At 39.8% G+C, this 70305-nt stretch overlaps 8 protein-coding genes across 11 annotated transcripts; 4 read left to right on the top strand and 4 right to left on the bottom strand.

Annotated features, from left to right (window-relative positions):
• Window positions 1-9018: 9018 nt before the first annotated feature.
• Window positions 9019-12057, top strand: LOC135595263 (putative pentatricopeptide repeat-containing protein At3g15130). The gene has a single exon (XM_065085955.1). The coding sequence runs from the start codon at window positions 9371-9373 to the stop codon at window positions 11426-11428; it is 2058 nt and encodes a 685-aa protein (XP_064942027.1). The 5' UTR covers window positions 9019-9370; the 3' UTR covers window positions 11429-12057.
• A 1094-nt stretch (window positions 12058-13151) lies between these two features.
• Window positions 13152-14170, bottom strand: LOC135594902 (protein MKS1-like). The gene is made up of 2 exons (XM_065085408.1): window positions 13685-14170; window positions 13152-13579 (listed from the first exon to the last, which is right to left on the bottom strand). The coding sequence occupies exons 1-2, from the start codon at window positions 14139-14141 to the stop codon at window positions 13407-13409; spliced, it is 630 nt and encodes a 209-aa protein (XP_064941480.1). The 5' UTR covers window positions 14142-14170; the 3' UTR covers window positions 13152-13406.
• Window positions 14171-16259: 2089 nt separating this feature from the next.
• On the top strand, window positions 16260-19818 carry LOC103999992 (receptor protein kinase TMK1). The gene is made up of 3 exons (XM_018819034.2): window positions 16260-16632; window positions 16709-19046; window positions 19126-19818. The coding sequence occupies exons 2-3, from the start codon at window positions 16769-16771 to the stop codon at window positions 19641-19643; spliced, it is 2796 nt and encodes a 931-aa protein (XP_018674579.2). The 5' UTR covers window positions 16260-16632; window positions 16709-16768; the 3' UTR covers window positions 19644-19818.
• Window positions 19819-26384: 6566 nt separating this feature from the next.
• Window positions 26385-27215, top strand: LOC103999993 (NDR1/HIN1-like protein 1). The gene has a single exon (XM_009421918.3). It carries the CDS (start codon window positions 26414-26416, stop codon window positions 27047-27049), a length of 636 nt encoding a protein of 211 aa, XP_009420193.2. The 5' UTR covers window positions 26385-26413; the 3' UTR covers window positions 27050-27215.
• Window positions 27216-34066: 6851 nt separating this feature from the next.
• LOC135595262 (mRNA-decapping enzyme-like protein) lies at window positions 34067-40770 on the bottom strand. Its single transcript, XM_065085952.1, has 8 exons — window positions 39999-40770; window positions 39847-39887; window positions 39401-39450; window positions 38423-38567; window positions 36993-37046; window positions 35960-36086; window positions 35396-35851; window positions 34067-34335 (listed from the first exon to the last, which is right to left on the bottom strand). The coding sequence occupies exons 1-8, from the start codon at window positions 40155-40157 to the stop codon at window positions 34279-34281; spliced, it is 1089 nt and encodes a 362-aa protein (XP_064942024.1). The 5' UTR covers window positions 40158-40770; the 3' UTR covers window positions 34067-34278.
• A 315-nt stretch (window positions 40771-41085) lies between these two features.
• LOC103999996 (vesicle-associated membrane protein 714) lies at window positions 41086-46104 on the bottom strand. 3 transcript variants are annotated; one of them, XM_065085953.1, is made up of 5 exons: window positions 45775-46104; window positions 44825-44881; window positions 44388-44603; window positions 42916-43079; window positions 41086-41343 (listed from the first exon to the last, which is right to left on the bottom strand). In XM_065085953.1, the coding sequence occupies exons 1-5, from the start codon at window positions 46000-46002 to the stop codon at window positions 41250-41252; spliced, it is 759 nt and encodes a 252-aa protein (XP_064942025.1). In that variant the 5' UTR covers window positions 46003-46104; the 3' UTR covers window positions 41086-41249. The 3 variants fall into 3 exon arrangements, with proteins under 3 accessions (XP_064942025.1, XP_018675237.1, XP_009420195.2); XM_018819692.2 differs by having other exon boundaries at window positions 45786-46002; XM_009421920.3 differs by lacking the exon at window positions 44825-44881 and having other exon boundaries at window positions 44388-44578; window positions 45786-46094.
• Window positions 46105-59612: 13508 nt separating this feature from the next.
• On the bottom strand, window positions 59613-60929 carry LOC135595261 (NAC domain-containing protein 90-like). 2 transcript variants are annotated; one of them, XM_065085951.1, is made up of 3 exons: window positions 60664-60928; window positions 60275-60570; window positions 59613-60181 (listed from the first exon to the last, which is right to left on the bottom strand). In XM_065085951.1, the coding sequence occupies exons 1-3, from the start codon at window positions 60815-60817 to the stop codon at window positions 59888-59890; spliced, it is 744 nt and encodes a 247-aa protein (XP_064942023.1). In that variant the 5' UTR covers window positions 60818-60928; the 3' UTR covers window positions 59613-59887. The 2 variants fall into 2 exon arrangements, with proteins under 2 accessions (XP_064942023.1, XP_064942022.1); XM_065085950.1 differs by having other exon boundaries at window positions 59812-60570; window positions 60664-60929.
• Window positions 60930-63965: 3036 nt separating this feature from the next.
• LOC103999998 (sorting nexin 1) lies at window positions 63966-69864 on the top strand. The gene is made up of 11 exons (XM_009421923.3): window positions 63966-64077; window positions 64177-64314; window positions 65509-65644; window positions 66002-66135; window positions 66965-67036; window positions 67392-67551; window positions 67658-67791; window positions 67889-67957; window positions 69036-69115; window positions 69383-69443; window positions 69542-69864. The coding sequence occupies exons 1-11, from the start codon at window positions 64066-64068 to the stop codon at window positions 69761-69763; spliced, it is 1218 nt and encodes a 405-aa protein (XP_009420198.2). The 5' UTR covers window positions 63966-64065; the 3' UTR covers window positions 69764-69864.
• Window positions 69865-70305: the final 441 nt, after the last annotated feature.

Genomic DNA, 70305 nt, shown 5'->3' with positions numbered 1-70305 from the left:
TTCAACGAACCATTCATTGCTTTTACATGCTTGTACCGCGATATGGTAACATGTTTGCCTTAGTTTTGTGTGTTTTGCTTGTAAAAATACATGTTCGAATAGGTTGCAATGCTATAATGCGACTGCTCGCCACGCCAGGTTGAACTGCCCAAACCAGCTTCATTTTCATGTGCCACGGCTTATTTTCTGCAAGCCATAGCTGCACGCGAAATATCAGCCATCTCAGCACCCTGGAACCCCCCGAGTGACACAAGACTAGATGGGTCTTCGGTATATTTTTGGGCGTTGAAAGATTTTCACAAGTTCACACGTTAACTTGGCGGGAACTTGCCTTCGCGCCAAGCACCCGGTGAGCAGTTGTTTGTGGACTTGTAACTATTCATTCTACCTTCTAAAGTCCTTATTTTCTCTTTTCTCTCTTTTCTCTCTTGCATTCAAGGTGCTTGCTGAATTGCTTGTAAAGTTTTCCTCTCCGTGAAACGTTAGGACTTGTCCGTCGCTCATTTTTAATCTAATCAACTTTTTTTTTTACAAGTCCTTCGGGACCTGTATGAGGTTGCAACTAGGCTGAACCTTTGCGGATGCATATGTCGCAAGGGCGTCTCATGACTTAGGCAATCCCAGCTAAGTCCGAGGAGTTGGCGCAATGGCGCTTCACAACATAGGTAACGTCAACTATGTTCATGACTTTGTTGCAAGGGTATCTCACGACTTAGGTAATTGTAGTTAAGTCCGTGACATTGTGGTATTAGAGCAAGCAAGTAATTCGAGCAAGCAACGAAGAAACTTCACAATCTCCCCGTGGCCAAGCATCATGGTGAATCGAGCAAGGCGGGGCAAGCTAGACCATTGCCTCAAGCAACCGCAGGTGGGCTATAAGTGCAAACTCACTCTCATGTTGGGGGAGCCGTGTTGGAGGATCGTGGTAGCGAACATGATGATCGAGAAGTTGGCTACTCTCCACGAGTGAAAGAGGTATAATTTGGAGCACCAATCGAGAAGAAGAGCCATAAGGAGAGACTCACAATAGTGGAAACCCGCTTGGATGTTCTTGAAGCGAGCTTGGAGGAACTCTACTAAGGCCAATGAAGGCTTCTTGCGGTAGAGAGCTCGCAAAAAGAAGTTGAATCCCGAATCGACAAGGTTGAGGCCCTAGTCGATCGACTAACGGACAATACTAAAGACTCCATGCAACATTTGCATGAAGTTGTGGCGAAACTTACTTCTAGAGTGACAGCACTCATAAGGGTACTAAATGTGGGAAGGAGTAACACCCGCATTGCACGGCCACAAAACCTGAGGGCACCTAAGCCTCATTGCTATGGAGGTGTTAGGGAAGCAAAAAAGCTCGAGAATTTTTTGTTTGATATGGAACAGTACTTTTGAGCTACAAGGCCTAATTCTGAAGATACCAAAGTTTTAATAGCAACCATGTATCTGATTGGGGATGCAAAACTTTGGTGGCGAACCCATTGGGAGGAGATCCAACAAGGTTAATATCGAGTAAACACATGAGAGGACTTAAAGCGAGAGTTGAAAACTCAGTTCCTACCCGAGAACACAGAGTTCGTCATAAGGAGGAAGTTGAAACAACTCTGCCAATGTACTTTCATCTAAGACTATGTGAAGTAATTTTCTACGCTAATACTAGGCATACATGATATGTCCGAGAAGGATAAGCTATTCAGCTTCCTCGATGGCCTAAAACCATGGACTCAATAAGAATTACATCGAATGAATGTCACCGATGTGATTGAGGCAATTGTGACTACAGAAAGGCTCACCGACTTTGTTTTCTCGGAGAACTCGGGGAAAAGAAAACAATCTTTAGAAAATAGCCCTTCAAAATATTCTCGAGGGAAGGAGCCCGGGGATGAACAAAGGAAGAAGAGTTCCCACAAAGGGCCAAACTCAAAAGACAAAGCCCCAACACTTGGCAAATGCTTCTTGTGCGGAGGGCCGCACATGGTGAGGGAGTGCCCATAGAAACTAGCATTCAATACTTTAACAACTTCAATCCACCCCCCCAAATTAGACAGGGGCAAGGGCGTCGCCGTCAGTTCAAGCATTTTAGAATCCAATAGCGACGATGAGGAGTCGCAAGGTCCCCGAATGAGAGTAATGCGTTTGTTGAATGCATTACGGGGTAAAGTGGGGGAGAACATGAAAGCAAAGCCATTAAAAGCAGGGAGGATGATGTATATGGACATTAAGCTCAATGGCCAAACAACCCATGCAATGGTGAACACGGGCGCTACTCACAACTTTATTGTCGATCGAGAAGCAAAGCGACTTGGGCTGATCTTAGAAAAGAACCCAAGTCGGATGAAGGCAGTGAACTCAAAGGCCAAGTGGATCTCTAGGCTGGCAAAGGGTGTCCCCATCAAGATCGAAACATGGAGTGGGAGCACGAACATAATGGTGGTGCCATTGGATGACTTCCAAGTGATTCTTGGAATGGAGTTTATGCACGTGGCGAAGTTGGTGCCATTGTCATTCCTAAACTCCTTATGTATGATGGGAGGTGATGACCCCTATGTGGTTCCCGTCTCTCGGAGAGGAACTAGGGACCCCCAACAGATATCAGTATTACAACTAAAGAAAGGGGTATGAAAAGGCGAATTAACATTCGTGGCTACTGTGAAGCTAGAGCCAGTCGATGAGGAGGCCATTCATGAACCTACTATGGTGGCAAATGTTCTCAAGCAGTTCATAGATGTTATGCCACCCGAGTTGCCAAAGACTCTGCCGCCACGCAAAGGCATGGATCATCATATCGTTAAAATATCCAAAATATCATTAAAAATATCATTAAAAAACTAGAAAAAGCTCCAGGTTCTATCCCAAAATATAGTTGGGATTCGATGGACTTGCACTATAAAGGCCGAATAGTTGTAGCACCATATTCTTTTTGCCAGGGGATAATTCTAAAGGAATTCCATTCATCACCAATTGCTAGTCATTCCGGATTTCTCCGCACTTATAAGTGCGTCCGACAACTTTTTTACTAGACAAGTATAAAATATTTTAACTAAGAAAATATTATTCAGTCTTTTGACAAACCCTCGGAGGCTGATCCCCTCGAAGTGATCATCCCTTTTCCCTTCTTTCTTTGACAATAAGACCCTAGGGTCTTTTCATTTGGTATCAGATCCACGTTATTTGGTATAAAACGTCGGTTTAAAAAATCTTCATATGATAAAATCGATTTTGGAAAGATGTTAACTTGAAATATGTTTGGAAGAGTGTGCAGCAAAAATAATGAGGAAGTAAAGCGGTTTGCAATAAGATAAATAGCAAAACAGAAATACAAACCATTTTATAGTGGTTCGGTCGTTGTGATTTACATTGACTCCATCGATTCCTCTTCTGTCGAGGCCATCGACATCCACTAACGATCTTCTTTCAATGGGCGAAGATCAACGGCCCTTACAATTTAATTCTCCTTTGGACAAGTTCAGGAGAGAACCTTTACAACCCCTCTCACTCATCTCTTAAGCAAGACTAACACTTTAGAGTTTATGGAGTTCACACAAGATTACAACAGCATTTTCTTTTCTTTTTGCTCTCAATTGTGTGTTTTAACTAGGGATGAGAGGGGTATTTATAGGCCTTAATTTGATTCAAACTTAGAGCATAAAATATCTCATCCCGGGTCCTAGTAGTACCATCGTCTGTGCTAGGCGGTACCACTGCCTGGGAGATTATATCTGGGCAGTACCACCACCCAGACCAGCGATACCACCGCTTGACATAGTCTCAGAGACTATACTATGACGGTTCCATCTATTAGGTCACTATTTGGGTCTTTCACTTGGCCCAACACAGCCTAACCTTAGGCCCAATTGACCCCTAATTAAGTTGACCCAATTCGAACCCAATTATGTACTAATGATGAAATTTAAGGTATATACTAAGCTAAATAAGTCCGTAAGTCTAGGTTTCTTCCGGCGAGCTTCCGGCGATCCTCTGGCGAACTTCTGACGATCTCTCGGCAATGTTCCAGCGGACTCCCGGCAAGCTCCTGGACTTCACGATGATCTTCTTGGTGAGTTTTGATGAGCTTCTCTAGCAAGCTTCTAGACTTCTCGATTAATTCCGATAGAACTTCTGACGAACATCCGGACTTCCGACGAGCTCTCGAACTCCTAACGAAATCTCGTTCTTGACTCTAAGACTTCATTTTGCTTTATGCCTTGATCGCTATCGTAGTTAATCTTACACACTTAAAACCTATTTCAATCTAGACAATTATTACAAAGCTTGAATCAAAGTTGTCCGACATGTCATTGGTTCATCGACTCTTCGTCCGATTCTTCGGCGCATCATTCTCTCTTGTGGTCTATTGCCCAATCGGCCATTTGACCTTTGCAACTCTGATTTCCTTAGCACAATTTCTGCTCTTCTCGGCTCGATTCTCGAATCCTTGGCCCAAAGCCTTCTATCGATACGTCGACCGATCCTTCGGCTCGACGTCTAATCTTTTGACATGTTTTTCTCCGGCACAACATGATTTTTTCTACTTCAATTGTCTCTCTTTAATCGAAGCTTCCTGCGTCACTTAAAACATAGATCAAATCATAAACACTATCAATTGGTTTCATTATCAAAATCCAAGATTCAACAGTGATGCCCAAGCTTGAGGAAGAGGCAAGCGAGGATGAGATCGCTCACTACATAAAGTACATGGATGACTCCACTCTCGCTCAGTGTTACATATTGGGCTCCATGACTCCCGAGTCACAAAGGTAGCATGAAAAGATAGATGTCATATTCATTCTCCTATATCTCTATAAATTGTTTGAGAAATAGGGCAAAACTCAACGATATCAGATATCCAAGAGTCTTTTCTGTACTAGGATGATTGAGGGGACATCGATTCAAAACCATGTCCTTAAGATGATTGAGTGAATAGAGAAGCTCATAGGTCTATGAATGACCCTAGAGGATAACTTGTGTAGATCTTATGCTTCAGTCACTACCAAACTCTTTTTCTCAGTTCATTATGAATTTTAATATGAACAAGCTGTTAAGATCAAATTAGCACTAGGGGGGGGGAGAATTAGTGCAGCGGATAAAAACATCGATTTTGAAAATCTTTCATACATTCAATGAAAACTAATATCAGAAATGTGAGTTTAACTTGAAAGCATATAGAAGAGTGTAATGAGAAGATAAAGCAAGTAAGGTCATTTGCAATGAAAGTAAAGAACTTAAAGTAAATGCACACCGAGTTTTATAGTGGTTTGGTCATCGTGACCTACATCCACTCCCGATTTCTCTTCCGTCAAGACCACCGGCATCTACTAACGATCTTCCTTTAATAGGTGAAGACCAACCACCTTCTTACAACTCTATTCTCCTTTTGATAGGTTCAGGAGAGAACCTTTACACCCCCACAACCTCCTCTCTTAAACTTCACTAACACTTAGAGTTTGAGAGGAGTTCACACAAGATTACAATAATGTTTTTCTTTCCTTTTGCTCTCAATTGTGTATAATTTGAGTAGAGATGAGAGGGGTATTTATAAGCCCCAAATGGATTCAAACTTGGAGCCTAAAAGTGTCTTATCCCCGGTTTTCAAGATACTTGCTGTACTATCACTTATGCTGGGTAGTACCATCGCTTACAACACTGACACTGGGTAGTACCATCGCCCAATCTGACGGTACCACTGTTTGATAGTCTCAGAGACTTGAGTCTAGATGGTACCATCACCTGACATAGTCTCGAAGACTATGCCATGGCGATTCCACTCGCCTGACATAGTCTCGGAGACTATGTCATGACGATTCCATTTGTTGGATCACTGTTTGATCCTTTCACTTGGCCCAACATAGCTCAAACTTGGGCCCAATTGACGCTTAATTGAGTTGGCTCAATTCCAATCCAATTACACCTAAAACCTATTTACAATTATTACAAATCTTGAATCAAATATTATCTTGTTATTGGTTCATTAACACTTCATCCTATTCTTTAACTTATCATCCTCTTTTGTGATCTATTATCCAATCAGTATCTCCGTAACTCTGATTTTCGAAGGCTGCTGTCTATCTCGATTTCAGCTTACATGAAATACGGTCGAGAATTGGATGAGAGATCCGTCGGTAGACCCAAAGTAGTAAGAGAAGGTCGAGGGGCGACTACAGTTGGTGATGCAATGCACCCCCGAGGACCAGGAGGCCGAGAGGAGGTGACGGGCGCTTGGCCTGCTGCTGTGCAACCATTGAGAGGAGGCAGCGGGCATTCGGCCTACTGCTGTGCAATCGCCGAGACGTGGCGACAGGTGCTCGGCCGGCTGCTGTGCAACCACCGAGAGGAGGCGGCAGGCGCTCAGCGGGCCTCCGGCTGTATAAAAGCTAGAGACCGACCGTAGTGAAGTGAAGGGAGAGAAGATGCTAAACGCGGAGGAGATAGGGAAGCAGGAAGGGGCAACGCTCGGGGCAGAGAGCACTCGACGGTGGGTGAGGAGCGATCGCAGTCAATAGCGTGAGCGGCAGCAGCAGTCGGCGTTGGTTGTAGGCAGCGGCGTGTGTGATGAGGATCGCAGTGAGCACTGCGGCGGACTGCAGCGAGCGGTGATGTTGCAGGCGGATGCAAGCAATGGTGGAGAGCCGCGGTGAAACCAACGTGAGCGGATGAAGAAGGACGATCAGGTCCTTCGGGAAAATGCCTCTGTCCATCTTCGGTTCCGCGGCAAAGAGGACGGCTCAGGGCGGGCGGTGTACGTCGGGCAGGAGCGCCGATAGTTCGTGATCCGACCTGGTTCTTGAATCTACCGATGTTCACCGCCCGGCTTTAGGTTTGTCGATTTGAAGTCCGTCGATCAGATCAATAGCGGCTGTGAGCAGAGTTTGTCGTTGAGCAGAGGAAACAGATCGATGGGTGGACGCTGTTGCTGTAGATCGACGATGGTAACGAGGCGAGCGCTCAGTGCAGAGGGGGGCCGTTGTTGCTATAGTGACGACAGGCCGATCGAAAGAGAAATTGCTGTCGACCGAAGGGATAGCCGAGGAAGGGAGAAAACCAATACCGGAGAAAGAAGAGATTGCTGTCATCGGACAGTAAGGAGGCTCGTTCAAAGGCAAGAAAATTGAGAAATAAGTTATGAAAATGATGTCTATTATTCATTGAGGTGATTAATATTTATAGAGAGAGATTTTTCTCGATCAATCACTCAAATCGCTCAATTAGATCATCTACTCAAATATGTGATTAATCCTCAAATCATTGAAGATATAAGAAAATAGGGAATCCTCAATCAGATCAGCCACTTATCATGATCTTCGATCACCCTTCTCCTTAATCAGATCAGCCCTCTCTCTATCTTCTCTCCTTCTTCCCCTTCTCTTCTTCCTCTTCTTCTCTATCCTAAATATTAAGATAACTTAACCTCGTATTAAAGTCCGCTAGGTACTATACTAATATAAACGTTAATGCGCATGCTCAACTAATATTTTGTAGAACACTGAAAATGATATATTTTGAAAAATATGTACTTCAATTTTATGAATCGAAAATATGAGCATATCATTTGTCGTATTCATGAAACGTAAACATCATAAATCATATCATAAAATGAAAATAACATTGCATTGTTATCGGATGATAACATAAATGTTATCGGTATATTAGTTATAATTTAAAATGTGTGAGACTTGGGTACTACATCTCTTATCGATAAAGACCATTGCATTGTTATTATTAGAATTTTTTCAAAAAAATAAAAATATTAAAACTATCATTATTAAGCCCTTATATTTTTATCGGGTGGTGTTCTTCTCTGGTTGATCACCCATTGTGATCATGTGGGCTTCAAATCGAGCCAAAATTAGAATCAAATTGAGACTGACTTTAGACGATTCGATTCTAATTCCTAGGTTTGAAAAACTGAAATCGACAATTTCGACTCTGATTCAATTCGTGTGTTCCGTAATCTTAAATTACTTTTTATAATTTAAAAAAATAAATTTATATTTTTTATATTTTAAAATTTTAAATTAAAAAATAGTGATAAAATTGACTGTTTGAATTGGAATCGTCGGAACTATCGATTTCAATTCTTAATTTTAAAGAGCTGAAGTCGTCGGTTTCAAAACCATAGTAAACCTATGTGCTTGTGTGGTGTTCATGTAATTGGTTAAGTTTTATGTTAAGATACTGGTAAAAAATAAAAAATTATTATATCAAATGTTGTACATGATGCTCATACATGAAATGAACTGAATCGTAAGACCTACCACTTCCATAATAATATACTAACCAATTAAGAAGTCTCAATATTTTTTTTTTTAACCTTTTAAGCCTATGTTCCAATGTCATGGACTTAGCTAAAATTACCTAAGTCGTGAGGCATCCTTGTGGTCAAGACATAAACTTAACTTGAGTTGCTTAAGTCGCGAAGTATCCTTGTGCCAACTTCTTGGACTTAGTTGGGATTGCCTAAGTCTTGACACGCTCTTACGATATGCGTCCGCAAAGGTCAACCAGTTTGTAACCTCACTCAGGTCTCGAATGACCTGTAAAAAAGAGAGTTGATTAGTTCGAAAAATGAGCAATGGACAAATCCCAACGTCTCGCGAAGAGGAAAGCTTTATAAGCAATTCAACGACTACCTTGCGTGCATTAGATAATAGAAAGAGGAGAAAAAGAACTTTAGAAGGTAGAACAAACAATTGCAAATCCACAAACAACTACTCACCAGGTATTGGGAGCGAAGACAATTCCAACTAAGTCTGTGACATTATGGTATCAGAGTCATGTTTCGACCCTAGGACCTATGGGCTACTTTCTCCAACATTTTTTTCTAATTCATTTAGATAATTGGTGCTCGAATGTCATTTTGATTCTCCGACAGTTTTTTTTTCTATTAGTTTAGTTGAAACATTCTCATTTATTTTATAACATTTTGAACCGTTCTAGTTGTGATGAGAGATTAAAATTTTTCTTGCTGCTATAACAAATATTAGGCTTGGATAGAATCTTGTTGTCCATCGCTTACTGTACATTTTCTCATTTTAACAGTCCATTTATTGCCACATTTCATCAAACGCGTTACGTGCAAGGTTTACAGAACTCGTGTCCGACCTAGATTTATCGTGTGGGCAAAAGTACATCCTCGAAAGAATTGTTGATCGAACGCTTTCGACACATGTCGTCGGTGGTTGAGTACTAAAGCAGCATGTTCTGCTCGTCTGGTGGCATTGCGTAGGTCATGATTTGGTCTGGAAGGAAGCAGCTTTGTGGGTGGGGAGGAACCGGAATGTGAGCATGGATTTTGAGCAACAACTCGGCGCAGCTTCTCGGTGTTGGCATGATTTGATTCTTCAGTCGTCCCGCAGCCGGAGTTGGAACTTCCTTTTCATCCATGATGAACCTGCTGAGGATTACCAATCTCCTCGGTGTCTGTTCCAAAGGTTCGACTTTGAAAGGGGGGATTCAGCTCCATGGGGCCGCGATTAAGATGGGCTTCGTTTCCGATCTGGTTCTGAACAATTATTTAGTAGACATGTATGGGAAATGTGGTCGGATGGATTTGGGCAGTGCGGTGTTCGATGGAATGTCTAAGAGAAATGTGGTGTCTTGGACCGCGCTTATGGTTGGGTTTCTGCAACAGGGTGATGCCGAGGAGTGCCTAAGATTGTTCAGCGATATGGGGTTTTTTGGTGTGAGGCCGAATGAGTTCACGCTGTCGACAAGTTTGAAAGCTTGTGGTTTGCGAGGGATTGCCGAAATTGGGATTCAGATTCACGGAGTCTGTGTTAAAGCTGGATTTGAGCAGCACCCAGTGGTGGCCAATTCAACCATTTTTATGTATTCTAAAGGTGGAAAAATCACTGATGCCAAGCAAATCTTTGATAGATTTCCACTAAAGAATCTTGTTACCTGGAACACAATGATTGCAGGTTACTCCCATGGAATCCATGGCAGTAATGCGTTCCTTTTGTTTCGAGAGATGCAAGAACAAGGGGTAACGCCTGATGAATATACCTTTGCAAGCTTACTAAAAGCTTGCACTTGTCTTGGATTGCTTCAGGAAGGAACTCAAATCCATGCTTCATTAATTACATCAGGCATTTCTAATTCAAACAATGCAATTCTTTCAGGTGCTCTCATCGATCTCTATGCCAAATGCAGAAATTTACATGAAGCAAGGAAAGTCTTTGAGAGGACCTTGCAGAAGAATGTAATATTATGGACAACTTTAATTGTTGGGTATGCTCAAGATGGTCTTGTGAAAGAAGCCATGGATTTGTTTCATCAGTTTTGGAGCTCTGGCATGCGCATTGATGGTCACATACTGTCCAGCATAATTGGTGTTTTTGCTGATTTCGCTTTAATTGAGCAGGGAAGCCAAGTTCATTCCTACACAGTGAAACATCCATCAGGATCAGATGTATCTGTAGCAAACTCTCTCATTGATATGTACCTCAAATGTGGGCTGACAGAAGAAGCAGAAAGGCATTTCAGAGAGATGGAAACTAAGAATGTAGTATCTTGGACTGCAATGATAAATGGCTATGGAAAGCATGGGCATGGCCATGTTGCGATCCACTTGTTTGAAGAGATGCAAGTAAAAGGGATTGAGCCTGACGAAGTGACTTACTTAGCTCTGCTATCGGCATGTAGTCATGCTGGACTTGTGGAAGAATGCCACGACTACTTCTCTAGGTTGATGAGTGAGTGCCATATTAAACCAAATGTAGAGCACTATGCTTGCATGGTTGATCTACTTGGTCGTGCTGGCAAGTTGCAGGAAGCCAAGATCCTTATTGAGAGCATGCCAGTTAAGGCCAGTGTTGGCATTTGGCAGACACTTTTAAGTGCTTGTAGGGTTCATAGAAACCTCGAAATGGGCAATGAAGTCGGAGAAATTTTACTTCAAATGGATAGCGGTAATCCTGTAAATTACGTGATGATATCTAATATTTTTGCAGAGGCAGGTGATTGGAAAAAGTGTGAGAGGCTAAGGAAGATGATGAAAAGAAAAGGGCTGAAGAAACAGGGAGGTTGCAGTTGGGTGGAGATTGATAAGGAGGTTCATTTCTTTTATGGTGGTGATGATTCTCACCCACTTAGCAATGAAATACATGTGGTCCTCAGAAAGGTGGAGAGGCGGATGAAGGAAGAGCTGGGTTATACTTGTAGAGTTAGCCTTGCGTTGCATGATGTGGAGGATGAGACAAAAGAAGAAAGCTTGAGGGTGCACAGTGAGAGATTGGCCATTGGCCTGTGGCTGGTTCATAAAGGCTTGGAGAAGACAGATGAGGTGATCAGGGTGTACAAGAACCTCAGAGTATGCGGTGATTGTCACGAGTTTATTAAGGGGTTGTCAAGGGTGACTGGGAGAGCTTTGGTGGTGAGAGATGCAAACAGGTTCCACAGATTTGAAGATGGTGTTTGTTCCTGTAGGGATTACTGGTGATATTGTGCCAGTTGAATCACAGAGACGTGGCTAGTCACTGAAATTAGCATTCAGAAAAAGAGATTATAGTTTTCCTTCTTTAGATGAACAAGGAAATTCAAGTTGATACTCATACTGTTCTCACAATCCATGCGATGGTCCTATGGTATCTGAAGAATTGCATGTATGAAACAAGATCTGCCTTTATGTGGAAAGAAAAATGATGAGACTTGGGAGAAACTTGCATCTGACTGCTAGAACATAAGAGAGATAAATCTCGAAAAGATGGGAACTTGTTACTTATATAAAAAGTCAATGAAATGGCTACTTTGTCTCTGATGATGCATGATGATGCGACTTCTAATTTGCGGCAAATATAAACAAGATTACTGGAAGAGATGAGAAACCAAAAACATCAACTTAAATGTCCAGAGAGGCTATATATGTGTTTGCAGGAACCTACTGTATGGTTTTCTAGAGACATAATTTCTTGCAAGGATGTTTAACAATGCTGTCAAACAAGATTAAACCAACTTATCATCTTACTAAAAGGTCAGTGGACTCTGGAACCTGATAGTTGCATTGGCTTGTTGTTGTTGCAGTGTGAATGGACTATGTTGAACTTGGAATGGAGAAAAATTTATCATCAAGCTTGTTAAGGTAATCTTTGGGATGAAACTTGGCTCTTACATAAGCCTTGCAACTTGAATCTGAATCTTAATCATTCAGCTGCTTTCCATGTATCATCATTATATCCAATTCATAAAATCATTGGATTTGCAAGGCTATTATTTCAACTATGTTAGAGAAAGTTCAACTTTATAACTGGACTGAAACACCAGCAAGACAATTTTTTTTCCACTAAAAAAAGATCATTTTTTTCTTTTCTTTCATATTCTCTGTATTCTAGGAATCCACACAATTAACAATGTCAGTAAACCAAATAGTAAAATTTCATGTGTATTTTCAGTAAATTGTTGTCATGTGCTCTTGGTAAAATTTCACCTCAAGTAACCCGAATCAATCGGAAATCCCAAAGTTCCACCTTAAATTATTTCCTTCTTATATAGAATATTACGAATGCATAAAGAAATAATGATGTAAGAAGATAGTATGAAAAATATGGATAATACAGAAATAGTATAAAGGTAGAAAAATAATATGTATAATTATGTGTCATAAAATAGTATAAAGGTAGCCTATACCTATGATGTGATTAAGCTTTAGTTAAAATAACTTGTACTCAATTCCATGCTTCTTTCATTCACATCTATCACTTGATGATAAGATCTTGTATTGGATAGCTTGGAAGAGCACAGTGCTGAAAGGTTGCCTATACTTATCAGAAATCATCAATATCAAAGGGCTTAATAAAATAGAAAAGTAATCACTTGATTAATACAACCTTCTGCATCCTAACCTGCATATCAACATCTGATTGCATCACATGATTATGATGAGTTGATCTTGCTGGTATGACAAGCCTCAGGATAAAGTTTGCCGGAAAAGTCAACCATAGGATGACTCAGCATTGTATTAAGTGTAGGGCAAAGCAAATTTGGAGATAAGAACCCATGTTTATGTATTGATTAAGCCTAATAAAAAAGAAGAAAACATTTCCACCAGAGCATAACTACACCACAAGCATTCACAAAAAGCTGAGGATATATGCTTTCTTGCGTCTCATGGGCAGCAGCTTCAGAATTAGTGCAACTGAGAAATCAAGAACTGAGAAACAAGCATGTGGAAAAGAATAAGAACGAGAAATATAGATGGAGCGAAGAACAATCTTGTGCATCATTTAGTCAGCAAGATAGCTGATGTTGATGGCCCAATTCAGTGAGCTTCATCTAATCTATTAAAGGTGGACAAGAACACTACTGTATAGTGCAAACCCAACACTACTTGTAACAATGTCACGAGAAGATTTAGCTTATTGTGATGTCTTTCGTGCTTGTAGTTCTCCATGGCATCACTTTGTTGACAGCTTCATGAGTGGCTAAGGATCTTGGTATTGGTTGAAGAGATCCCAGAAAGCTGCAGGAGAAGGTACCATTCCACCGGATAGGAAGTTGCTGGGACTCGGCATGAAGCAGTTGATCATCTCCGGAAAGCTCCTGCCACCATGAATGGCTGGGCTGAGTTCGTTGACGAAGCTAATCTGAGTCTGGCCTGTGGAGGATGCAAACAAGTTGGGAGATATCCATGGCAGGGAAGAAGGGACGGGGGACAATATGCCATGAAACGAAGCGGACGGCCGATCCAACGTCGACGTACCACCACCGGTTCCTAGCAGATCAGCCGATATGGCGCCTTGCGCTGGCTTCTCGAACACGGCAAAACGAGCAGCTGGGGAGAACACTTCCCCGGTGGCTAAAGGAGCGTCAGCAGAAGACGAAGAGGAGGAGGCAGCTGCGGCGCCGGTGAGGCGTTGCACCACCGACATGAAGTCGTCAGGGGTGGTGTGGATGACCTTGGGCGAGATGGCGTAGATTATGATCGGCGGCCGGTGCTGAGGCGGCGCCACCGGAGGTTTCTTTAACTTGTAGGAGTCCTTCCGGATCCTGAGAGGAGCCGGCCGGGGACCGAGGAGCTCTCTCCTCGACGCCTGCCCACCGTCCATGGCGAGATCAGAGCAACCCATGATGCGAAGTAAGCGATGCCAATGCAGAAGAAGAAGAATCCACATGAAATATATGGGCACAGAAGTCAATGAAGTACTGCAGTGCACCATCGTATCACAACGAAGGCAATCAAAACCAGAAAAGAACGTTGAACTCGTCCACGGAGGACGGCAGTCTGATGAGGTGTTATTCCATCGGCAGCAGACAGCATGCTGAGCCGCCCACTTGGGAATTTTGCCAAGTCCAACTTTTAAGTGGGATTCGCTTGCCAATTCGTGGCAGACCGAAGAGTCCTCGTAGCAGCATAGCCAACGTATCCCAAGACGTGCACTCAGCGCAGTGGATCTCCTTGGCGTTTGCTGTTCGAAACAAAGGGAAAAGAGAGGGCGTGGATGAAGTCAATAGTATCCAAGACGTCGTCCGGTACCGAGGTTGTACTTCGTCAACGCCTTTACTTCTTTCACCAATAATTTTGATATTTATGGTGTATTTGACACTTTCTTTTTCCCATAAATTGAGGTATGTCTACCCAAAAATATGGGAAGATAAAAGGGTGAATTCTTCAGAAAAAAATATCTTTTTAATTTTTTTCCCCGATAAGTGTCCCCCTATTTCTGAAATTCTCTAATAATATTTTTTTAGTATCTAAAATATCATCGATTTAACAACCAATCACTTATCCCTTTTTTCTCGTTTTTTTCTCTCATTATTTAGCATAGGTTCATAGGGTGAATCAATCCAATTATATGATTTTTATATTATAATTTTATAATATATTCAATAATACTAAAAATTATTATAATGTAATATAAAAATATTATAATAAAAAATGTAAGAAGATAAAATGGTGAATTCTTCATAAAAAAATATTTTTTTAATTTTTCCCCGATATGTGTCCCCTATTTCTAAAATTCTCTAACAATATTTTTTTAATATCTAAAATATCATTGATTTCACAACCAACCACTTATCCCTTTTTTTCTTGTTTTTCCTCTCATTTCTTATGAACCAGTTCAAATCAGTTCGGTTGCATGATTTTTACACTATAATAGTATAGTATACTCAGTAATACTAAAAGTATTATAATATAATATAAAAATATTACAGTATAATATTTTATACTATATTATAGTATTTAATAAATATTACTGAAAACACTATAACGTAACGTAAGAACACTATATTATAGTGTTTTACATTGCTTTTTATTGCATTATAATATTTTTTGGTATTGCTTGAAACATTATTATTGGAGCGGTGATCGATCCATACGACAATAGATAATAATAATAATAATAATAATAATAATAAATGTGAGGTATTCTGAATAGTAAGCAAATTATAAGGCATTTCCCGGAAAAAGCCCACAAAACCATAGGCTTTTCTCTGGAATTTGCCCACGAGAACAGTATGCCCAATTAAAATCCAACACCATGACACAAAGAAGGGAATCTATTTGGAGTCAACTCTGGGCCAAGCCAAAACCAGACCAAACCGCGTCAAGCCAACCCATCGGGTCCGGGTCGACCCAGAAACAGGCCGGATCTGGCCCAGGAGCGATGCTGGCTTAGTTGTCTCACTCGGAAGGGTCCCACGCCACATAGGAGAGGTAAATGCCACGATGGGCTCCGCCTTGCTCGCTTTAGGCTGGTAGTTGACGCCCAACCACCAGCGTTCTTTCCCTGGGAAGCCAAGCAGTAGGTTGAAGAAGCTCTTCTGGTACAAGTCTTCTTTTCTTCACCTCATTTGCTTCATAAAATGATCACAGATTAATCATACTATTCTTTGAATGATTGGTGCCTTGGAACAGTAGCATGATATCATCCTGAGAAATGAATTGAGAGTTCTGAAACTAAGACTCTCAGAGCTTGATAACATCAAATTTACTTCTCCATTTGTGTTCTCTTTAAATGGCAAGACTCACAGACTCCAGCTCTGCTGCATCGGTTGCTTCAGATCCAAGAAAAGAGCAGGTTACCCAAAAAAGGATTGGACTCTATGAGGTGTTCATGTCCCAAATCATCTGCATCTTCACTCTCCCAAACCTCATATTGCGCATGACCTTCAACACCTCTGACTCTTTGGTGAACTAACCCTTGTTATTATTGTGTCCTCATTTGGATGACAGTGGTGAGAGAGAGAGAGAGAGAGAGAGAGAGAGAGAGGAGAACAGTCAATTGCCAACTAAGAATTCCTTTGGAAATGTAAAATCTCGTTTGTTGGTTCTTGCAATCATAGAAGGAAAAGAATACCTGCATTGATTGCAAAATTGAATGGCTTACAAATCAAGATTAATCAAAAGCAGAAACATCTCCCTTCACCACCTTTTGCCAGCTTTTCATGCTTCACTGTAGCATTTCCCATTGCCCTCAAGTTTTCTATTTCCACCGCCTAATTCTTTGTTCCTGGAGGGATTTGGTGGTTCACTGTTCCAAACCTTGCGTAAAAATCAGATTTTGATGCAAAGGCGGCCCTGAAACCAACTGGATCGGCAATAAAAATCTTTTTTTTACTCCCAAATTTGTGTTCTCATGGGGGTTTAGATAGCGCCTGCACCTGTCCGTTAGGGGATGCCAATCTCTGATTTGGAGGATCTTTCTTGTGAGTGCTGTTTTCTTCTTGTAATCTACTTGATATCGGTAAAGATTACTGACCGTGAGTGCAATCTTCTTCTCAGTTTCTCTTCTCTGAGATGATTTGATGGAGTTCTTGACTCGCCATTCGCGCTGAACTCGGAATGGCGCTGAGAATTTTGATCAAAATCCAATCTTTATGTCTCCTGCTTGGCTTCGTCTCGGTCGCCTTCGGCGACACAGACCCTGGTGACTACAAGATTCTTGATGAGTTCCGGAAGGGGATGACCAACGCGGAGCTCCTCAAATGGCCCGACGACAACGAAGACCCCTGCGGGCCTCCGCGGTGGCCCTACGTCTTCTGCTCCGGCTCTCGCGTCACCCAGATCCAAGCCAAAAACCTGGGACTCGTCGGCACGCTCCCTCCGGACTTCAACAAGCTCTCCATGCTCGCCAACATCGGCCTCCAAGGGAACAACTTCACCGGAACCCTGCCGTCTTTCAAGGGGTTGGCCAGTTTGCAGTACGCCTATCTCGACAACAACCAGTTCGACACGATCCCCCTCGACTTCTTCGTCGGACTCGATAGCTTGCAGGTTCTCGCTCTCGACAGGATCCCTCTGAATCGAAGCACGGGGTGGATGGTGCCGGCCGACTTGGCGAACTCTGCTCAGCTGACGAACCTGTCCCTGTCGAACTGTAACCTCGCCGGTCCGCTACCGGATTTCATCGGGAACATGCGTTCCTTGCTCGTCCTCAAGCTGTCCTACAACCGCCTCACCGGTGAGATTCCGGCTAGTTATTCCGGCTTGCCGTTGCAGATCCTGTGGCTGAACAGCCAGCAGGCGCCGGGGTTGTCGGGCTCCCTCGGCGTTGTTGCCTCCATGACCTTCCTGACTGATGCGTGGCTTCACGGGAACCAGCTCTCGGGGACCATCCCGAGCTCCATTTCCGCCTTGACCTCCTTGAACCGGCTGTGGCTCAACAACAACCAGCTCGTCGGACTCGTCCCTGCCAACCTGACGAGTTTGCCGCAGCTCCAGTCGTTGCACCTCGACAACAACGCGTTCATGGGACCGATCCCCAAGGTGAGCTTCAGCGATTTCACGTACGCTAACAACCCGTTCTGTCATCCTACACCGGGAGTTGCCTGCCCGCCGGACGTTGCGGCTCTCCTGGGTTTCCTCGACGGCGTCGGCTACCCTATGAGGCTCGCGAGGTCTTGGTCTGGGAACGATTCTTGCACCGGCTCGTGGTTGGGAGTGTCCTGTGCCAGCGGCAAGATTGCCATCATCAATCTGCCAAACTTCCATTTGAATGGTACGCTCAGCCCGTCGCTTGGGGAATTGGATTCACTCGTTAAGATAGCGTTGGGAGGCAACAATCTCAATGGCACGATTCCTTCCAGCCTGACGAGGTTGAAATCATTGAGATCGTTGGATCTGTCTTCGAACAACCTCTCACCTCCCGTTCCTCAATTCCCCGCTGGCGTGACAGTCGTTCTGGATGGGAATAAGATGTTGGGTACCTCTACTCCTCCCGGTGGCGATGCCCCACCGAAATCACCTGCCTCTTCTGGTGCTTCCTCTTCCTCTTCCAGCTCAAAAACTCTGCTTGTTATCGTTCCGATTGCTGTTGTCGTCATAATCGTCCTCCTGGCCGTTCTGTTTCTTCTCTGGCGGAAGAAGCGGAAGACGAAGGCGCCGACTGGAATTGTCATTCAACCCAGAGACTCTTCCGCTGACCGAGACAACTTCGTCAAGATCGCGATCGCCAGCAATGGCAACATCAGCGCATCCGCAAGTGAGCTCCGCAGCATGAACAGCAGCAGCACAGGGGAGACGCACGTGATCGAGGCAGGGAACATGGTGATATCGATCCAGGTTCTTCGCGCCGCCACGGGAAACTTCGCCCCGGAGAACGTGCTTGGCCGGGGAGGGTTCGGCGTGGTCTACAAGGGCGAGTTGCACGATGGGACGACGATAGCGGTGAAGAGAACAGAGTCGGCAAGGGTAGGCAACGAGGCCTTGGGCGAGTTCCAAGCAGAGATCGCCGTGCTGTCCAAGGTTCGCCACCGCCACCTGGTGTCCATCCTGGGTTACTCCGTGGAGGACAACGAGAGGCTGCTGGTGTACGAGTACATGCCTCAGGGGGCTCTGAGCAAGCATCTCTTCCACTGGAAGCAGCTGGGACTGGAGCCATTGTCGTGGAAGAAGCGGCTTAACATTGCACTGGATGTCGCCAGAGGAATCGAGTACCTCCATAACTTTGCTAAGGAGTGCTTCATCCACAGGGATCTGAAGTCAGCAAACATACTTCTCGGCGACGACTACCGAGCCAAGGTTTCAGATTTCGGACTCGCCAAGCTTGCCCCCGACGGGAAGAACTCTGTGGCCACCAGACTCGCCGGCACTTTTGGGTATTTGGCTCCAGAATATGCTGGTAAGTGTCTGTCTTCTGCATTGTTTCTCCATCTTTTATCTTTGAAGGTTACCAACTCGGCAATCGATGGTTGAATCAGTGACAGGGAAGGTAACGACGAAGGTCGACGTCTTCAGCTTCGGGGTGGTGTTGATGGAGCTACTGACCGGTTTAAAGGCATTGGACGAGGACCGCCCGGACGAGAGCCGCTACTTGGCCTTCTGGTTCGGCAAGATGAAGAACACGAGAGAGAAGCTCGAGAGCATCGTGGACCCGTCGCTGGCGGTGACGGAGGAGACCCTGGAGAGCATCTGCGTCATGGCGGAGCTGGCGGGGCACTGCACCGCGCGGGACCCACACCAGCGGCCTGACATGGGGCACGCGGTGAACGTGCTGGCGCCGCTGGTGGAGAAATGGAGCCCCGTCGATGGGGACGAGCCGGATGACTACCTGGGGATCGACCTCGACCAGCCGCTTCTCCAGATGGTGCAGGGGTGGCAGGCGGCGGACGGCGCTGCTTCGGGCGTCGTTTCTTTGAGCGTTGACTGCAGCAAGATCAGCATCCCGGCGAGGCCGTCGGGGTTCGCGGAGTCCTTCACCTCCGCAGACGGCCGGTGAGCGACGAAATGATGCCATGTTGCTTTCTTGGATCTCTGCTTCTGATATTGCTTCGAAGACGGAAGTCAGCTCAGTGATCTCTTTATAGTCCCATTTGTTTAATCTCTGTAGAGAGAGCTCTTTTGGATTCTGCTTTCTTACATTTGCTTTGAGAACAATCCTTGCTTTTCCTCATCTTTTCATGATATATATATATATATATATATATATATATATATATAGGCTACAAAACCTCAAGAGAGTATTGTTTTCCAAGTTAATTGCAATTGAAGAATCACAAAATTTTCTGACTTGTCTACACAAACTCATATGTTAGAATGATGTGCCAAACAAACACTTACAATCATGTTTACTGAATCAGAAAATTGAGAATTAGATCATTAATCTGTCCGATTTAATTATTGGATCGGATGTGTTGAAAAATATATAATAAAATATTGTAATTATTTATTATATAATAAAATATTACTTAAATATTTTAAATTATTTGTTTAAGAGTTTATTGATGTCAATCAAGGAACTAAGGTTGTTGTGAGGAATAAATTAAAACCAATCAAGTTTAGTGCAATTAATATCAATGTTTAATTGATATTGTTATATATATATATATATATATATTTACTATACATAATTTTAAAAATAGTTTAAAATATTTTTAATTAAACAACATATGGTAAGTTATCATAACAATGACCCACTGGTTTGACCAATGACCCAATCATCTAATCTCATGGCAAGATTTTCTATTTTTCAAAATAAATATATTAATTAAAATCAGGTAAAATAGTTTCAACAAAAAAAAGTCAACGCGGTGTGAATTAAAACAAAAAGTCAATTCCGAGAGACTTTCAATGATTGCAAAAACCTACGATGAGATGGGGTCATTATTACACTTGTGTTTGCATCACCCAATCCCTTCAAGTTATTAAATGTTAGAAGGCCACAGTGCATAGGCTTCAAATGAAAAAAATATAATTCGTTGGGATAAAGAAAAAACTTGCATATGATTCATAAAACATGAAGAAAGCAATGGACATAAAGACATTTAAAATTATTAGAATATTAAATTAAACCTTTTTTTATGACTAGGGAGAAGATTCTTTTTAGAGAGATAAAATAGAGACAGAAAAATAGAGTCACCGAAATTATAATTTATTATACTTAGTAAAAAAATTTAATTTCTTATAGGTCAAAATAATTGGACCATAAAACATAAGAATCTTTTTTCCTCTTACATTGACCATTATCGATCCAATCTTCACTGATGACAATAGGAACATAATAATGTAGATATTAAAAATTTGACGCTCAAATATGAGACCTATCATTTATGTAATAAGAATGTATTAACTAACTTAAATATTTCAATTAGGGTTGGAAGGTGCAATGTACCACAATGCCTGTTTCATTTGTAAAAAGAATATGGTATCCCTTTATGATCCACTTTACCCTACTGTTAATCTAATCTAATTACATCAGACTCAAGCTAAAGCTTGACCCATTCTAAACATTAACATACATTGATATCCATTCGTTGAGTAGAATGAAGAGGGAAAGGTGATTATTGCTGAAGAAAAAAATTATAATAATATAAATATAAGGGAGTTGTTTTTATTCTTTGTCCCATTGATTGATACAATAAAAATGATAAAATGACATGTCAAATCATCATAAATCATGATAAAAAAATATTCTCATGATAGAATTGATTTGGATAAGAATTCTTTTAACAAGCAAATTGTAACTTCGAACTATATAAGAGTTCTTTTAACCACGACACAAGTTCTTTCTCCTTTCTATTATCCACTTAGAGATCTATTTGATTAACATGAGTATTTGAGAGATTTTATTAGAAGCATATATAATATATTTTTTATTTTTAAATTATTTTTGACATGATAATTTTTTTATTATTATAATGTGAAATTTTATTTATAATTTATTATATTAAATAATTTTATATTGAAGGATTAATGTGTGAATCCTAGAATTTAGATATGATTCGTAAAAATTTTTATGTTAAGTTAGTGAAAGAGAAAAACATGAAAAGAAAAAAAAAAGTAAAAAGTGACATGTGTTGGCTAACCAAATGTGTGTGCCACCTATGCTGGATAAATTGTTGACACAAATATCTCTTTGTTGCATGGTTGTCACATTATAACTTTTTATGTTATCTAATTATAATAAAAGTAAAAAAAAATATCAAGCTAGAAGCTTGCCAACCTTTAATGAAAGAAAAGGGAGAAACTAAAAAGAATTAAAGTCTTCTTTCTTTGTTAGAGAAATTTGGACTAATTCAACGTTTTGTAATTAGCTTTTAAGGCAAGTGTTCTATCCCATCTTATATATTTTTGTATCTTTGATTTCTTCTTAGAAATGAATAATTTGTAAAGCTTTAGCTATAGCATCAACCTCCATTGAGTTGTAAACTTACTAATGCTAAAATTTTAAGAATTTTGACCTATTTATCTTTTTTAAACTATAAATTTTGGTACACAATTTGAAATTAAGCAAACTCTCTTTTCTTAAAAACTATACTCTCATATCTTTCTGCCAATATCTTATATGAATAATTTAAAATATATCCAAATATTTATTTCAATTAATCCCTTAAATTATATTAAATAGAGATAAAATGATCTAACTTATCTATCTTGTTTTAATTATAATGTTTTGTACAAGACTCTAAATCAAGTAAATTAAACTCTTATATCTTCCTTTTAATATTTATTTGAATGATTTGAAATATCAACGACTATCCAAATGATTATTTCCTTTAAACTCTTGAATTTTGCTATATAGAGAGGATATATTTTAACTTATCTATATTAAATTCCTTGTATCTTTTTTTTGTAAATAATTATAATCTATGCAAAACTTATTTTATTTGAGAGTAGACTCGTTAATCTTCCTAACAATATATTATTTAAATAAATTAGAGCATAATTATTTATCTGAACATCTTGTGTAACTTACCTTATATATTTTGTTTGAACAAATTGATTCTCAAATTTACTAAATCTTATTTCTATTTTTGGAACTTAATTTTAGCTAAAATCCTCTAAGATTATTGCTTATTAAACTCTTATATATTTTTACTCATTGTTCTTGAATATAGTTAAATAAATTATGCATATGCTTAAGTTACTTTTAATATTGCTCTTGCATGCACATATATATTTTTGATGTTTTATATATGCTTTTGATATTATCCTACTTTTTTTATTAAAATATTTATTTTATACTCCAATGTTTGTGGGATATTAGAAACTCTTTGCCAGAAATGAAAAAGAAATTATATTATATTGTAAAGCCATAACGAGCTTTAGACTAGTGGACAAATAGAAATATAAATTATATTATTTTATGATTCTACTAGACATCTAAGCTCTCGTTTGATATGATTCCAAAAGATATGCTTTTGTATTGCTATATATTTTTTTGATAGTTTATTGTCTTATATTTTTATATTGATTTAGAAATATGTCACTTTTTTTCTTTTATTTTTAATGAATTAAATAAAATATCAAATATATCACTTAAGCTCATGCCTTTGAATCTTTGACTTGCATATAAGATACTTTTTACTCTCTTGTTATTAATGAATTGAATGAAATATCAAATATGATTCTACTCTTGAGCTCATGTATTATAATATTGGTTCTCTCATATGTAATATGCTTTTTTTATATGTTTCTTGAGCTCATGCGTTATGTTATTATATATTCCTTTGATATCAATAGAATCAAATAAAATTATAATTATGACTCTACTTTTGATATCATGCTTTGTATTTTGATCTTGCTATACTCGTATCATCATTTGTTCCTTTGTTAACACTGAATCAAATGAAATATCAAATGTGACACTTGAAATCATGCTTTATATTTTGACTTTAATCTAATCATATGTTGCTATATGCTCCTTCGATATTAATGACATTAAATGAAACTATAAAAAATACTCTTCAGCTCATATTTTTTTATCTCGATTTGCTTATATATTACTCTTTACTTTTTATTAAGTATTGATATGGCAAAAAATGGTAAACCCCACTCCCGGCGACGCCCCACGCACGTGGGCAGGCACGACACCCCAGGGAGAGCAATGAGGGCAACGGTCTGCGTCCGGACGTCCGCCCCACTAAGCCCGCAGCCCCTCAGTCAACCCAGCACAGTAGGACGGGACAGAAGTAGGTAGCAGTTGTGGCTCGCCCATACCCTGCGATTCCCCGATCCCATACGCAACGTCCTCGGAGATGTCGGACGCCATCAGAGGTACGGCCCCGACCGACGGGATGGCACGCCCGATAATGCCGAGCTCCCCTATAAACGCCCTGCAGCCAGAGGGAAGAGGGCCAACTTCCACTCCCCGAACAACCGCCACCCCATCTTTCTAACTTGATCGTCGGAGGGGTCGGGTCGAGCAGATCCGACCTTTGTGCAGGTATCGAGCCGAGGTCTCCCGCTCGGGACGTGCAGGCGAGGAGTCCCCGCCCAAAGGAAGTCGCCGCTTCGCCCCGGGTCCAGGGCCACATCCAACCGTCCCGGTGGAGACGAGCATCGCCCCAGGAAGATCCGCGCCATTCGGGCCCCCGAACAAGCCGAGACGACCTCTCGGGTCACGGCTAAGCAAAAAAAGGTGTTTACCCTAACAAGTATGAATTATATGAAATGCTAAGTATGACTCTTGAATCCATGCCTCATATCTTAATCCTTGTATCATATAATTTGCATCTCTGTATCTGCTTTGTAGCAAATATTATTACTATATAAAATTTTCTTGTTAACTTGTCACTTACACTCATATGAATTTTGGGTGGGCAATAGAATGTCAGAAGTTTGTAGAATGTTTTTGATGGTTTAGTAAGATATTATTGTAAAGAACATATTGCTTATAATGTTATCGGAAAGTATAAGTTGGTATGTGTTAATGTAAATACTAAATGATCTTTCATGTTTTAAAAGTAAGATTTTCAAATATGAAGTTTTTATATTGATATAAACTTATGATAAATTATTGATTTATGATTATTGTGTCCATTGAATTTATAAGTTTATAAGTGGTTGTTAATGATTTTTAAATTAAGTTTGGATTTTATAGAGTTATCAATGTGTTGAATGATTAATAATAGTATAGATTTTATAGTATGGGAATGAGAATTAAATGTCCTCAAAATTATGTTAGTTTCGATTCTGAATAGTTGAAAAACTTAAATTATATTTAAGATAAATTCACATCCAATAAGTTAAGCGTCATGCTTACGAAGGGATCAAGTCATACCAATCTCCTAATCTATCATTAACCCTTGTAAGTGGTTCCAAATATCTTAATTAGCCATCCACAGTGAGATAATGTGAATGAATCATGTTCCACTACTTGCTTCTGTGGTGAACATTATGATATCATGTTTGGTGTGGCAAAATCATGTCTTCTTCTCTCTCTCTCTATATATATATATTTGTGTGGGGTTGTCTTTTTGATCTTTGCCTAATGAAATGTGGAAGCTCAACCCACCCTCTTCCTCTCTCTCAAACTTTGTTGTTCCTTGATTTGCACATGCATATAATTAATTAGAAATGGCTTCTTATTGGCTCTTCAAAAAGATATGGAAAAAGAATACATCATTTTGTCGTCCGTGCAATTATTACCAAAAGAGTATCCCAATGTGCGAAACTCTCATCAATTTTCTTTTTGATGATATCATAGAAAAATAAACTCATCATTTAATATGGATGCAAAAAGATACACAACTACGAGTCCAAATTGATGTTGAACGTTCCCACCAATCGATCGATTAAGACTTGTCATATTGATTGAGACCTCTAATCAAACTTTGGTTCCTCTTTCTCTTCATTCTCTTGCTTCTTTTCCCTCCAATTAACATAAAGCTCGGTGTGCAGTAGAATTATGTTTGATAGTATGTGTTACGACGAAGCTTAGGCAAAAGCAAGAAAGAAAAGCAATCGATTTAGAATGGAATTTGTAAAGATGATATGGATTAGAGTGTTGAGTGTTGTTGAGTGAGGAGATCATTTATTTGGGGGGGGCGGGGGGGAGGGGGAGATTAGTGGCTTCAATAACTATAGAATTTGGATCACTTTTGTTTATGTCAATGATAGAGATTTTAAAGTAGGATTGTTATTTTACTTTAATTTATGTCATATTTTTATTTTTTTTCTCATCAAATAATCATATTAAAGTATTAAAAATATTCATACCTGTGAGATAAAATTAAAGATGAATTAAATAATAATATTGTGTTGCTAGGTATTCCAAGAATCTCATAACATAAGATGAGTTTGACCCATAATTTAGTACTTTAAATCTTTGAATCATTTTAGTGCAGAATCTCTATTGATTGATGTTACTAATGATCAATTCAATTCAGATTTGAAGAGAAAAAAATGTTCTACCGTGTGATTGGGCAAAATTCCATTTGCATGAGTTAAAGAGAGAGAGAGAGAGATATATATATATATATATATATATATATATATATATATATATATATATATATATATATATATATATATATATATATATATATATATATATATATATATATAAAGGAAAAGAAGTTAAAAATCAACGAAAATGTCATATATTATTAAGAATTAAACGATCAAACCATATAAGATGAGTTTTGCTGATCATTATGAGTTCAAAATCGTAAGGTCTATTTGATTACTTTAAAGAAGCATCACAAGTGGTCGCAATCACTTTATAACCAACACTACCTCTCTCTCTCTCTCTCTCTCGGGTCGATCATGACGACGGACTGCGGCAACCACGAGGAGCAGAAACGGCACAAGGTGTATCGCCGCCTGTTCGCGGCCTTCCTGCTGCTGATCATCCTCGTCCTCTTCGTCGTGCTCATCGTCTGGCTTGTCCTCCGCCCCACGAAGCCCAAGTTCTACCTCCAGGACGCCTCCGTCGCCCAGTTCAACCTCTCCTCCGGCGATGGCACCCTGACCGCCGTCCTCCAGGTCACCCTCGCCTCCCGCAACCCCAACGACCGCATCGGCGTCTACTACGACCGCGTCGACGCCTTCGCCCTCTACAAGGCCCAGCAGGTCACCGCCACCACCGCCCTCCCACCCGGCTACCAGGGCCACAACGACGTCACCGTCTGGTCTCCCTACCTCTACGGCGCCGCCGTCCCTCTCGGCCCCTACCTCGCCGACGCCCTCTCCCAGGACCAGAACGCCGGCTACATCCTCCTCTACATCCGCGTCATCGGCAGCCTCAGGTGGAAGGTCGGCACGTGGATCTCCGGCCATTACCACCTCCAGGTCAACTGCCCCGTCTTCCTTACCGTCGACAGCGGCAGGTCCCACGGCGGCGACCCATCCACGGCCTACCTCCGCTTCCAGCACATGACCGCCTGCAGCGTGGACGTCTGAGGCCGTGCCCTACGTGGCCATGAGCGTTGACGGAGACGTCCACATGCAACCCCCTTCCTTGTCGCCTTCAATCTAATCTCCATTTTGACGCCGTTGGCGACGGTCTCTGTATGCTTTGTCGTGATCCAAGTACAATAATAGATGGCACATATTATTATTATTATTATTACTCAGAAATAAACCGTAATTATTCCAATAATGATTTCATATGAGTCTCTGCATGATTAGATATAGGATAAGGTTGGGAAGCTACAAAGAAAGTGGCTCACAAGAAATGAAACGCCAGCTTGTTTGATACTTGGAAGAGACTGTGTGGGGGGACAGCATTGCGTGGAGATTTCTTTGTTGGGGAAAGGCGGTAGGTGCCACTCCATTCACAGGCATTAGACGAACACAGACATGTGCAGTTAGTTGCTTAGAAGCTTCTTCTTCCTCTTCTTGTGTGGGTGGAATGTTTAGGTCAATGGAATGGTGGGGTGATGGATCCGAGTCGCTTCGATCGATGAGATTCGTGTGCAGTGCAGTCAACGGTGGCAATTAAAGATGTATGATATTATTATATTCGTGGAGGGAAGTGATACAATTAAAAATCTTAATTGTCGACAATAACATGTTGGCTTTTGTTTCACATCTTCATCACTTATTCTATATATATATATATATATATATATGAGATGAATTCTTATAAAAAAATTATTTTTAAAAAATTCATAATTAGCACCCCAACTTTCAAAAGTTCTCATAAAGTATTTTTTTAAAATGATGATATTACGCTTGATAGTCATTGCCTCCATCTAGTATCATCACCCTCGTCACACTCGCTAGACTTAACCCTACGTCTATGAATTTTATTGGCCTTAGTTGAATCTACCCTGTATGTCTCACTCTCACTGTTCTCTCCCGTGGCATAAGCATCTATTGGCCCTCATCATCTTGACTCCCCTCTCCTATCTTACAGGACCCACCCATGCTGTCCACATGCACCTCCACGTTAGCCACCTTTGCCAAAACAAGGATAGCAAGAGAGAGAGTGGTGTATGGGTGCCAACAAAGGTCCATAAAGGTATAGATGGGCACGATGGGGCAAAGGGGAGGGGAATTAAGGTGGTAAAAGCCAGCAATTGCTTGTGCTGCAAGCAAGAACAGTGAGGATGAGGCGCACAAGGTAGAGTCCATGAAGGCAAAGACGATGTAGAGCAAAGACAATAATGGATACAATGAAGACGGATATAAAATAATTTTTTCACGTGAAGAATGGTAACTCAAATCAAATTAAAATATTAAGAAACATGACAGGTCAAATAATTGATTAAAATTAAAGATAGTTTTTTAGGTACTTAATAATTTAATATTTTTAATCTTGATTAGCAGTATTTAGTTTGAGCTATTAGATGAATGGTAATGGAAGTGAGATACGGGGAAGATATGTAAGTATTTTGAATGTCATATATGCCAAATTAAAAGTTTTAAAGGGATATTTATACAAAGTTTAATGTAGACACGTAAAACGTACTTGAGCAAGTTTGTTAAGCACCAAATACCAAAATGATGACGAGAAGAGTACTTATTCGCAAATCTAACATCTATGTACCCAATCAAATTCATCCCTTTTTTTTTTCTTCAATAATTTATTTCTCACTTCATATTCTTTCAAATCTGATTACCATACTTTTAACTCGAGAATTTTGTTTAGTATAGTTTAGTACGAAATAGATTATACATACTAGTCCGATCCATATATAAAGTATTCATTTCATGTTCGATCGATCGTCTGTTTCGAACAATCCGATCCAACCTAATATAAAAGCAATAACACAAAAAAACTTAAAACACTTACTCGCGAGAAAGCATAGAACTGACATCGTTATCATTGCCATTATTCTTCATTTTTGAAATATTAAAATCGATACATATCAGTCCAACTAATGACCGATATAACTCCGATATGCAATACAATATTCTTTGTTTTAACTTAGCTTAAGCGGATAAGTCACCAAGAAACAAGAATTGAATCATATTCAGTGATCAACATTATTCTTAGAGAAGACACTAACCGGTGTTGATGGGTCTATTGTCGATTTTTTTGTATTTTTTTAATTAAGAGAATTTTATTTATTCACAGAACCATGGGGATGATCAAAAAGTTATTGAGTAGTATAAAAAGGAATAGGGATATCATATTCCCTGGAACACAAAGTTATGCACATTCCTCGTTTGTATATCTAGGAATGTAGGAGGACCAACAAATGACCTTTACAGATTTAGAATTTTCAGAAATGTTAGTCAAAATGTTCACTAAGGAAGAGAAACCAAAATTTATGATGAGTCTGATTGTATCCTCAGATTGGTAAAGCTTTTGTTGACTACCCAAGATAATGTCTTTAGTTTGAAGGGGGTGATCGAGCTTTAGTCGCATTGTGTATCCCACTGTGATGTTCTGACCATATGAGCATATGAGGATGAAGCCAAAACCAGCATAATCACAAGTAGTAGGGTTAAAAGAGCCATCACATTGTACTATCAAATCATCAAGTTTCATTGGGTGTAGAAGAATCATGTTCGATCCTCTAAATCCCCTCGGCCATAATAGGTATAAAAGTGTTCTAATTAGTTAAGGCAAAAAAAAAACTTTTAAAGAAAATATGCGAAGTGGAGTCTTAAAAAAAGATTACAAAATGAAAATATCAATTTTTCTATTGGTGTTATTGAATCTAATAGCTATTGAAGAAGCAATATTGAATGAGTCAAAAGAAAATTGAACTTCCAACCTGGAAATATTTTTATTTCATCTACTAAAGAATCATTCTAATATCATAAATCTCGATGAACCATAGTTGATGAAAAAGTTTTTTTTTTTTTTGAAGTTTAGGTTTCATAATTTTTTATGGTGAAATATTGAATAAGCGATGTTGAATAAACCCTTGGAGGACCCAATAATAATGTATTCGAAGGAGATATGGACTTGCATTCTAAAAATAATTTTATTTTGCAGCACATGTAAAATCCTACAATATTAGTTCGAAGGTTGATCATCAATGAAGATTATGGAAATAATCCGATCTACTTGTGTTTCAAAGTTTATCACACTTCAAGAATCATTCTAGCAACATAAATCTTCGCGAAACATAGTCGATGAAAAAGTTTTTCTAAAAACAAAATTATTAGGCTTCATAAATTTTTATATGTATTTGGTAGGATCCTTCCGATAAACAATAAATTACTTACGGCTAAAGAAATAGTTTTCAAACTCATTTTATTTAAAAGATATTTTGGTTAGTATACTTCTGTGTGATTTTTCGACAGAAGTTGAATCTCAAATTTGACTTATTATTTAAGTTAATTTGTTTCCATTCGATGGTGATTAGGCTAAACATTGAATCGGCAAATGTTAACGTAGGAGAGTGATAGAGAGTATGTATTTGTATATATTGTTTGTCACCCTCCTGTCAATGCTGTTGCCACTCCCCGTATTCTCATCTGTCTCAATTACTCTGCATTTATTTGGTATTATGGGATTTCCAATCCATCATATCCATTTCTTTCAATGCTGTCAACCACCCAAACTTGATTACATAATTAATTGGCCAATATATATTCATGTTGATTAGAGAACCTTAAGAATTAAGTCCATGTCAGGGCCATTAGTCTCCTTTTGACCTTCTCATCATGTTATGGCTCTTCTGACCAGTACTGTGTTCTTCAGATTCGATTAAGTTTGGGCAAATCTCAGTCTGCAAACACTATGTAACTTAGATTCGATTAAGTTTGGGTTAATCAGGTTCACCCATGTACATAATCTTCACCAACAGGAATCTAGAGAGACAGAGAGAGAGAGAGTCCATGAGGAGGGGAGGAGTGGAGAAGATATCACGAGAAGCATATGAGCAAGCAGTGACATGCAGCAGCAGCAGCAGGGGATGCAGCCGTCGTCGTCAGCTCCTCCTGCTCCTGCGGGAGCTGGTGCTGCCGCGGTGGAAGTCCACCAGCACCGTGCTCTTGCACTTGGGGCACTTGGGGTCCTTCTCCGAGAGCATGACGTACATGAGGCAGCGGGGGCACCCGGCGAGCACCATCGACGACGTCGCCTCCGGGCTGTCGGCCTGCTTCTGCTCCTCCTCGGAAGACACGCACGAGCTCGGCGGCGATACAGACGGCGACGAGGATGAGTCATCCTCGTCCTCCGATACCACCACCGCCCTCGTCGACGGCCCCCCTCTCGCCCTCACCTGCTTCGCCGACAGGTTCAGCTTCAGGTCCACCTTGGGGTTCTTCCCATGGTTGCGGCTCATCTCGTCCCTCCTGTAGAATACAGAGTACCCCAGTTATATGCATACCACCACTACTACATGCCAACCAGAGGTGAAGGGCAGCGGAGTCATGTACCTCCAAGCTAGCAGGAGAACACGGGGTTTAAGGGTGGTGGGATATGGGGAGCACTGGGTTCTCCACCACAACTAGCAGCATGTTGGTCTTTGTTCATGGGGCTGGAAAGTGCACCTCACATCTCATTATATAAGAAGAGAATTCGAGGTTTGATGGTCTTCTTTAATACAACAACAGATGTTACATTAATGTTATTATTGTTGATGTTGTTGTTGTTTCCCTCGCTTTCTCTCTCTATCTGTTGAAAGCATCGTGTCTCTCTCCATTGCATCAAAGGGAACTCCAATGCTTATTAGTCCGTAGAGAGCTTGACAAAAGATTTGGAGTGTGAAAGGCTGGAGGATGCTAAAACTGCAGTTATTAGCTTCTCTTTTTGATGGGATTTATTGTATGGATGACCCCAGTGGTCCGTATCTAAGCAAGTAAATGGGAATAAATGGCTACTTTAACTTAGTAAATGGGTCTTAAATGGTTGCTACTTTTTAATGAATGGACTTTATTTCCAATCAATGAAAGTTACGGCCTCTCTGATTCAGATCTCAAATCTCCCTTTCGATCAGGCATGATGACATGATAAGCTTGCATTAATGTTCATCTATATCACAAACCCACAAGTGCATAACATTTTTATCTGACACGAATCTAATTGCAGCTGCTTAAATGGATCAAAAAGAGAATGGTTCAGAACTCGACAACAGTGTGCCTGTTAAACAATGTGATTGTTTTCGTTTGCTGGTTTCACTGCACTGCTAAGCAACAGCTGGAGAATTTGATGGTGCTCTTAATTCTGCCACCATCCTTCATGATGCCACACTGGAGCAGTATTATTAGCATGCAGAAGCATTGAAGGTTCATAAAAACCACCAACATAAATGGCTCTGACTTGAGGAAATCTCATTACTGTAGCAGTAGACTGGTAGATTATTTGAGATTAGTTTGGTCTTCAGCACAAGCCCATGCATGTGAGCATCTTTACTTCTGCTCAGGCCTCATGAGATGGGGGGAGCTTTGAACACCCAGCAACAGGAAAGAAGAGAACATTAACAAGGCATTCATTGACTGAAAGCTGGAAAGTTGGTGGCATAGAAAAATCAGTCAGATGGTAACTTCTTTTTTATGTTAATGTGATTCGATTTAAAAAATTTATGATTAGATATTTTGGAATAAAGATAAATTGATTAGATATTTTGGAATAAAGATAAAGATGAATTTTTTTCTTATCGAATGGTCTGAAGCTCGTCAAACAATAGGATTTGGTCTCGAATAAGCTAAATTCTAGTTCATACAGCACAGAACACGAGAAGAACTTGTTTGATTTCGCAACGATTTGTGCTTCAGAAACCCCTCTTCGGTTCGTTCAACATTGATTCGTAATATGTTTGGAGTCGGTACAAAGATTCACTGTTACAGGTACAATTTTCTTTGACTTGTTCAAGCATAAAAGCATTGCCAAAAAGAGCCACAGATCATCTATCCTGGAGGTGAAAGAGGCAAAGATTGGTGTTTGTATTACTCGTAAACCATCTTTTATAACCCATAAGAGAGAGAAAGAGAGAGAGGTGATGATGATATCTGCACAAGTTGATGCGCCATTTAAGGTGGTCAATGGGTGCTTGATGCCAGGCCGACTTGTAACGTGCTACATACATGCCAATAAGAATTCAACATACCCATTGAAGGAACATTGAATTGTCTGCATGGCTTGAGGGTCTGAGCTGTGCACATTTGGCATTATAAGAAAGACGACACATGAACAGCCGAGAACACTGTTAAAGTTCTCGATGACCGCAGAACAGTGTCCGAGAAACGTGGTTTGAAAGCTTCTGACGTCAGGATCATGGATAATTTGTCATTCAACAGTCTGCTGCATGTTAAAAGGTTGGGAGTTGGTGAGAGCTCATAAGAAGGAAGTGCTATAATTTGCAACACATACTGACGTGGTAGTGTGGAAGTCTCACAGCTGAATTAAGTGAGGAGGTGAGCTTGCAACAGCTTTTCCAGGTACCATTCGAACTCTGAAGAAGAAGAAGAAGAAACGAGTCTCTGACGCTGACGAGCAATAACCATCCCTCTTAATGAACACGGAACGAGAATCTTGGTTGCCAACACGGAAGAAGCGAAGATGCGAGACACGTCGAGGCCCCGTACCTTGGTGTACAAGCCAAATCATGATGCAGAATGTGTCCCGATTAGCATCTGATAACAATAATTCCAACCGATATGTCGGGTATAATCTTACGATTGTAAGATTAACTCAATAGATATATCTTAGCAGCAGAGTTCCTACACAAGACACACAACAATTAACTCGATAGGCACATGCTTGACTACTTGAATTAGCCTCTCGTTAGGAAAAATTGGAAATCCCTGCATCAATACCTGCATCTTTTGGGATCACAAGTTAGATTTACTGACATTGCCAAAAAGGTGAAGAATGCTAAGCTAGAGTTAATTGCAAGACGAAGCTCTTAAACATACGACCCACATCTTACTTTTATGCTCAAGCAATATAACTTTTTTCAATAAAGCCCCAAGTTGCAAAATTGACCACGATGATTAATAAAACTTTTCAAGCAAAAGAGAACTTTTTATATCGCAAGAGTTTTAGGCAGGAAATGAATTTGTGATGATGACTTACTCTGGTAAATAACAGATATCATACCAAAAAAGAAAGTTACGAGTACTTCCATCCACAAATAACCAAAAAGATACATATAAACACAAGTCCCATGTCTTTCATCTGCAACTCACGAAGATTTACAAAACCTCTACATGAATAAGCTACACGATTAGCAACATCATGCACTGAGCACAATCTCTCCATTTGTCACCATCGTCTTATTTTGTCACGAATAATGTGCATTTAGCATCTCCCGGTAGACCATATCAATGAATTCATTATTCTGTCAAGAAAACATTTAAAAACCAAATGAGCTTTTAATGCAGTATACAACTCAGTATATAATGTGTAAGAACAAATATCAAAAGCATTTTCAAGCTCCCTGTACAAGGTGATACTATAGCTGAGTTGCAGGTACAAGTTCTGCTAATAGGATAGACAATGATCAATACTAATAAATAGTCAGTTAATTAGTTAAACATTCCTTGGAGTTTATTCATGTATTCTTCAGTAACAAATCACTAATAGTTACAAACATTCATATTCTGTCAAAGCCAAAGAAGCGCTTAGAAACACCAAGCTTCAACTTAGAAAATAAATGCAAAAACAAACTATATATATATATATATATATATATATATATATATATATATATATATATATATATATATATATATATATATATATATATATATATATATATATATATATATATATATATATATATATAATGATGGAGATCACACTTACATGCATCTGATGAGAGCAGCACTTCCAAGCAAATGCCACTATCATAAGATAAGTACATTGATGTGATGATGAAAAATCAGAAAAAAATGAAATCATGAAGCTGTGAGCCAGACTTGATAGTAAAGTAGGATAAAATAAGAAAGACTGAAGATAGGCTTGAAGCAAAGCAAAAAAGACAATTACCAACCCATCAAGGAGAAAGATAAAAAATAAAAAACTGATAGAACAGGTGATATGAAAAATTAAGAATGCAGGAGATAGACTAGCATGGATTAAAAAAAAGACAAAAGTAGGCATCACTACCTATTCATGATAACAGAATCAGATCCATCACTAGCTATCAGGGATTGGAGTTACACACAATATATATTTGGGTATCATGTAAAATCAAACATAATAGAATAGTGTGGTGAAAAGGAAAAATAGGAGTAAGACTGCTGGGAACCTACCATACAATGCTCTGAAACAAGAAATGCAATGAACAAGTTGCATAGTGAATAATTTATCCTGATAGTACCAATAATTTACTTCATTAATTTCAGAGAAGCATAGACAAGGAAAGCAAATGATTCGGCAAAAGGAAAGAAACTTACCTGCACAAGTTTCAGTAAAGCATCACGGACTTTGTCCTTTGTAATAACTGGGCCATAGTTTGGCGTAGGAGTGAGGGATGCAGATGGAGTGGGTGGTGGGAAGGGTTGAAGTAATAGAGTGCCATATGGACGTTGCATTGTTACCGGAGGATGGAGAGGTGGAGCAGCTGGAATTGAAGACGATACTGGAGGCATTGCCGATACAGAAGAAGATAGCACTGGTGAGAAAAATGAAGGTTTCACAAGATTTGCAGCACGGTTGCTGTTTCCACTGTTAGATTCAAGCACATCCAGAGGTGGGATTAGAGTGGATGAAGCTGGGATAGTGAGGGTGGACTGAACAGTTGGAACCGCTGATGGACTGACAGCATGCGAAGTAGCAGAAACAGTTGTAGAAGCAATAGGTGGTTGCGCTCCAATTGCTGCATTAGTTGCATTTCCAATGTTCACAGCATTCTGAAAAATAAGAATATTCATGTTAAGGGCAATCATTCAAGACAATCATCATCTGCTGCTTCAGGTGCTATAAAAGTTATAACAGGAAACTCTAGCAGAAATGCATACACTGAAATAGTTTACAAATGAATCATCCGGAACATCGGTGATTGATGTAGCAGCAGATGTTGCTGCTGGCTCAAGAGGACCTTCAATTACTGATGAAGTGGGAACAGCTTCAAGTTCCTCAAACTCACTGTTACAAGAAGAGAATTTACTCATGGCAACAGCTATCCTAACTCACTCATTACAAAATGAGTTTATATGTATTTATGACAATACAGAATTAAAAAAAAAATGCAAGAATAAAATATGGTAATTTTTTGTAGAAAGTATCTGAAATAACTTGAATAACAGATAACTAAAAGGAGATTATATTTCAAGATGGGTGTTGATAGAAGAGATATAATTATATTGATAACAGTGGAGGGAGGAAGACAGTGGAGGACAGCAGAAAGAGGAAGAAGTGGGAGGGGAGAGAACCTAAGAAAGGGAGAGAGAGAGACAGAGAGAGAGAGAGATAGAGAGAGAAGGGGAGGCTAGCCACAAAGAGGAGAGGTGATGGGGAGAAAAGAAGAGAAATGGAAGAGAAGAGAGTATAACGAAGGTGCACCATTGAAAAGAGGGGAGAAAGAAGACGAAGGGGACAAAAGAGGCAGCTGACAATGGTAGAAATTTGACTTATGTCTGATCTGAAGGGATTTGGGTCCGCAATCGAAGCAATGGCCAGGGATGGCCAATGCCTCAACTGAGGTGCTTCACCTGGACAATACCCAGTTAAAGGCATTGCAACCAGAGCCCCTTAGGTGCTTGGATCATGCCTCGCATTGCCTAAAGCGCCTACTTGAGCACCCAAATGCCTTTTGACAAACTCTTAACTGTAATTTTCATCAAAAGAACCAAATAATTTAGGCATAAAAGGTACTGTAGAAGATTAGTTTATGTTTCCAAAGAGTCTATAAACCTACCAACCATCAACATCAGAATGGACAGTTTTCCAAAAGAAAACACTCATTTAAAAAATCAAAGAATGATGAAAATAATAATAGGTGTTATGTAAGCATGACGTACCAAAGAGAGAGAGAGAGAGAGTAGATTATACCTTTTGGAAGATACCTTAGGCTTTGGAGGTACCTTGGAATAGGCATTAAGTATCCTGAAACATAGATATTATATAAAACCCGAGCATCCGAATTTATTAAATGGCATAGCTGCAGCTCCTATGATGAATAATAAGACTCTCATACTTCAGACAATGAAATTTCAATATATACATAATAACATATAGTGAAAGAGTTAACATGGAATAGCATACACTATATTAGTCATGCTTGTTCATAAAAAGCAAACTTCACACCTATTTGAAGTGACTGTATGCTCAGGTAAAGTGACAGAAGGATGCATAAAAGAGATGGATCCAGGATTCAGATTATGTAAAGATGGAAAAGGTAAACAAAAATGAGTGCCACTTTGTCTCAGTTGCTAGAAACTATTTAGCACAAATCTACCTTCTTAGCACACAGAAACTCCTAGGTGAAACATGATAAGAGATGGTACAAACTATTTAAGAAAAATGCTTCTCAGGTTCGACATATGAGTAAAAGAGGAACAACATGTGAGATAGATAAGACATGGAAGGATCATTTGTATCTGTCTATCAGGACCTTTTAGAATGGGATACAAAATGCAGATACTAAGACATGCCTTGTATATATCAGCTATAAATAATCATCAATTATTTCTTCCTTGTTAAAAACTCCAAAACTCCAGTAGCACCCCTTTCTCAAACATATTATTGAAATTGTGAACATTTTCTAAATATTTGACTGTACATTGACTTGCAGGTTTTCTTAGCAAGTGTTGAAATATGAATGTGGACAACGTCAATAAAATACTTATTATAACATCATTCAATGGAGAACGGGATGATGGCCAATAACTTTCTACAGCAATGTGTTCTTACTTACAACATCAACTAATCTTCTCTTTTAAATTTTATATTGTTTTGTTGTTAAAAAAGCTTGACTCTCTCCTTTTAGTACTTGTTATCAGTAGTCATATTTATAACAAGATATTCTCTTGATAGGATTAATTAAATATCATCCTACATAATACAATTGGCATTGTTATTAACATCATTTGTTGCTTAAATTTCCTGTTTCATGTCCCATTTTATTTCCAACAAATACTTATTCTGAAATCATAATTATATCTGTGCTTCACAGACAAAGGGACAGGTTTAATCTTGAGATAACCTATATTGTATAGGATATGAAAATATTAGGCATCTACAAGCAAGTTCTAATGAATTAATATTCTGCAAATAGATGAATTAACATTAGTGCAATGATGATTCACCAGCATTTTATTAACATCAACACAACTTACTAACGATGCTACCAAACCTACAAGACACTCTCTGCACCTGATGAAGTCCTTGTAAATATCAAGTAAATACAAGTATTATGAAGAAATATGAAAATCAATTTGGCATGTTACCTAGCAGCAACTTGAAGAAAACAATACTAGTACCTGCTGAAAAGATTTGCTACTGATTCACAGTCATGTGAATTGTAGAACCATATACCATTGACTTCTTGAGCTGCGTTTCGGTACAATAGATATGGAACCTGGACTTCATACTCGAAATCTCCCAGAAGATCCTCAACCAGATTATCTGTTAATCAGACGAATACAAATAAATAAGTAAATCATCCGGCCAATTTTTATAGGTAGCATGTAATTTATATCCAGAACTTGTGACTTCATATATAAAAACTTTTGATTTAGATACTCATGGGTGCAGACAAAAGCTAAACCAATTGTCTTCAACTGCTAAATCAATTTAATCAGCTGGCACACTCCCAAAAGCATGCAAATACTAATTCACAGTAAAATACATTCAAAAGATTTGTCAGCAATGTATGCAACAACAATAAATAATTATTCATACAACCAACAACCTCCTACAGCCTAGTGCACCTTACAAAAGCTACACCACTATGGGACATATAGCACAAAAGAAACTATGTAGAAAATAACATCAGTGTGGTCCCATAGAGGAACTCAGTTTGTTGGCTTCTTGTACAGAGAAATCAACAGAACTTAAGTGTCAACAAGGCATTGATTCATTTGACCATGTCTACATGGCAGGAAAAACATTACTAGTAAATACAAACTTCAACAAATCCCTTAAACAAGACTGTTTGAAATATCAATAACAAAAGGACCTAGCTCGACATAAATACATAGTCAAACCGTTCAACCATTACAAACATGAGTAACTTTTTCGTATGACCAATTAATCTAACTGCATTGCCCATGGATGCCTGCAAGAAAGAAACCTCCAACAGACCTAAAGATATTATCTTTGTTTTACCTTTTGACTCTCGTTATAGTACTTATATAAGTTATGATGAAAATCTTTCAGAAACAACAATAACAAATAACTAACAACCAAACTACTTCAAACATAAAATGCCAAAAATTCAGCATGGACTGATTTCAGACCTGTGTTGCGCCGGTTCATGACAATGAACTGAAATCTGGGTTGTGTATTCCTGAAAATATACACTCATTTTTTTTAATAATTAGCAAAATCCATCAGGATCAATCAAAACAAAATTAAAACATATCACATCAAAATACTACTTCAGTTACGAATATTAAAATTCCCAATCAAAATCAACACTTAAGAGTGGTCGAATCAACAAATCAATTATTCCATGCAAAGTCCTGGACACAAGATCTGAATCACAACTCAAGAATCGATCCAGCACAAAGGAAAAAAAAAATAAAACAAAAATAGATCCTAAATCTAGGTATCACTCTATCCTATACTTCAATCAGAACCAGTGCAAACATCAGACGGACAATACAAATCACAGCCACTTCAAATTCGACACAAACATAAAAAATACAACAAGGTATATCCTATTAGCGAGATGTCCTGTTACCTCTTGACAACAAATAGTGATCCTTCAACGTCCTTTCGGCTCTGAACAAAACAAATAACGAAAAGCATAGATCAGATGGAGTAAAACCAAGCAACGCCTAGTCGAAACAGAATCGACAACGGAGGGAGGAGGGGCTCCCGATCGAGACGCACCCACTGGTTAAGCTCGATGTTGAACTCGTAAAGGGTGACGTGCGCGGCGGTCATAAGGATCTCCTCCACGAAGGGGTCGATCCGCTGGAGGACGGTGAGGTTGAGGATCTTCGTGCTTTGCTGGTCGAGATTGGGCATCAGCTTCCCGTTCTGCGTCATCCTCGAAGCGCGCGGCGAAACCCTAATTAACAGTTCTGGAAACAATTCGAGCAGCGATAGATAGGAGAAAAGGAGAAACGGTTAGATAACCGCGACGGGAAGATAGATCGACGCGGGAAGTCGTGCTTCAGCTTGGACAATGTCGGAGATTGCGATCGGGAAGGGATGGATGCGAGAGAGAGAGAGAGAGAGGCGAGAGAGAGAAAAAGGAAAAGGAAGTAGAGACCAGAAATAGGGGAGCGAAATGAGAGAGTAGAATTTTATATACGAGTCCAGATATGCGTACCGAAGAGCAATATTTTCGATACCCGTTTCACGTCTACCCTCCTCTAAACTGAATTTGAGATAGAGGTTGCGTGGGGCCCAAGTGGGATAGTGTGGGAGATTCTCCAAGGACGAGAAGATCATGGGTGACAAAACATTATCAGAGGATTCCCCGAACTGGATGTCACTTTTGCGCCTCCTCGATTGACGAAAATGCCCCTCGTAGCGAAGCGTCCCACCCTGTTCACAGATCTCAACCTATCTTCTTCTCAGATTTCAGCCGTCCATTTGTGCCAATTCCACCGACCAATATAACATAGGCCACAATGCCTATGTCAACCTATAAATAAATAAGATTTATTTAAGCTTATAAGCTTCATTAAAGAAGGCATCAACCTTATAAATAGGATAATGCGTCCTTTGGGCCACATACATCACATGAGGATGAGAAGAACATCAATGATGGCTTTAAGTGAAACTGGATGGCTAAAAGCAACTGTAGACTCAATATTGGAAAAGCTGAAATCTTTTTTTTTTTCTGGAATCCAAAATCATCTCTTGTAACTGCAGCATGATAGTTAATTAAAAGTGAAAATTATGGGTTTTAAGCAGGTACTTGGCAAACCATCTGATACAGCTTGACTGATGAAGGGCAACATGAAGATGAGAAAACAGATTATAACCCACATATATAATAAACACCAGGGTGTTAATACTATTCAAAGCGCATACCACATAATCACGACATCAATACAAATTGGGAAACCCACATATCTGACTCCTAAAATTTCCGCAAGCAACATGCTCCACCTCAAGTATAATAACAACTTATCTTGATCTACATGATGGGAGAGTGATGCCGCCACAGCAAGCTGCTATTATCACATAGAGCAGCAGCACAATCGCTAGTGTCAACACGGCTCTGCAATGGCACGAAAGGAAAGATGGTCGGTATCAGCAGAATGTAAAAGTTACCAAGAGTACCGCACAAAATTAACCTAAATTAACAAAATGGCCAAGCATCAATGAAATCCACAAAGATGGTTCGATGCTTGTCTTAAGTAATAAAGTAACACATATATGCTCCATCATGATCCATTTAGCCATGTTCAGAATTGTCAGTTGTCATATCCAAAAAAAAATTGTTTCAGCCATTAGCAGGAGAAACAGGCTTGAATGCTGGTTTTACCAGTAATGCAGGATATAGGCATAAGTTATTAAATGATGGGCACTCTGACGAGGCAAAACCATCATTTTGGCATGACCTATGAACTAACTTAAGGCAGTGCCACGTTAATGATATATACTCTAGTGACAAGAATTGATCCAACAGTAGGATATAAACATCAAACCTTACAAATACCTTATGGCCTGGCAAAGGCCTCTACTCTACCACAACTTGCCGGTCAAGCATTAGCAGACAGACTACTCATACATAGACTAGGACGATCTGTATTACTATTATTATCAGAAAAAGGATCTGTATCATAACAAGAAAGATGCTTTCAGGATTTCATTACTTGAACAGCAAGAATGGACTTTATTGGGCAGTCTCTTTGACTAAAACAAAAAGCATCCAATTAGGGAATATAGAATTGTAATGCCAAATGACAAACTCCAATCACTAAAATAGAATCCTAATGCTAAATGACAAACTACAATCACTTAAATAATGTAAAGACCATTAGCTCTAACTTTGTTTCCTGAAGACATGAAACAAAACCTGAACAATTAGTTGCAGCACATAACAAGGCCAAAAGTAGCTAATGAAGCACCTTGCATTAAATGAATAGTCTCAGAATAAAATAAAGAAAATAGGGAATCTGCAATACATAACAAGAACAAAGATAGCTAACAGAGTTCTTGGCATTAAATGGTGTAGTCTGGGAAAGGAAATAGAGGATCATTTCCAATAAATACTTCCCCTTGGTTGCACTCTAATAAACAAAATCATAGCCCATGGTCTGATAGTCCTTAGGTCATCCAAGCCACCAGACCACATACTTAAACTAACAAATTTGAAGCAGTAACAACAAGCTAACCAGCTTATTGTATCATCTTATGTCCTTAATGGTCCACAGTATGTAAAGCATCAAATCCGCGTTCTAGATTTTAAAAGGCGACAATGTGGATTCAGATTATGTGAAAAAGTGCCAAAAATTGCCACAACACAGATAGGATAAAAAACCCACTTAATCAATACTTGCTGGTTCAATAGTTCAATGATGCTGATTTAAACAACTATAATACATATTCAAGAAAATCCCAAATGCTATATGCACACAGAGAGCCAATGATTCTAAATCATTCTTGTTTTCAATTAATTATCTGGTGAAATCAATTCAAACAACACAAACTTATTGGCATCATCGGCAACATGATGCTTAGACATCTTACCGTTGTTAAGTCTTAAGATCATATAATTATTCAAGAAACCAATGTAATACCATCTCACAGTACAAGGAGCTGACTCAAGCGAAGATCAGATACTTACAAAAGCTTCGCATTTTTCATCCAGAGAGCTCGACGAAGGCGCCTGGACTGCTTTCTAAAATGAAAAGCACTGTCTTGCATCGTAGCAGTTTTATCAACAAGAAGTGCAATACGATCACCTCTGTCCAATATCTTTTCAACATTGTCCACCATGATAGTGTGTATCTGCGAATTTTGAAATGTCATAAGTTTAACAAGTATACATCAGGTAGAAGGATAAATCAAAAGTTGCAAATAGCATTAAAAACAAGGCAAAAACCTGTAAGAAAATAGAAAGACAAAAGCACGATGATATATAATTCTTCTGGAGAAAAAAAGATATTCATTATCACGTCCATAGTGTGATGTCAAGCCGCAAGCCCTGCACTTGCAGCAGCAATCTGATTAAGGCACCCCTAGTTCTTGCTAGCAATACATTTTTATCACAACACATTATGATCTTTGTACAAAGAAACAAGCCAGATACAAATGAAAATCAGCTACAACAGATTTTTCTTCCATTTGTTTTAAGGACAAAAATCTAGTCAGATGGCAAAAGATGTCAAAATCTGCTAGTAACTTCCATTGATGCGAAAGTAACAAAATATCATTATGGAATCTCACTTCAAGGATCACCCCCCATGGCGGACTCTCTGCTTGACTTTAGAACAAAGATTAGCAATTACTCAGGTAATCCTGATTGATTGACATCCTTCCATACCCATCCAATTAATGTCTAACAACTAATATTAAAAAGCACTGCAAATAGAAAAATAAGTTCCAAAAACCAGGGTTTATAGTCATGACCATCTACGAAACTTCATATTGCATAGCATTCTTGATGAGTAAGGTAGATAAAAGAAAATGCACTGTGGGAGAAAACTCCTTCTTCTGCTTACTCTTAATGGACAGAAAAATAGTTAGGTAAGGATGTTAAAATAATAGCAACCTAATGGAAGCAAACATATAGTAACAAAATGTCAATTAGGAACCTCACTTCATAGATTGCCATTCATGCTTACCTTTTCTTTGAATAGAAAGAAAGACCTTAGAAGAAAATTATTTCAAGATATTCATTATTCATTCTAGTTGACTGGTCTCTTAGTAAATATAAACAAGAAATATTATGTAAATACCATATCACCAGAAATGTAAGTTCCAAAGGTCAGACAATCTCCAAAGACAAAGCTACAATTGAAGCATTCATTACCATCACGAGAAACTAAAGAATTTCATTATACATACAATCATTAATAAGAATGCAAAGTACTAACAAAAGGGCATTGAGGTCTTCTTGAGAACAAATTGCAGACAAATCCCTAATTGTTGATTCAAGTGACAGTTTAGAAATTGAAACTGAGAACTTTTCTGCAACAGGAAGGCTCACATTACATTTTAGAGAACAAATACTAAACACGAACAAGCATATCAGTAATGAAACAACTACCAATTTGTTAAACAAACAAAGGTTTTAAATAAATCTCCACAACTTGCCTCACTAACTTCACCACGCACACGGTTAAGTGTATCTGCACTTGGGTTGCTTGAGAAGAATTCCATCTGCTGATGTAGAACTCTAGAGAACTCATCATTCATTGCATAAGCTAGTGCAGAATGAGCAACTCTCCCATAATTTTTCATGAATCTCATGTGAATGTCCTCCAAATATAGAAAAGGAACCCTCCCTACAACATAGCAGATGAAGACCCTCTAGTAGAAACAATAATCAACAGTAATTATAGAACATAAAAGTAACTAATAAATGAAATAAAACAAAAGATAAAAAATTTTGACATATAGACCGCAAAGTTCATCCAGTTTGTGAATAAACTGTGAACTCCGGAAATGTCAATGTGTAAGATTGCTAAAATTAGCTTCTCCTTATTAACTTGCAAGACATAAGTTAAACATGTTGATAGAGAAACAAATACCAGCCCTGCTCTATACCCAGGTCTTATTAGGACTTCATCAATCTCATCTGTCTTGGCCTGTCACGCAATAAATGGACTATGAAGCATGGTACAGACATGGGATACAGATGATATAATATGAATACTAAAATATACCAGGTCATGAAAAGAAGGATAATTGCATCATAGATTTGGCAATTACAAAAATGATACAAGATGATAAACTTGACATTTGCCGTTATTGCTCAAATGCATAGTAATACACCACAATAAATGTTAACAAGCAATTAGCATTCCTAACCCATTTGCAATGAAAGAATATATGTAAGTAATAGGTACTTTAAGAATATCAAGCAGATTTTGATAATTGAAATTACATTAGTATTTTCATTTCAGTAATCAAAATCTTATGTCAACATAAATGACATAGACATTTAAGACAAAAATAGTTTCATTCAAACATATACATGAAGGATATCTGACAAATATCATCAGATGACATGCAAGAAGGAACAAAGGCGTTTTTTTAACATAACCAACAGAAGACATTTAAAAAAATACTGAAAGAGTGACAATTTGCATTGACGACTATTGGATCCCAAGAATTTTTTAGTGTTAAGACTAGCATGCTTATCGATATGTAGTTGTCGCATTATCATGATCGACATGTAGCTCGTAATTGGCCAGTTTAACCCCTATTTCCCTCCACGACTCAACTTTCCCCATGTTATTGTAGCTTGTAAGATGAAAACTGTAGATTCCACATAACCATAACAGTTGGACTGCTACTAATCTGAACAAAAGAATAAGCTTCTATTAAATACACAATAAACAGAGAAGCAACAGCATAGGAATCAACTCAGAACCCCAAAATCCCTATGCCTCCAATTGAAATAAATACCAATACTCAAGTGAAACCTCAAATTGAAACAGACACAAAGACGAGACAGATGAATTGAGAGGGCTGATGCCTTGGACTCACTCCCGAAGGTGTCGTTGGCCATGCAGAGGAAGGTGATCCCATCAGATCTTAGGACGTGGAAGATGTAGCGATCCTGGGAGAAGCAGAGCCTGGAATCGGAGTCCGGCGGCAGCTTCTCGAGGATCCGGCGTGCGACGGCGCCGACGTTGCCGGTCACGGCGGCGAACTCCGCGAGCACCGACGTTCCCCTCGCGACCACCGCGTAGAGGATCGCCATGCCAGCAAAGATCCCCCTCTCCCCCTCTCTCTCTCTCTAATGATGGGGGTCTTGTTAGGGCATGGGAAACGAACGCCCTTCTTTGGCTACTGGACGGTCAAACGTTCGATGGCTCGTCGTTGACCGATTGGCCTCTTTGTGAATATACCACTGTAAAACCACCTTCACATTTCACCTTGCAATAGAAAAAGGAGATTTTAAATAGATTATCTGCCTGTTTTATTCTAATATAAATTTATTGCAATCGAAATGTATGCCTTTTTTCTCTCTCTTCTTCGGTAGAAATTGGTGAAAAGTATTTAAAATATTTTTAAAAGGCCCTATTTGTTTATTCTAACTCATAGTTTTCTTTTCCTTTAATTAAGGCCCTCCATAGCTTAGTTGTGTAAAATAAATATTATAAAAAACATGGTTATTAGAATCGAACCCGATGATCGGACCAAAAAAATCGGATATCAAACTATTAATCAGTCGAATTTTAATTATTTGAATAACCCATATGAACTAATCAAATTACATAAAATGAATCCGATTTTATAATATAAAAAAGATTACTTAAATATCTTTAGTTTAATTTTTTATTTATTCAAGAAGATATTTACGTCAATCATAAAATTAGAATTGACACGAGAAATAAATTAAGATCGATTCGATTTAGTGTAATTATCACCAATATTATTAACGTTTATGATAACGGTTGATATTTTATTTTTTAATTATTTATTAATTTTAATAATTTTAAATTAATTCATATATATTAATAATTGTTTATTAAATATACGGTTCGACGATTGGATTATGATAAAACGCCACTGCAGTACACTTGTTGATTAGTGGCCCAAGCCTTGATCAGACGGCTGAGGTGGGTCATATCGAGGTGTTGGGTATTTTGTTTTGTAAGTTCATAACTGGAGAGAGAGAGAGAGAGAGAGAGAGAGAGAGAGAGAGAGAGAAAGGAAAAAGGAAGATGGTAGGGTTGGGTACTCCGTACTCCGGCCAATTATAATGGGTCATTATTTTCCCTACAATAATATATAATTGAAGGCATAGTAGCTTAGAGTGTTACTGAGGCCAAAGTTTTGCTTTGGTTTGATTTGAAACATCAATCCTTATTCCTTCAGTTCAAGCTAACACTCACAATCATCTTTTTTGCGACTCCATTATATGCTCTCTCTCTCTCTCTCTCTCAACCTTGCTTTGCAGTTTCAGAAGCTGCTTTCTCCAGTTCTTCACAGAAATGTAGCTCAGCAAAAGCATGAATGTAGATACATTCATCATGATGATTGCTCATTTACGATGCTGCTCGTGTAATGAATCTTCACAATTTCAGCAGCTGTTCTCTCCAGTTCTTCATAGACATGTAGTTCAGCAAAAGCATGCAACATTCTGTAGATAAGTTCATCATGATCATTGCTCATTTGTGATGCTGTTCATGCAATTAATCGTCGCGAGTTTGGTAGCTGTTTTCTCGAGTTCTTCACAGACATGCAGTTCAGCGAAAGCTGAAACATAAACTAGTTGCTTATTTATGCTACTGGATCATTTACATGATCAAGAACTGTACAACTTTACTCGAGCAGGCGATTGGAATTGTTTGGCCAATTACGAGATGGAATATCTTCCATTAAACAATCTCAGGTAGATATAGGTGGACTCATATCACTAACATTGCTTTACAATATCTTATTATCAAATGCCCATAATCATGATTTTAATACGATCATGTGATCTATTTGTTGCATATATAGGCGACGCATCCATTGGCGACTACAAAGTCAAACTTTGCTGCTGTGACAATCTCAAATCTTTATCTGTTGTGGTCCATCAGTGTGTTCTTCAAGTACTGTGATACTCTCTTATAATGATATCTGTTAGAAAATAAATAGATAAATAATTTGTAGAAGAAGTTGATTGTTATTAACATATCCCCTTTCTTTTATACAGGTTATAAGGGAAAATTTTTCTCGACGGGTTAAAAGATTTTCCTCAACAGAGTAGAGAGATTTCCTCAAACAGTTAGGGAAATCTCATCTACTTATCATGCCCCCGCAAGATGGTGCTCCGATCAAGGAGGCCAATCTTGGACTGATGTAATGCAAAAAGTTTACGAGCTAGAGGCTTCGTAAATGAGTCGGCCAATTGATCAGCCGTATGAACATGAGAAACATGAAGTTGACGGCAGACAACTTGATCACGTACAAAGTGGAAGTCGATAGCAATATATTTCATGCGGGAGTGGAATACCGGATTAGCGCACAGATAGGTAGCTCCAATATTATCACAATATATTATAGGGGTGGAATCGATGTTGAGTTCCTGGAGTAGATTCGTGATCCAATTGAGTTCTGCAGTGGTAGCGGTAATGACACGATATTCAGCTTCAGTTGTAGACCGGGCGACTATCTTTTGCTTCTTAGAACTCCAACTAATTGGATGAGCACTAAGGAAGATAATATACCCCGATGTGGATGTTCTATCATCAAGGTTACCTGCCCAATCAGCATCGGCAAAGGCATGAAGACGAAGTGGAGAGTGTTTACGAAAAAAGAGTCCATGATTTAGGGTCCCTTTAAGATATCGTAGAAGTCTCTTGACCACAGACCAGTGTAGAGTAGATGGTTGCTGCATAAACTGTGATAATTTGTTGACAGCAAATGAGATGTCTGGACGCGTGAGAGCTAAGTATTGTAAAGAGCCAACAACTTGGCGGTATTGAGTGGGTTCCGTAGCAGGACTTTCATCCGATAATTTGAGAGAACCACTAGTGGAGATGGGGGTTGTAACTGCATTTGCATCCTGCATGTTTGTCTTTAATAACAAATCTTGAATGTACTTGCATTGTGATAAAAGGAGACCGAAAGATGTGAAGGTAGCTTCGACGCCCAGAAAGTAGCTCAAGGGTCCGAGATCCTTAAGCGAGAATCGAGCTGCTAGTTGTTTGATGAACGCTTGGATGTTGATGGGATTGTTGCCTGTGATAATAATATCATCCACATATACCAGAATATACATTGTGTTTCCATGATGATGTCGCAGAAACAACGAAGTGTCAGATTTGGAGTTAAGAAAGCCGACAGAAGTCAAAAATGAGCTAAGTTCAGTGTACCAAGCTCTCGGAGCCTAACGAAGTCCATAAATGGCTTTCCGAAGTTTGCAAACATGCTGTGGATACTGAGGATGAGTAAAACCGGGGGGTTGTTGTATAAAAACATCTTCGGATAGAGATCCCTGTAGAAAGGCATTATTAACATCCAATTATCGTAATTGCCAGCCTTTAGTGGTAGCCAGACTCAAGATAAGTCGGATTGTAGTGGGTTTAACAACAGGACTAAACGTCTTAGTGAAATCAACTCCAGGTCGTTGATGAAACCCTTTGGCGACCAGGCGTGCCTTATATCGGGCAACAGAGCCATCTGGGTTCCGCTTAATTCTAAAGACCCACTTACACCCGACGATGTTTTGTGAATGATGGAAAGGAATGAGATCCCACGTTGAATTATGGAGGAGGGCATTATATTACTCACTCATGGCAGTACGCCAATGCGGAGATTTTTGGGCTTGAGTGAAGGTGGTGGGTTCAACGTTGGGGGATGAGGAATTCATGATAGCTTGTAGGTTAAGTACCTGACGAGGTTTAAAAATACCATGCTTAGAGCGAGTGGACATAGGATGATTGGAGATGACAGGATTGTGAGGTGATGTTGGGTGAGGATCTGTGGCACAAGCCGGGTCAAGTGGAGACAAGTCAGGGGCACTTGGGCGAGAAGGAGGTAAAGAGGATGGTTGTGTTTCGGAACATATTGCCCCATCAATTGGGGAAGAGTGGAGTGGAGTAGGAACAGAGGAAACGGGCAAGTGTTGAACTGGAGTGATATAGTGCGAATCAGGAGGGGAGGAAGTAGACGAAGTCATGGGAGGCTCGTTTGATTGGTCTGAAGGTATACTCCAGTGAGATAGTGAAGTGGTCCGTATGGCAGGATATGGAAGGGTTTGGAAAGGAAAGTTAGACTCAACAAAGACAACATGACGTGATATGAAGATTTTGTGAGTGTGGAGATTATAGCAGCGGAAAGCATTATGTTCAAGTGAGCAACCAATAAAGACGCAAGGAGTAGATCGGGATGTTAACTTATGAGAGGCATAGGGACGTAACCAAGGATAACATAAACAACCGAACACTCGGAGTTTACGAAGGTTAGGGGGTTTGTGAAATAGTGTGTCAAAGGGGGACTAGTATTGTAGAACTGGTGTAGGCATTCGATTAATTAGGTAGACAGCAGTTTGAAAGGCTGCTGTCCAAAAAGTTGAAGGCATGGAAGCCTGATGTAGAAGTGTGAGTCCAGTTTCTACTATATGCCGATGTTTGCGTTCGGCAGAACCAACTAGTTGAGGAGTATGTGGGGGAGACTTGAGGTGTTGAATGCCACAAGCTGAGAGATGGGATGCCAAGGCTTGATATTCACCACCACCATCAGAGTAGACTGTTTTAATGGTAGATTGAAAATAGTTTTCGACCAACTTCTGGAAAGTGGAAAAAATACGAGAAACGTCAGATTTATGGAAAAGAGGATATATCCATGTGCTTAGAGAAGTGATCTACAAAAATAACATAAAATCAGAACTTATCAAAAGATAAGATTGGAGCAGGACCACAAACATCAATATATATAATTTCAAAAGGTTTAGAGGAAGAAATGGAAGATGAGCCAAAAGGCTGCCGATAACTCTTATTACTAAGACAAGCATCACAATGCATCATAGAATTAGTGGACTTAAAAAGAAAAAGAGAGTGACGAGATAATAATTGATGTTGAATAAAGAACGAGGGATGACCAAGCCGACAATGCCACACATCAACTGGAGCCACAACAGAAGAATGAACAGTGGGCTAGGTTATTCGAGAGGCTGACGGTCATTCGTAAATGTTGTCTTTATTCGGGCCTTAGATCAATGATGCCTCCATGCTCAAGTCCTTAACAAGAAATGAATCAGGAAAGAATTCAATGGAAGTATTGTTATGTTTGTAAAATTGAGAAACAAAAATGAGGTTGCGTTTAATATGAGGGGCACATAAAACATCATCGAGGGTAAATGTATTAGAGTCAGAATTAAGCGTTGTGGAACCAATATGAGTTATAGGAAGTCCTTTACCATCACCGATGATGATATCTTCATCGTCGCCATAGGGATTGTGAAGAGACAAATTCTGAAGATCAGCGGTGATGTGATGAGAGGCACCAGAGTCGACAATCCAGTTGGACTGGCTAGGTGTCGGAGAAGTTAAGAGATTTTCCTTAGGCCAATGTGACGGAGCAGGGAGGCGGGGACGAGACCGGCAAACTTTAGCGGAGTGGCCGACTTTGTCACACAGTTAGCAAACGACCCATCTTTGATGACTCGGTAAGGCAGGATGCCAAGACGGATGATGGCTGGAGTTGCCATTTTGCGAGAAGTGATGACTAGGAGGATAGGAGTGGTGTTGCATGGAACTCACAGAATCAAGAGGCGCATTAGCCAAACCTTGGGTGATGTTCGGCGAGTACCGAGTGCTCTTTCGTTTAGACTTGTGATTGACTTGAGCTGTGACAGTTGATCCAGGCAGTTTGTCTGCATGCTTCAAGTACATCTCGTAGTCAATCAGCTTATCATAGAGATCTTCAAAAGAGACTGGCGAGTCGCGTGTCACATAGGGAATGACCTATCAAGACCAAGTCATCAATGATAACCTTGATATGTTGTAAATAATCAGAGATAGTACTTCCCTCTTATTTTGTCACCATAAGCTTGGATAGAAGACTGAGCTTGCGAGTACGCGAATGATTTGCCAGGGTGGTTTGCAGTGTAGACCATGCATCGGCAGCTGTCACATATGAAGATACCAAGGGAGCAATGAATCCAACAACTGAAGCTTGAATAGCTTGGAGGATGAGACGATCTTGACGTAGCCACAGTTTGTGAGCTGGATTGGGTACTGGACTGGGATCGCCGGGGATGTTGAGCATGGCCGGAGGACAACTGAAAGAGCCATCAATGTAACCTAACAAGTCGTATCCAAATAAAAGATTAGAAAATTGAGCTCGCCAGGACGCATAGTTGCCACCCTTTGATAACTTAAAGGGGATCAACGTGGCAGCATTGATGGAGATAAGCCCTGTAGAAGAACAAGAAGTGTGAGTCCCTACAGGAACTGAAACATCAGAAGAAGTGAACGAAGACATTTTTTTTTTTTTTAGAAGAGATGCAGTGAACCTTGTGTGATACTCAGGTCACACAAGGTGGAGAATGAGGGAGGGGGCTATTGCTATAGATTGCTGCAGTAGATCGGGCAATCTACAATAGTGCCCAAAGCTGCCGGCAGCTGCTGTGGATTGCTGCTTGCTGCAGCAGATTATAGAGGCTACAGTTCGCCAGAAGATGGCCGCGAAAACTGCAACAGTACTCAAGACTGTGGTTCACTGCTGTGGATTGCTGCTTGCTGCAGCAGATTGTAGAGGCTGCAGTTCGCCGGAAGATGGCCGCGAAAACTACAGCGGTGCTTAATACTGTGATTCACTGCTGTGGATTGCTGCTTGCTGCAGCAGATTGTAGAGGCTGCAGTTCGCCGGAAGATGGCCGTGAAAACTCAGCGGTACTCAAGACTACGGTTCGTTGGGAAATGGCCGCGAAAATCTACAGCGGTACTCAAGGAAACTGTAGTGAGAGAAATCTGCAGCAATTAGATGTATAGAGGAAAGCGGCAGCGAAAGCTGCTGCGGTAGAGGAAGGAAGATGCAGCGGTTGCGGCTGCTGCTGGCCGGGAAGCGGCTACGACAACGAAGGAGGAAGACGCGGCAGCCGTCGTTAAGCAAGGAAGACTGAGCGAGGAAGACACCGTCATTCGTCGTTCGTCGCTATTGAGGAGGAGGACACCGCCGTTAAGGAGGCATCGTTGTGTAGAGGGAAGCGGCAGCGAAAGCTGCTACGGTAGAGCTGCTAGCCAGGAAGCGAGGAAGACACCGTTGTTCGCCGTTCACCGCTATTGAGGAGGCAGTGAGAGAATATTTTCCTCCTTGCATGACGGCGACGGAGAGTGTCTGCTGTAGGCAGCAAATAGGAGAGGGAGCAAGGCCGGCGAAGAAAAGCAAGACCGGCGATGAAGGAAGAGAAGGAGTGGATGAGCAGAGCCAAGACGGTGCTCGTTAGCACTGGCTCTGAATCCATGTCTTGTGCTTCTTCAATGACTCCGCTTGAGGCAGCGTATTACTATGACCGCTTGGCTAACACACGGCGATACTACTGTCGTCAAGGAGGAACTGCTCTGATACCATGTTAGAAAATAAATAGATAAACAAGTTGTAGAAGAAGTTGATTGTTATTAACATATCCCCCTTCCTTTTATACAGGTTAGAAGGGAGAATTTTCCTCAACATGTTAGAGGATTTCCCTCAAAAGAGTAGAGAGATTTCCTCAAACAGTTAGGGAAATCTCATCTATTTATCAATATTGGCAAGATGGAAGAACAGTGTACTATGGAATATCTTATTGATAAAAATTAAACGAAGAATATAGAAAGATAGAAGTTGTAGAAGAAACTATGAAATGTATAAGATGTAATTGTCTAGTTCATTTTGATAGTGAGCTCTTGATAGCTATTTATACACACTCAGCAAGGAGGTTATACACATTCAACATGGAGGATTTTTCTCAACTGCTTAGAGATTTCCTCAACTGCCTTGAGGAAATCTTATCTACTTATCATGCCCCCGCAAGATTGAGCTTCCATCAAGGATGCCGATCTTGGACCGATGAGATGAAAAAAGTTTACGGGCGAGAGGCTTTGTGAGTGAGTCTGCTAGTTGATCAGTTGTATGTACGTGAGAAACACGGAGTTGATGTCTGACAACTTGATCTCGCACGAAGTGGAAGTCAATGGCTCCAAGGAAAACAATGTATCCGGACGTAGAAGTTCTATTATCAAAGTTACCTGCCCAATCAGCATCAGCAAAAGCATGGAGATGGAGTGAAGTATTTTTGTGAAGAAAAATGCCATGATTAAGAGTCCCTTTAAGATACCGCAAAATTCGTTTGACCGCAGACCAATGCGTAGTAGATGGTCGATGCATGAATTGCGATAATTTATTGACGGCAAATGAAATATCTGGACGGGTGAGAGCCAAGTACTGTAAGGAGCCAAGGACTTGTCGATATTGAGTCGAATCTGTAGTAGGACTTCCATCACATAATTTATGTGATTCACTGGTAGAGAGAGGAGTTGTAACCTCTTTCGCATCCAGCATGTTTGTCTTTGATAATAAATCTTGAATATACTTTCTTTAGGATAGGAAGAGACCTGAAGGTGTAAATGTTGCTTCCACTCCCAAAAAGTAGCTTAAAGTTCCTAGATCTTTGAGGGAGAATCGATCGTCTAAGTGCTTTAGAAATGCCTGAGTCTTCAAAGGATCATTTCCTGTGACAATAATATCATCCACATATACTAAAAGATATATTATGCTTTCATTGTGCTGGCAAATGAATAACGAGGTATCAGACTTGGAATTGATGAAGCCAATTAAGGTCAAAAACGATCCAAGCTCGTTATACCAAGCCCTTGGAGCTTGACGAAGTCCATAAATAGCTTTTTGAAGTTTGCAGACATGCCTCGGATATTGAGGATGAACGAAACCAGGAGGTTACTGCATAAAGACATCTTCAGTAAGTGTCTCATGTAAAAAGGCATTGGTAACATCCAATTGTGGTATGTGCCAGCCTTTTGAGATGGCCAAACTCAAGATAAGACGGATTATTGTAGGTTTAACAACAGGACCAAATGTCTCTGTGAAGTCGACACCAGGTCGTTGATGAAACCCTTTGGCGACTAGACGTGCTTTATATCTGGCAACGGATCCGTTTGGGTTCCGCTTAATTCGAAAGACCCATTTACACCCAATGATATTTTGTGTGTGATGAAAGGGTACTAAAGTCCATGTAGAGTTATGGAGGAGAGCATCATATTCGTCATACATGGCTTTACGCTAGTGAGAAGATTTTTGAGCTTGAGTGATTGTAGTGGGTTCACTGGCCTCAGTGGAGGAACTTGTTTTAGCATATAAGTCAAGGACTTGACGTGGTTTGACAATACCACTTTTGGAGCGTGTTGTCATTGGATGTCGAGGGGGAATAGAAGTGGTAGATTGTGTTGGGGGTATAGCCGAGGGCGAGTCACTGTCATGGACCGGGCCAACCATTGGCATGACAACGTCACTAGGTCTAGGAGAAGGTAAAGCCAGTGGCAATGTTGCCAAATGTATTGCTTCATTAATAGGGGAAACTTGTGAGGAAGGGAGTGGAGAAATAGAGGGAGTGAGAAGCTGTTGAACTGGAGTAATAGTAGTATGCGGATCTTGAGGGTAAGGACTAGATGGTGTCATTGGAGGTTCGTGTGATGAGATCGGAGGGATATTCCATTGATGCATGTTTATCGGAGTAGCTGGCATGGTAGGATTATTTTGAAAAGGAAAGACAAACTCCTCAAAAATAACATGACATGATATAAAAACTTTTTTAGTTTGGGGTTCATAGCATCGAAAAGCATTATGTTCAAGAGAGTAGCCTATAAAAGTGCAAGGCTTAGATCGTGGTGTTAGCTTATGTGACGCATAGGGACGAAGCCATGAATAACATAAACAATCAAAAACTTTGAGTTTATGAAGGTTTGGAAGCTTATGGAATAATTTTTCAAATGGTGACTGGTATTGTAAGATTGGAGTGAGCATACGATTAATGAGATAAACTGCAGTTTGAAAAGCTACCGACCAAAAATGTGGTGGCATGGATGCTTGATGTAGAAGGGAGAGACCAGTTTCAACGATATGCCGATGTTTGCGTTCGGTAGAGCCAACCAATTGGGGAGTATGTGGGGGTGACTTGAGGTGTTGTATGCCACAAGCAGAGAGACAGGATGCGAGGGCTTGATATTCGCCTCCGCCATCAGAGTAAACTGTTTTAATGGAAGATTGAAAAAAAATTCTCGACCAACTTTCGAAAGTTGGTAAATACTGTGGAAACATCAGACTTATGGTGGAGAGGATATAACCATGTGTACTTAGTAAAATAGTCTACAAAAATGACATAAAAGCGAAACTTGTCAAAAGAAGGAATTGGGGTAGGGCCCCACACGTCGGTATAAATGATTTCAAATGGTTTAGAGCAAGAAATGGAGGTTGTCCCAAAATACAGTCTATAACTTTTATTGCAAAGACAAGCATCGCAATGATTGATAGTGTTACTGATTTTCAAGGTAGGAAGAGAATAACGAGAAAGTAATTTTTGCTGGATAAAAGGGGAGGGATGACCAAGACGACGATGCCATACATCAACTGGAGCTGCGACTGAAGAGTGAGCAGTAGGAAGGGTAATTTGCGAAGCGGATGACCACTCATAAATGTTGTCTTTGTTCTGGCCTTGGACCAAGGATGCCCCCGTGCTCAAATCCTTAACAAGAAAAAAGTTAGGGAAGAATTCAATTGAGGTATTATTTTGTTTACAGAATTGAGAAACAGAAATAATGTTTCTTTTAATGTTAGGTGCACACAAAACATCATCGAGTGTAAAAGTTGTGGTAAGTGAACTAAGCGTTGAGGAACCAGAATGAGTAATAGGAATTCTTTTACCGTCACCGATGATGATATCTTTATTTCCGTCATAATTGCTGTGGATGGACAAGTTTTGAAGATCAGAGGTGATGTGATGAGAGGCGCCCGAGTCCACAATCCAATTGGGTTGGGTAGGAGTTGGAGTAGCCATGAAATTCGCTTGAGGCCACTGTGATGGAGCAGGGAGTCTAGGGCGAGACCGACAGACTTTCGCTAAGTGTCCGACTTTATCACATAGTTGGCAAATGACTCGTTGGTGGCTTGTGAAGTTAGGATGCGATGGCTGAAAGTTATCACCTTGATATGGATAAGGGGGGTTTGGTTTGGGCCCCATAGGGCTAGGAGGCAACTTAGCCAAATCGTTGTTGACGTGCTTATTGTACTGGTTACTCTTCCTCTTGGATTTTTGATTGACCTGAGCTGTAATAGGTGGTCCGGGCAACCTATCATCACGCTTCAAGTATGTCTCATAGTCGATCAACTTATCATAAAGTTCTTCGAATGATATTGGTGAGTTGCGTGCTCGAAGTGCTGTTGTCAGTTCCTTGTACTCGCCTCCTAGGCCATTAAGGGTATGGATTAGGACTTCTTCATCACTGAGAGAATGACCTATCAAAGCTAAATCATCGATGATAACTTTGATATGTTGTAGATAATCAGCAATAGTACTTCCCTCTTGTTTCGTTTTCATCAGATTGGAGTGAAGTCCGAGCATGCGAGTACGCGAGCGATTTGCCAAAGTTGTTTGTAACTTGCACCACGCTTCTGCAGCAGTCGTACATGAGGATATCAGCGGGGCAATGGATCCAGCAACGGAAGCTTGAATAGCTTGGAGGATGAGGCGATCTTGACGTAACCATAGTTTATGGTCTGGATTTGGCACTGGACTAGGTTCATCTGAGATGTTGATCATTTCAGGTGGACACTGGAGAGAGCCATCAACGTAACCTAGGAGATCATAACCAAATAGAAGATTAGAAAGTTGTGCCCGCCAAGATGCGTAGTTGCCGCCTTTGGATAATTTGAAGGGAATAAGTGCTGCAGCATTGATGGTGATAAGGCTTTGAGAAGTGCTTAGAGTCCCTACAGAAATAGGGACAGGAATATCGGAAGAGGAAAATGAAGACATCCCATATATTTTGTGGCGGTTTAAGTGATCTTTACAAAAGATGTAAAGATATAGGAGGGATGGAGGAGGAGAAAAGTAGATCGATGCACTGCAAAGGAGGCTGCAACGATGCACTACAGAGGAGGCTGCAACGATGCACTGCAGAGGAGGCTGCAGCAATGAGCAAGAAATCTGCAGCGATTAGGTGAAAAGAAAGAAAGAAAAAATCTACAGTAGTTACAGTCGTAGAGAAATTACTGCGGCAGAGGGAAGCGGTTGCAGATGGAAGCTGTAAAAACTGCAATCGTTCCTATTGCCACAGGAAGGCAGTGATGGCTGTGGCGGTAAGGATGGCGGCAGCAACACTTCTCGCTCGAGTGAGATGTGGGAACGAGGAGGAAAGGTCGCTGACCGAGGAATAATTGCAAGGACGACGGAAAAGCAGTAGTAGAAAGCCTTTTCTTTTGCCGTCGGAGTTGGAGCTGACCGAGGAATAGTTGCAAGGACGACGGAAAAGCAGTAGTAGAAAGCCTTTTCTTTTGTCGTCGGAGTTGGAGAAGCAACAGTGATGAAGAGAGCTTGCTCTAGGCAAGTGGCTCTGATATCATGATAAAAATTAAATGAAGAATATAGAAAGATAGAAGTTGTAGAAGAAACTATGAAATGTATAAGATGTAATTGTCTAGTTCATTTTGATAGTGAGCTCTTGATAGCTATTTATACACACTCAGCAGGGAGGATTTTTCTTGAGAAATCTTATCTACTTATCACTTATGTTGCAGAAGCTCTACAGTAATCGCATGTCAAGGAATTGTCTGTCAATTTGGTATCTGATATGTATCAAACGACTAAAGTTTTCAGCTAAGTAATGAACCAGATCTGATAACTTTATGACCACTGAGATCTGCTGTCTTTAACAATTACAAGATGGATCATATTTTTCCAAGAGACGACGGTCAGTATGAGAATCTCGGCATATAAGCCAATCAAACTAAACATAGAGCTAGCAGGGCATGGATGCCAAGAAAGATTCGAGTTTGATGGTGATACGTTCCATTGAATATCGAAGTCACATATCATCGTTGAGGAGCACATCTACGAGAAAGATGTAGGTGAGGGATAATGAAAGGAAGAGGATCTCTAAACTCCACCGATCTATGTGCTTATCTGTTAAACTAAGTTGCTGGCGTCATCCCTTACCTTTCTTCAAGTCATACATGTCAAAGGATGCTAACCGTGGAATGAGGAAGGCATGACCAGTTCAAAACATGGGTATGAAAACAGCAGCAAAGGGTTCGATATCGACGATACGAAATCTTCTAACGAGGAGACTTTGATAGCCCTCCAAGAGGGATTTCTTGAGTTCGGAGCTGATAGATGAATCTCTCAGCGCAGGAAGAAGTTTGCAAGAGATGTAAGAGGATCCGAGTCAAGTCATTATCACGCGTGCGTGGACTTTTCTTCCTGAGTACATGCTTTGAATCTGCAAATAAGTAGGAACAAACATGTGGAGCAATAGATGCCATGTGCATTAGGGAATAAATTGAGTCCACATATGGCACAGGTTATCCAACGCAATGAGAAGATAGATGGTGAGGTTTCTTCAGATGTCGGAGGCTGCTTGACAAGCTGCAGTATGTATACACTTCCAGGTAGAGTCGTGTGACAAAATACAGCATTCTACGTATCTATACTAAAGGAAACAAGCGGTAGTAACTCGTACTGTGTCCCTGTGCAGGTACGCTCTTGTATATTTGTCTTGGACGTACGTGGAGGTTAAACGAGTCGAGTCCATCCATGCACTCCATGGCGTTTTATCTTTCTCAAAACCAATATAGAGCTCTACAAAAGCAACCTAAAACAAAACAACAAGTGGCAACTGCAATTGAGTTGTATTGACAACAATGGCATGAGAAAGTTTTCCACGACTAGTCAATCAGAATACAATAGTCAAGACATGGTTAGGTCCCTCTCCCCCACAGAGATGCTCTTCTCATCTTCTGCTCTTCTTCGTTCTTTATTCCCCCTCATGCTGCTGATCTAATATCCTAAGTTAACCAACACATATAATGAAGAACCAAAAGGAATTAACTAATCAATAAACAATGAAATTAATACTCGGATAAGGTCTGGTTGTGCATCATGATCAGAACCAGTCCTGCGACAGGTCGCAGTCGTCGTTCTCGCCGATCAACCCCGGATCGTCTTCTCCCCGTTGTCGCACGGAGCGCTGAGAGCCATTGCCATCGGATGAAGAGCTTTCATGAGATAGGGTCCTTTTCGATGAAGACGGTTCATTGCCTGAGGGCAGCACCTCGGGCATTCTTTGGGCATCAGTTGCAGCAGAAGCGGCGGCGGCGGTGGCGGCGGGTCGTCGATCAAATGATCTCACGCAGCCTGACTTGGTATACATGCGGCACACGCTGAATTCGCTGCGGAGCTGTGAAAGAAGAAGCGCAAGATGCAGGAGTTTACTGCAATGGTGCGAAGTGGACTGATAGGGTTCTGGTGCCACTATGGAGGCAATGATTACCTTCTGTGTTGCGCTTAGCGGAACGGTGGTTGCACCTTCCTCGAGTGCTCTGTACTCGTTCATCTTCCACCTGGTCTTGGTTCCGGTGGGAGTTCGTCCTTGGTAGAAGACCATGGTCCTCTTCATACCCATGACTCGGTTCGTGGACGAGAACACGTAGCTCAGGGATCCGGTGGCCTTCCAGTAGCCCGATGGCGTGGTTCGAGTCGGCCGCCCTCCATGCGCTTCCCTCTCCTGCCTTGGGCATAAGAACAACCATTGCTCTCCATCTCGCCTGCAATGCTCTCCAGACAACGCTACGCAGCACCACGTTCCGCCAGATCAAGATCATCAGCAATATATGTAGGGAAAGAAGACTCTACAAGACAATGAAAAGAAGCTGCGCTTACGAGGAAGCTGCCATGGATCGAGGCAGTAGACATCAACCACAGGGATGACCTGTTCCATGTCTTCTCTTCGGTTCTCGAGCTTGTTCTGAAGGTAGAAACCGATCAACTCTTCTTCGGTCGGGTAGAAACGGAACCCCGGCGGGACGGTGTTCATCTCTCCCCCTTTCGTCTTTGCTGATTCCTTGTGGATCAACCTAGCTACAGGGCTGCAACTTGAGCTTCGGGGCTCAGAAGATTAATGGAAGGAAGGTCTGCTTCCATTTGGGATGGTCCGGGTCACTTATATATACAGGACTCGGATGAGGGGAAAGACAGAAAGGAGCAGTGATGGTGGGGCAACTGATGTGGAATTCTAATTAACATGCTGTGACCTTGTGGAAACCCACGATGAGGAAGGCAATGACCGGGTCAATCTCCTCCCGAGTTCCCTTTTCATAAGCTTTAAGAATGAATTCTGTATCTCTTACGAATCTTATACAGGGGGGAGTAGGTCAGCCTTTGCCTACACGAAACTGGGATAACTCTATACCAAGTTGTGTCTTCTTCTGTAAGACCTCTGACACCTCACAAGAACTTAAAGTTTCCCTCGATCCGGACTTGACTCGTTCTGATGCCGAGATTATACTGCTCAGGGATAAATACTGGCAGTCTAAATCATAAGTTACTCACTGTTATTATTTGTCAGTGGGAACGCCAAGCAACGTCGCGACAAGGATCCTAACATGAGGCATTGATTTCTTCCACGCTCCGTGGTGGTCCATGACCGAAGTCTCCCGTGATGTTCATCAGCTATCCAAGCGGTCGTCCTTCACTGCGCATAAGAGAAAGATAGATAGGTTCGTCTCGCATTCAAGTACTTGGGTTGCTGGATCCAGCAACCGTACAGCAAGTCACTCGTTATGCTTTAGAGTTTACAGCGAATCGAAACGGACAAGGGAATTATCCTGTGCCCAATGCTTTGCCAAGCCACCCAATCGGACTGTGGCAAGTGGGGAACACAAAGGAGGAGGAGGAGGAGGAAGAGGTTGATGCTCTTCCGCGGCTTGCTGTTTGACAAACGCGTGGGTTGATCACTTCCACGCCCTTTTCTAATATCAAATGTCAAATGGAAATATGCATTGGATTCCGATGAAGCGGACGGGAGTCAATTGGGAACCAGGAGAGGACGTTAACGCGGCTGTGCAGACCGGAGATAGATCCCCTTGACGCACAACACGACTCCCATTGCCACTTGTGGAGATGATCGCGACAGCATGACGTATTCGGCACTCTGACTTGGTCCATCCCAACGTGTGAGTAGAGGTGACACAAACCATCGTCTCAAACAACTCCGTTTACCAGTTAAACGACGCTGACATCTCTAGATCCTTCCAATCTCTCTCTCTCTCGCTCAATCCATCTATGGTAATCCTCTCACGTGGCTTCTTCATCTGATTTCGTGCTCTCCCTTCAGGACTCCTCGAGTAAACTCAAGCACGAAACAGCGGACGGGTTGAACTGATTGGAGTCGAGAGAAAGAGTAGGAAGGAGGTAACAGGAGGGAAATGCATGCATGTGTTAGCTGAACTGCCCACATTAACATATTAGTAAACAAGTAGCAGTAATCACTGATGCTTACTCAAAAAAAGTTCTTTTAGCTGTATAGAACTAACTATAAGCTCCTAATGGAAACCATCTGTTTCATTTCTATCTCTTGCTTTTTGTAGCTTAAACAACAGTACACCAGAACATCTTACAACGACGGTGTGTGGAAGCAGTTGAAGTTTCAACTTAGAGAGAGAAAAAGAGAATTAAGGTAGCAATCAGATTTAACACAAGTAGCAATCACTACCATCCATTCAGACAATTGTTATCCTTGTTGGTTAAACCAAGTTATGAGCTAATCTGTAAGAACAGGTGGATAAAAGGGACATGAAAGCGACAAGAACTATAACGATACACCTGAGGAATTAGCAGTCTAAAACTGTACATATACCAGTATCATCATTACAGGCCTCTTGATTACCACAGGAGGAAGAACGATGACTCATAAATGGAGAAAACATTCAGCACATCCCCATCATAAAGCACTAAAATGGAAGAGGAGGATGTTGTATGTAAAATAGACCAATGTCGTGAAGAAGCACATCGAATGGAAGAAGCAACCAAATGATCCTACCTCAGGTACCATGGACCAAGCCAATTGGTGCTTGCTCTCGTACTACAAGTGCGGATGAAGCCTAATACTACACCAATTTTGGTATCTCCTTTCTAAGATTTTCTTTCCTTCTATTAGATTTTTACTAATCAATATTGATCCTCTGTTAGATTATCTGATGTTATCTAATTAGGTAAAATATATTATAGATATATTTAGATTTTAATTATAATTATCGATTAATAATAAGAAAATTCAATTATAATAGGATTTCCTAGGAGATTATCAAGAGATTTTCCTAGTTACTTATTTTAGATCTTCTACTCTCATTTATAAATAGATATGACCTTCTAAGAACTTAATATATAAGGTCATATGAATAATAAGAATAGAGGAGAAGACGAGTCTAGTTCTCGTTACAAATTGATATTATTATTTTGAATTCGTTGACGATGTATTTACAAATGAGATAAAGATGTACTTACAAATGAGATAAAGATTTTGTAAGAATCATTAAAAAGTATGTATTATAAATTTAAATTTATTATTATTTAATTTTATATTTTGATATTAAAATTTTTTGTGTAATAATAATCATATTTTTATACTCGGGCAATCTCAACTTCAAACAGTAAATCAGAAGATGATCCATGAGCCTAAGTAATCAAATTGGCACAGTTAGGAGCTCAAAGACTACAATCAAAGGTCATCAATTCACTTGATTTTATGATCGAATAAAGATATTGTCAACATCATAACATTATTATATGAGTCTCATTTTATTTTTCTTAAATAAAAAAATAGCACCACCCGTCATCAATTTCTTATTTTTTTCAACACTATTTTACTAAAATAATTATTTACAAATTCACTTTCACATTTTAGTGTGTTTATTTATTATATTTAATTTACTAATGTTTGTTTTCATTAATTATTAGCATTGTCTTTTGTTTTATGAATTAAATGATTTTTATTTTTCAATCTATATTTTTTATTTTCATGAAAAAATAAAATGGTGATTTTGTTATATCAAAATAAAAACCATCAGCCTATTTGAATATAATATATTTTGTTGAGCTCATTAACACGGGTTTATAAATAATAAATTTAAAATTAATATAAAACAAGGGCTAATTAGTAATCAAGACAACAGTAATGACTAAGCTATAAATAATCTGGGTGAGTCCGCCACGCCATTTACTCCGACCTGGGCCCAAATCCATTGCCCTTCCTCGCCTTCCGCAGTCGATCTCTCCGGCGACGGCATGATTTCTCCGGTAATCTTTCTCGATCTATATCTGCATCAGTCTTTAGTCTCGAAGATGTACAATCTATCTAGGTTGAATTGAACTTTTTTTCCTTTTGATCCGACGCAGGAAACGAGTCCGCCGAGGTCATCCTCGCAGAGCCCTAGATCTCCGCCAGCGGCGCCCTTCCTCTATATATCCGTCACCGAACCCGTCAAGTTAGGCAATGGCGTCCAGGCCTACATCTCCTATCGCGTTATCACTAGGGTGAATCTCTGCCCACACAATTCCCCTCTTTTGTTTTGGAACTTGCTTAATCTTTTATTTCTTTTTGGTGCCCGAAGCTTGTTGTCGTTTTATCATCTTTCCATCGAATTAGGGATTGATTATAAGGGAATGCTGTTGGAATTGCCTTTTCGTTGTAAATTTATCTTTTGTCAAGCTAGATTGTGTGGATAAACTTTTGGCTGCTGTGTAAAGATGATCTGGATTTACTGATATTTTCATGGCTAGGAGTAACCACTTTGGTTTACATTAGGCTTCAAAGTAATCTGTAAATATCTTGACGCACGTTTAAAGCCTTTGTCTTCGGGATCCAAAGATGCTCTCGATAGTTTGGTGTTTAGGTTCAGCACATCTCATGATACTTTAGGTTTCAAAATTATTTAAACATCTCGAGGAGTATCTTTTAAATCCTATTATACTGAACATGACTACCTTAGTGTTGCACTTGCCCATAAGGTGGCAAGGATGTTGCTAACTTGCTATATGCCCATGATTATCAAAATGCCCATGCTACATGGGCACGGGTCTTGGCATGCGGCCTTGCTCGTGCTCGATGCTAATAATTCACCAAAACAATGCTTGCTGGATATCATGGGAGCATGACACTTGGGCAGACCATGGTCCATTACTGACAAAGAATATGCTTGGCTGGTGGGTTCATTGTGAAAATGTTCACATAAGATCTTTGGTGTGTGGCATGGCTTCTGATATGGTTGACTTTCTTCTCTTTTCCTTACTGGTTTAGCTACTGTGCTTTTTTGAACTAGATTGGTCAGTGATATTATGTTGACAATTGTACCTTGAGATTGTGAGGAACATGTATGTCTACTCAGGGATGTCCATTGTTGATTTGCAAAACATAGTGTTGTCCTGCCTTTTGAGCAGGTCGTTTGGATTCAAATTCCCAAGAAAGGGATATTAATATACCAATCTGTGCAGAGAAGAAGTAGTAGATCAACTGTGTTGCATAAAATTGAAAGCTGCTATTTTCATAAATCCATTGGTGGGTTATATTTATTATATTTTGCTCTCATATAATGGTTTTTAGTAATGCTGAAATAGATAGTTCTGTATCTCAATTTCCTTTTTTCCCTTGTGGTTTTAATTTAATATGCTTATTTGTTGGATAGTGAAAGATAATCTTCTATCACTTTTTTATCATGACTGTATCTGCAGACAAATCTTCCTGAATTTCAAGGGCCAGAGAAAATTGTCATTCGCCGGTACAGTGATTTTGTGTGGTTGCATGATAGACTAGCTGAAAAGTACAAAGGAATATTTATTCCTCCCCTTCCAGAGAAGAGTGCTGTAGGTAATACAAAAGAATCATTTTCTTATTATATGTAGCTTCTTTGTTGTGACTCACATGAAAGGAAGAAAATGACATTTGTTTGTTTGTCATTGGCAATTATGATGAATATATCCATTCTGTTTTCTCATAACTGTATATAGATGTGCAACTATAATTTTAACCAACAAATTATGTTCACAGTGTCGGGTGTTGACTTTGTAGATCATAAGCAATTTTTGCAAAATAAGCAGTTGGTGTGAGTTTATTTTTAATCTTAACCAACAAGCCATATTTCACCTATGTAAAGATGGATTCCTAGATAATGGACAATTGGTTGCTAATCTATTAGTTGTCTTGACACCCGTGTGATGTACCCAGAGAAGTTCCGTTTCAGCACTGAGTTTATTGAGATGAGGCGTCAAGCACTGGATATATTCATAAACCGAATAGCTTCTCACCCTGAACTGAAGCAAAGCGAGGATTTGAGGACCTTTCTGCAGGAAGATGAAGAGGTATAATCTAGTATCACTTCTAATTTCTGCGATTGCCTGAAGTAAAGATGCAAAACTGTTATGTTTGGATATAATTACTACCTATCTCTAGAGTACTACATGTAAACATTTTGAGCATTTTTCGGCTGATTGACATGTGATATGCCATTCTGGGCATCTTCAGATCTATTCTTATATCACTAATTCAATGATGGTTGTTATTACTTTGTCTTTGGTAGCAGTTAGTAAATCCTGGTCTTGGTCTCTGGAATTTGTCACTAAAAGCTCTAGGTATTATTCAATGAATATTTTCTAATTTCAGGGAGTAGATTATATATTCTACAATGAAAGGAAAATACTAATGTTTGTCATTACCTTCTGCGCCATTGATAAAGTGGTTAATCCATGAGTTTGCTACCATATGACCAACCTAAAAATTGGGAATTAACCAATTGTTGAGGCTTCCACTGCAGATTTTGGACATAAGGTTGTTGAGGCATCCATTGTTTGCACAAGGTTTTGCTTCCATTTTGAATCAGATACTGTTGCTATCTTTACTAATGTCACTCTATAAACACAATTTATTTGACCACTGTTGCTTTGAATTTGTGGCACAATGTTGCAATTTCATGTGACCTTCCTGATCTAATTCTAAGGAGCCTATAGCATCCATATTGATTATTGCATATTATCAGGATTTTAGCTAAATGAAAAGGCTATTCTTTCTCCCAATCAAGTAAACATGCTTTGAATCTGTTTCTTTTCTCTGGCTATGAGGATCCAGCAGTTCTCAAAGAGCATTTTGTTTCAAAAGATGATTATGTGATGTTATCTATGATACTGTGTGCAGACAATGGAGAGAGCAAGGTCCCAGGAGACTGGTATTTTCAAGAAGCCTGCGGATTTGATACAAATTTTTAAGGTATCTTCTCTCATTATTCAGAAAAATGAAATGCCGAGTATCTTTTGATATCTTTAGTCAACTTAAAGAATCAATCTGTTATAAAACATAATGCTCTACTGTTTTGGTAGCTGCTACATAATTTGACTTTTTTCTTATAAACCAAGATTAATTAATTCAATATTATTCTAAGTGTTGCCTATGGTTCTTGCTTTCTCCAACTTATAAACTAAGTGCTATAATTGGTTTTTCTTTTTCATCATAACTTGCACTTAACAGTGAGGGTATTTGACCATGTATATCTTTAGTGAACATATGATTTTGCTCTTATTCCACTTGAGAGGCAAACACTGATCTAAAGGATCCATCCTTACAGGATGTGCAAACAAAAGTAAGCGATGTGGTCCTTGGAAAGGAGAAACCAGTGGAAGAGACGGACCCTGAGTACGAGAAGCTAAAGCACTATATCTTTGGTCTTGAAGACCATCTAGCAGAGACACAAAAACAGGCTTTTCGTCTTGTAAAGAGGCACAGAGGTAGTATCTTCCGTGGTACATATTTTATTAATTATCTGTCATGTGCTGTTGTTTGATCTGTTAACCTGGAATTAATGGTCATGCTTTGTGCGTTTTTTGCTCCCAGAACTGGGACAGTCATTGTCTGACTTTGGGAAGGCTATGAAGCTCTTAGGTGCCTGCGAAGGAAATTCTCTTGGAAAGGTTTTTTCAGAGCTTGGTGCAAAGTCAGAGTTGTTATCAATAAAGTTACAGAAGGAGGTGCACTGTTGAACTTGGTCTCTTCATTGTTTGCCACATCGTATGTCCAGTTGGTTCACAAGTTCTATTTGATGCTGAACACCTTATTCTCTTGCAGGCTCACAACCTTTTAATGAATTTTGAAGAACCCTTAAAAGATTATGTGCGAGCTGTACAGTCTATTAAGGTCAGTTTATCTATTCTTTGATACAAGACAAGCAAAGAAACTTCCCATTAGGTACAATGATTTCAATAGGCACTCGGGAGCTCGATTAGGCGCTCGGGTGAGGCGAGGCCCGAGCGCCTTGCTTCATTTTCAAGCGGTGCGCTTCAAAGAGGCGTTGCCTGGACGCTCGCCTGAACCTAGGCGCCGGGCGCTTTGGGCAAGCGCCCGGTTAAACCAAGCGACCGAACCAGTGTTTTAGGTCTGGTTCGGTCTCCGGTGTTTTGGTTGGTTCAATCGAACCAACTAAAGCATCGATATCAGCCTTCCTCTCGCAACTTCCCAACCCTAATCCTGCTCGCCGCTCCCGCTCTCGCTCCCGCTGCTTGCTACTACTGCTGCAGCTACCATTGTCACCGCTGCCGCTGCCAATGTCGTTGCTCGCCGCTCCCGCTCTTGTTGCCATTGTCGTCGCTCGCCGCTGCCACTGTCGTTGCCATTATCGTCGCTCTCGCTGTTCGTTGCTACCGCTGCCGTTGTTGTTACTTTCAGTCAACAGCCTCGATCTTCCTCTTACTCACACTCTTCTCAGTTTGATAGTATAGTATTAACAGTATACTACTAACTGTATACTAGTAACAATATTTTTATTTATTAGATTAATAATATATTATTTTGATTTTAATACTGTTAATTTTTATTTATTTGAAATTATTGTTATTGTTTTGAATTTTGAGACCTTTTGTTAATGTGATATTATGATTTTACAAGATTTTCTTAATATCATATTTTTATTTAAATAATTATATTTATTAATTATATTATATATTTTTATATTTTAGCGTCTTGTTTCGTTGAGGCGAGTGTCTAGCGCCTCGGACGTTTTTGGACCTTAATGTCTTTTGACGCCTATCACTTTTTAAATCACTGATTAGATATTCAAATTCTATGAGAGTGTGATCTTACCACTATTTTACAGAAGCAAAAATTGTCTTGAGTCTGTTATCAAATGGAACTAGAATATTTCAAGAATAAGGTTTAGTTATTACTTATTTCAGTATCTTCGTTGGTGGCTCATCATGATGCTTGTGTTTGTAAGCAGGTTACTTTTGCTGATAGAGCTAATGCTTTCAGACAGCACTGTGAGTTGGCTGAAACAACCAAGCTAAAGGAGATCAACCTGTATGTTTATCAAATTGTTCTTAATATCAATATTCTATTTTTATGGAACTTGAAGTAATAATATCTATCTATCTAACTACTATCTGCAATATTATCAAGTAGCGCTGGCTGAATGATTCTCTCTTCACCATGCTTTATCAATATATTACACTACTGGAGGTCCAATAGAATTGCAACTTCGTGTGTTGGGGCTTTTGTCTATCTGCTTTAGCAGCAGATTTAGCTCATTTAAACTTTCTATTAATTTCTAATTTTGACAATATGCAGAGACAAATTGAACCTTATGCGCTCAGACAAGGTTAGAGAAGCCGAAATGGAATACAGGGAGGTAAGCCTCTTACTTGCACATTATGCACGCAAACACACACACATGATCAAACAAATATGCTTGGGTTCTAAATGCGTCTATTTTGTGACGCTATGCAGCTGAAAGCAGAGAGTGAACAAGCAACCAGAAGATTTGAGACAATTGTTAGGTTGATGAATGAAGAGATAGTGCGGTTTCAAGAACAGAAGACTGCAGACATGGGACTTGCCTTCCATCAATTTGCCAAGGGTCAAGCAAAACTTGCTAATGACATAGCCGACGCTTGGCGCAGCGTCCTACCCAAGATCGAAGCATGCTCTGTTTCCTCACAACATGGCTAGCTCATGTTGTTCCACTTTGTGGTACTACGTGTTCGGTGGTTGGTACAAGGAAGAATTTGAGAACTTGGAACAGTGTAATAGCTCGTGTGTTACTATTTTGACTGTGTTATATATATATATATATATATATATATATATATATATATATATATATATATATATATATATATATATATATATATATATATATATATATATATATATATATATATATATATATATGGACGCAGCTGCTGTCGAGTTAGCTGAAGCCGGAGACTCTTACGCACCTTTTTTTTTTCGCTGTATCAAAAGCATGATATTAATTTTTAGGAAATATTTTCTTTCCTATGGTTGTAAGATAAATAATATAAATTGTCCGGTGAACAAAATATGTCAAGATTTTATATATATATATATATATATATATATATATATATATATATATATATATATATATATATATATATATATATATATATATATATATATATATATATTGTCGGGAAAATGTGACATGAGGAATAATTTTCAAAAATAAGACACATGCGAAGGAATCAATG

Source organism: Musa acuminata, chromosome BXJ1-10 (genome assembly GCF_036884655.1).
Source record: "Musa acuminata AAA Group cultivar baxijiao chromosome BXJ1-10, Cavendish_Baxijiao_AAA, whole genome shotgun sequence".
In the NCBI taxonomy this organism is placed as follows: Eukaryota; Viridiplantae; Streptophyta; class Magnoliopsida; order Zingiberales; family Musaceae; genus Musa; species Musa acuminata.
This window is presented reverse-complemented; position numbering and strand designations above follow the sequence as displayed.

What these genes read in the sequence shown, in the direction of transcription:
- LOC135595263 (XM_065085955.1), top strand. Translation starts at nt 9,371, where the DNA reads ATGATGAACCTGCTGAGGATTACCAATCTCCTCGGTGTCTGTTCCAAA.
- LOC135594902 (XM_065085408.1), bottom strand. Translation starts at nt 14,141, where the DNA reads ATGGTGCACTGCAGTACTTCATTGACTTCTGTGCCCATATATTTCATG. An exon ending in TCTGCTAGGAACCGGTGGTG is followed by an intron (nt 13,580 to 13,684) that starts GTACGTCGACGT and finishes CATCCTCCACAG; the next exon opens with GCCAGACTCAGATTAGCTTC.
- LOC103999992 (XM_018819034.2), top strand. Translation starts at nt 16,769, where the DNA reads ATGGCGCTGAGAATTTTGATCAAAATCCAATCTTTATGTCTCCTGCTT. An exon ending in TTTGGCTCCAGAATATGCTG is followed by an intron (nt 19,047 to 19,125) that starts GTAAGTGTCTGT and finishes TGGTTGAATCAG; the next exon opens with TGACAGGGAAGGTAACGACG.
- LOC103999993 (XM_009421918.3), top strand. Translation starts at nt 26,414, where the DNA reads ATGACGACGGACTGCGGCAACCACGAGGAGCAGAAACGGCACAAGGTG.
- LOC135595262 (XM_065085952.1), bottom strand. Translation starts at nt 40,157, where the DNA reads ATGACGCAGAACGGGAAGCTGATGCCCAATCTCGACCAGCAAAGCACG. An exon ending in TCACTATTTGTTGTCAAGAG is followed by an intron (nt 39,451 to 39,846) that starts GTAACAGGACAT and finishes GTATATTTTCAG; the next exon opens with GAATACACAACCCAGATTTC. An exon ending in CATGAACCGGCGCAACACAG is followed by an intron (nt 38,568 to 39,400) that starts GTCTGAAATCAG and finishes TCTGATTAACAG; the next exon opens with ATAATCTGGTTGAGGATCTT.
- LOC103999996 (XM_065085953.1), bottom strand. Translation starts at nt 46,002, where the DNA reads ATGGCGATCCTCTACGCGGTGGTCGCGAGGGGAACGTCGGTGCTCGCG. An exon ending in CTGGGTATAGAGCAGGGCTG is followed by an intron (nt 44,604 to 44,824) that starts GTATTTGTTTCT and finishes TGTTTCTACTAG; the next exon opens with AGGGTCTTCATCTGCTATGT. An exon ending in TGCGTGGTGAAGTTAGTGAG is followed by an intron (nt 43,080 to 44,387) that starts GCAAGTTGTGGA and finishes CAAAATTCGCAG; the next exon opens with ATACACACTATCATGGTGGA.
- LOC135595261 (XM_065085950.1), bottom strand. Translation starts at nt 60,817, where the DNA reads ATGAACACCGTCCCGCCGGGGTTCCGTTTCTACCCGACCGAAGAAGAG. An exon ending in CGATCCATGGCAGCTTCCTC is followed by an intron (nt 60,571 to 60,663) that starts GTAAGCGCAGCT and finishes GGTGCTGCGTAG; the next exon opens with CGTTGTCTGGAGAGCATTGC.
- LOC103999998 (XM_009421923.3), top strand. An exon ending in TTCTGCAGGAAGATGAAGAG is followed by an intron (nt 66,136 to 66,964) that starts GTATAATCTAGT and finishes TACTGTGTGCAG; the next exon opens with ACAATGGAGAGAGCAAGGTC. An exon ending in AAGCTAAAGGAGATCAACCT is followed by an intron (nt 69,116 to 69,382) that starts GTATGTTTATCA and finishes GACAATATGCAG; the next exon opens with AGACAAATTGAACCTTATGC.